Source organism: Arvicola amphibius, chromosome 5 (assembly GCF_903992535.2).
Source record: "Arvicola amphibius chromosome 5, mArvAmp1.2, whole genome shotgun sequence".
Classification (NCBI taxonomy): domain Eukaryota; kingdom Metazoa; phylum Chordata; class Mammalia; order Rodentia; family Cricetidae; genus Arvicola; species Arvicola amphibius.
Window position 1 is genome coordinate 4711121 of NC_052051.1, and position 71017 is coordinate 4782137.

A 71017-nucleotide genomic window follows, 5' to 3' on the forward strand; every position below is an offset into this window, starting at 1 on the left:
GGCTGGTGTAGGGGATGTACCTGAACAGGATATCCTCTTGGGAAGGGCTTGGCAGAAAAGGTTTAGGAACAGGTGTCTGATATTACCAGCCTCTGAAGGAATCACACTGAGATGCAATCAGTAGGGGTAGGTGGGGAGGGGTCCCCTAATTATCCATTGGTACAACCCTTGTAGAAATAACTTCCAGGTGGTTCCCTTCTTTTAAAAATTTTGTGTGTGTGTGTGTGTGTGTGTGTGTGTGTGTGTGCGCGCGCGCATGAGTTCACATGTGCGCACCTGTGGGGAAGAGGTTATGGATATGTGGGTACTTGTGTTTGCACACAGAAGACAGAGTTTGACACTCAGAGTCCTTCCTCAACCGTCTGTCTAATTTGTATCCCACTCATTTGCTGGACAGGCTGGCCAGCAAGCTCCAAGGATCTTCATGTCTGTACCCCTCAGAGCTGGGACTGAAGACACACACTGGCTTTCCCATGGGTGCCATAAATCCAGGGCCTCCTGCTTCCATGCAAACACTTTACTGGCTCAGCCATCTCTCCAGCCCCTATCTCCTCCATCTCAAAGGCCTCAGAAGCCACCTCAGCACTCTTTAGGAGCAGGAGCATAGACAACTCCCTAAAACTTTCATTGTGCCTTGGAAGGGGCCATTCTCCTGCTGTGGTGACCTGGAGAAGCCCTGGACCTTCCAAGGTCCAAGTAGCAGCAGGTGATTAGATCTAGCTCTGCCCTTGCCTCGGTTCCTCCCTGCAGTCTGGACCTAGCTTTGAGGGGATCTGTCCTCTGGGGAGACTGTTGGAGGCAGTAGTGCTCAGAGGTGCTGCTATGGCAAGGGGTGGGATCACAAGGGTGAGGGAGAGTCAACAAAACATAACCTAGCGCCATCTATGAAGAGTATCCGTGAGGGATTATTTACACCGTGGGTTGCCTTAAGTTAAATAATTTGGGAAGGCACAACCTACTGTGGGTGGCACCATTACCTAAGCAGGGAAAACTTGAGTCCTCCAGCTGAGTACAAGCATGCATGCATTCATTTCTCTCTGCTCTTTACTGTGGATGGGATGGGACTGGCTGCTTCAGGCTCTGCTGCCAAGGCTTTCCGCTGTCTGTGTAGCTGGGAATTCTAAGCTAAAGTTCTTTCTCACCTAAGTTGTTCTGCCAGGTTTTTAGCAAGAGAAAGGGAACTAGGCAGGGTGCTGACCAGACTGGTGGAACAGCCACGGAGGAGCTCACACTCAATGCTGGGGCGGTAAGGCCTGATGGGCAGGAGCAGATTTTGAAGGGCACTCCCTCTGCTTCCCAGCTGCCACGAGGTGAGCAGCCTCCGCAGCTGTCTGCTTGAACCAGCTGCCTTGTATCTGCTGCAGATCAATGCAACAAGACAAACTGTGGATGGAGCCCTCTGAAACCATGAACCCAGATGAACGTCTCTGCTTTCCTATTGGTTCCCTCGGGTATTTCGTCAGCTATGGAAAGCTGTTCAATGCCCTTTTGCTGGCACACAGAGAGAACTGATTTGGGGGAGTGACTTCTTATGGTTCTGCAACCTGCATGGGGTACCTTCATGGCTGTTGACAACACCCTTTTCATACAGCCCACTCCCTCAAGGTATAGCATGGAGATTGGCTGGCTGTCTCCTGCAAGGCAATAGTCCAGATGAGGTACTCGGGCCCATGGTTATGAGGACTATCCAGACACTGGGTGACTGGGGGCACAGGAGTGTCCAGAGAAGGTGAGCTTGGGCAAGATACCCCAGCCAAAAAATCCATGGCTTCCAGCCCCCACCACCATGCTTCTAAGCATCTTCAGGCTATTTGCACTGCTCCCTAAGAGGTCTCAGGTATGTGTCTCCATGTTCCCTTAGCACTGGAAACACACAGGCTCCTGGTACTGGCTCTGCCTAAAGCTCCCTAAGTAAACAGAGAGGAAAGTCGTCTGTGCTCTCCAAGGCCAGGAGAAGCTGCGCAGCTCCCAGCATGGAAGCTGAAGGCTCTGCTCCCTCCTTGAATATGCCAGAACTCCACTGTGGTGATGGTGGTGACAAGTACAGCCTACCTCAGGGTCAACTACTCCACTCTTCCACAGTCCAGGATGCCCTGCCTAGGGAATGATTCTACGAAGGGTAGCCTGTGTCTTTCTGCAGCATTTAACTTAAGACATTTCCCAGAAGACATGCCTCTAGGCCAGTTCAGCGTAGACACTCCCTTGCTGAGACTCCTCTCCAGGTGGTTCTAGGTTGTGTCAAGTTGACAGTTAAAGCCAACCAGCTGCTGCACATCCTCCCCATCCGCACTGGGAAGGCACATGTCTTCTGTGCAGTTCTCCAGAGCCCAGGCTGCATGACTCTAGGGGTGTTCATGTGCTCCAATAGTTGTCTTGTGACTCCACTGGGGTTCCAGCAGCACTTGGAGAAGCAGTTGTACCCTTAAGCCTGCTGACCCTGGGGAAAGCAGAGCCTTTGGCTCACCCCTGGAAGCCCCAACACTGGGCATGCCATCCATGCCCTGAGCCTGCAGCTGGTCCCCAGCTGGGTCCGTAGCCCTGTAGCCGCCTTTGTGTCCACACAAGGGAGACTCAGTTCCTGGGCTGCTCTGTGACCCTGCTTCCTGTGTCCACACGGGCACAGCTCCCTAGCTTGGGGAGGGGGAGTGATGGTGCCAGCTGCCCCTGAGAAGGAGCCAGACCACCTCGGTGACCCCTACCTCCTCTGGGGTGTCTCTAGGGGAAGCTGGCGAGAGCCGCCTACTGCAAGCAATTAAGTGAACTAATGACCCATGAAGGCTCCTGCCCTCCAGCCTGACCATGCCTCTCCCTGCGCGGAAGCCCACAGTTCTCACTCATTTGGCCACTGCCCACAATGACTAGAAATTGTCACACAGGGTTTCTCATTTAGGGCTGGCACCTAGGAGTTGGCTTTTGACTTTCCAGGTCCACCTGGGGCTATGCATACAGTATGCAGCTAATAAACATTTGCATGGCGTCAGACCCAGAAACAGGCACCTCCCTTCCAAGGCAGGAGAGACCCGGTGCCTGAGAGCGCTTAGGCTGTAGCTGGCAGTGGACTCAGGACATCCCAGTGCATGTATGTATTCTGCAAACCTACAGACAGGCCCTGGTCTCATGGCCCCTTAGAGAAGGTATAGGAAGCCCCGTCCTACTCACTGGGGCCTAGCCCTGATTGCCTCTCAGGCAGTCTGGGATGCTCTGTGGGAAAACAGAAATGAGCAGGAGAGAACTTATTCCCAGATACTATGAGGCCGGCTGCCCCTGCAGCCCCACATGGCTGGGTTCCCAGGAATCAAGTGGTTTCTAAACCAGGCCCTTTGTAGCCTAGGGCTTCTCTGGTAGGAACTGGGGGACTCAGTTTCAGAGCTGAGGAAGTCATATCCACCCCAATATGAACAGAGGTTCTCCAAAGCCATCTCGCAGTGTATGGAGACAATCAGAAAACCAAAGCAGCTGGCCAGCAGGCCTTGGCCTGAGGGCTGCTGTCCTCTGCCCCAGACTCCAGAGCTCTGGGCTGGAGTTCAAACCAGTTCAACTAGCCATCTCAAGACCAGATGAGAGAGTCTGAGGGCTGCTGGCAGAGCAAGTCTGCACCTCAGTCTCTGACAGACTCTGGGTGGGTTATCAGCCAGGGGAGCAGGGGAAACATGAGCAGAGACAATGGAGTGTTGTGGTCATATTTAATTCAACTTCAAGTGAACTGGAGGGGGCCATGAGGCTCTTCCTGCTTCACAGAACAGGGTCTCTGACAGTCAGTCACATCCATCAAGACACAGGCTGGCTGGCCACCCCCGTGAGCCCCAGCTAGAGCAAGGGCCTGGATCAGGAAGCCCACTCACCACAGAGGTGACCTGAGGTGGTTCGAAAGACCAGGTGTGGGACAAGGGACAGTGAGTTTGCAGAAGCCGACCCAGGAGGTCTGTGACAATCTTCCCCGGACCCCACCAAACCCTAAGCTGCCTTCTAAGAGCAGCCACACCCACCACAGGAGCAGCCACACCCATACCACAGGAGCAGCCACACCCACCACAGGAGCAGCCACACCCACACCACAGGTCACAGAAGGAGAAGCCACACTCATCTCAAGGTCTAGTCTTTCAATTACTTCAAATCAGTCAGTGGACGGTGAGGTAAGGAACCGCATCACCAGCTGGGAAGCGGCTCTCACACGCTCACACGAGCCTGCGTCTCTTGGAGTTACGCCCCACATCATCACCCTCCTGGGCATCCACCTCACAGCCCAATGGGGACACCAGGTTCAGCAGCGGGTCCTCAGAGGCACGGCCAAAAAGTGCCAGTAGGAGAGCCACACCAAAGCCCGTGGCTCGCTCGCCCTGTGGAAAGAGAAAGTGGAAATCCTAGGCCTCGAGGCTGAAGATGTCCTGACATGCTCAGAGGTGGTGGGCAGAGCCTAGTTAAAAGCCACAGCTCAGAGTGGAGAAGGCCCGTGCCTCCTGTTAAGCTCAGGCGAGGCTGGCCAGGAGGGAAGACTGTGGCACAGCAGTTACTCAGGGATGAAGAGACCAGAGGTCAGGGAGACCACAGCTGGCTGGAGGCTGGGCCACAGGCAATCTGACGCACAACACAGAATCTTTCTGATGATCTCAGAAGCAGCTCTGAACCAAGGGGGCTCGGGTCACCTGGCCTTGAGGAGCCCCCCCCCTCCCCCGGAGGCACTTACAGCATGCACCGGAGCTGCGATGTCCAGATGGACCCAGACCCCAGGCCAGTCAAATCCGATGTGTGCAGCAACAAAGAGGCCAGCACAGGAGCTGGGGCTGTTGTCTCGGTCCTGAGGACAGGAGGAGGACAGCTGGTGACATCCTGTTCCCAGCAGCGGGAGGAGTCTGGACGGTCTATCTAACCTACCCTTATCCCTCAGCCTTAGGCACAGAGATACCTGCTGACCAGATGGCTCAAGAGGGCTCCAGCCAAGAACAAGGTTTCTACCTCCTCCAGGACATGGGAGGACCACAAAGAACCTGAAGGGGCAACTAAGTCAGACCTGGGTGTGGAGTCTGTTCATAGAGCATGTTCACTGAGTGTGTCCTGAATGACACCTGACCTCTGCACTGTCCACACTGGTCTCCTGGTTCCTGGCTCACAGACTCCCCAGGGGCACAGCTCTGCACATCAGCGCAGGCCCACACCTACCGCCACGGAGTTCTTCATGTCAGCCACGGCAGAGGTGAACTCGCTGAAGTGCAGCTCGGGACAGTAGACCAGCGGGTGGACCAGATCCCCGCACTTCCGGCCAGCCTTCACGCAGGCTGCTTCCCACTCAGCACTGTTGGTGAGCACGGCTGCGTGGTACTTCCCTGTGGCAATGCCCTAGGCAAAGGACACAAAAGAAGCAACCATGCCAGGGAGGACAGAAGAGAAACACAAATGGCAGAAGTAGAGCCACAGGCAGCAGAAACACACCTGGGGGGGGGGGGGTAGGAGGACAGATACAAGGCCGGGAACAGCAGCAGTACGAGTGGAGCATACACTTCCTTGTCTCCAGATGACAGCTGCCAATAGGAGTTCAGGCCTATGGGGGCTGTAAGGGGTGATGTGTGACACTCACCTGTGCTCCAGTCAGTGTGGCCATGTCCACGATGATGTCAGCCCCCAGGTCTTTGCAAGCATACGATACCCCATCAGCTAGCACCAGCCTGCCCTCGGCATCTGTGTTGTTTATCTCTACAGTCCTGGGTGTGACACAGATCCCAGTTCAGGAATCAGCTGGCCAGAGTGCTGAGCAACCAACCCCCTTTGTTACTGGAGAGCCCAGTCCCTGCAGTCCCCATCTCCACGACATGTGCCCACCCCAGGAACATCGCCGGTGGGAGGCAGGGGTAGGTTTCTCCCACACCCTGGGTTAGGCTCAGACTGACCTAGCCTGGCTCTGGGAGGAAGCCCAAAGTCTAAACAACAGTTCCAGAGCTGAGAGAGGGCTGGCCTTACTTTCCTGAGTACAGAAGGTGAATGTCATCAGGTCTGGTGGCATTGGGGCCCACCGCATTCTCAGCCAAGCAGAACACAGCATGGAGGTTATCTTTGAAACCCTAAGAGGAGAAGGAGGTTGAGAGGTCCCATTACAGATGGGAAGTTCTGGAAAGGGTGAAAGGGAAGGTAGAGCCAGGTGCTCTCAGACCTGCAGACAGCAGCAGACAGACAGACTGGTGGGACCCTCCAGAGCAGGAAGCAGGGCTCAGGGCTGAAAGTACGATTGGGGAAATCTTTGCTAGAAGGGGCAGAGCCCTCTAGGGTTCAAACCATGCAGCAGACTTCACTACACAGCATATGAAGAACCTTCAATTCAAGCAATCCTCCTGCCTCAGCCTCCTGATCATCATTCTTACCCCAAACAATTGCTACCGAGGGACTGATAACTTCACGTCCACCGTTCTTTCCGCTGGTAGTAACCTCCCTCCCCATGGCAAGAAGGGTCTTCCATTCCTGCATTCCTTCCTTCAGTGTGGCTGTGCTGGGCAGCTGGGACAAACAAGCAGCCCTCCCTACATCAGGTGTCCTGTGGGCCGTATCACTGCCGCTGTGCTTATTGAGACTCTCTCTGAGGCACATTCCTTTTCAGAGGATGGAGGGAGAGGCCAGGGCCAAGTGGACAAGTGAGTTAACCAGGGGAGGGCAGGGGCTCTTGTGTGTATGAGAGTGTGTGAGGGGCTCTCAGAGCCCTTAAGCCACTGGTTGTGGCTACCTGTAGGTCCAGTACCCCTCTTGCCCATCAGTGAGTACTGCAGCACTGGCTGGTGGGAAGTCCAGAACCGACCTGCTGAGCACTTCCTTGCCAGCATGTCTTAGATGCCAAACCAACGCCAGGAGAGAAGGACTTCTCCACACATGTCCAGCCATGGCTACTTCCTTCGGCAGGCACTCTGAGCTAGGCCTTCTCACCAAACAATCCCTGCTAAGCGCCACGGTCAGGGAAGTGGAGTCCTGGAGAGAGGGGGGGTCAAGTCTGAAGGAGGAAAACCAGAACTCATGCCCTTACCTGCTTGATGGCGGCTCTGAAGGCTCCCAGGATGGCTGCGGCACCCCCACAATCTCGCTTCATCCCTGGCATAGTGGTCTAGAGGGACACAGAACCAGAAGAGAGGGAATGAGCCACACGAACATGGACACAGCTGGCAGCAGACTTGCAGGCTCCAATCTGCACAGCACACCAGGGCCTCATCTTGCACAGGCCTCTCTGAACACCATTCATGAAACGTGCCACCCAGAGAGGGTCTTCTAACAAAGCAAGAGGAAGTGAGGTTCAGAAATGGTGGTGATAGACCTTGTATTTCTGTGCAGCTTTAGAGCTACCAAGCAATAGATAATATAATAGAGAGTGACCAAGAAGCTACCCACTGGCCAGATTCACCATGGCTGGGTTTTCCCACAGAGGCCTTGACCACAGGCAAGCTTGGGAGTCTACACTCAGGACCTCTGTCTTCTTCCTCACCCAAACTCCATAAAGACTGAGTCTCACGTGGAGTGAGCCACCCAGCCAGCAACTCAAGAGGCTTGGACAGGCTTCCCAGTGGCAATCAGAACTGTGGGTCCCTCCTCATACAGAAACTGGAGGTGAAGTGTTTGCCAATAAGCCATTTTGCCTGTGTTCCCCACTTACCTCAGGTTCCTTCTGTGTCTACTAAGGAGGGACTGGGGTAACCCCAGACTCATGTCTATCCCATCCTACCTGAGTATAGGCTAGCAGCCACTGTGAGCATCTCTGGTATCTAGGTGTTGGGTCCAACTACAGTCAGACAGTGCTTGTCTTCGATCCCTCCATCTCCATTCACAGTGAGGATACAGCTTACTTTGAATCCTAGTTCACTTGTCCTCCAAGCAACAGCCCTGGATCCCTGTCCCTCCTGCCACAGACACTCACACTCCTCGCGGCCCTGCTTCCAGCTATGCCTGCAGTGACAGCTGAAGCCACCTTCACTGACCTACACGTGCCCAGCATTGGAGCTTTACAGGGGAGGCCCAGAACGATGCCAATTCTTCTCCATGTTTACTAGTTATTATCTGGCTGGAAAGAGAGTATCTTAGTCATGTCTTAAAACATTACCATCAAGTCATGAGTAGGTGGTAATGACACACTGCCATGTTCAGTTCACTGGTGGGTCTACGCTAAAGCCCCTGACACCAATGCAAATATCACCTCCTATGAACTACCTATGTTGTTAGATGTGTTTCTGCTGTATAGGTTTCCAACTCCAATTTACAAGTTCCGATTTAAAATAAATACAGGACAAACGCTCACTATTTCCTGATGATAAGACAGACCCCCAAAATTCTACCAAGGAATTCTGACAATTCATAAACCCCTGCCATAAGGTAGCAGGATACAAGATAAACTCAAAGAAAAATCAGAAGCCCTCCATTATACAGATGATAACAGGACTGCGAAAGAAAGCAGAGAAACACCACCCTTCACAGCCGCCACAAATAACATACATTGGAGGAACACTAATCACACATGGAAGGCCTGTGAAAAGAACATTAAATCTTTGAAGAAAGAAATTGAAGAAGACATCAGAAAATGGAAAGATCTCTCATGCTCTTGAATAGGTAGAATTAATATACTAAAAATGGCAATCTTACCAAAAGCAATCTACAGATTCAATGCAATGTACATCAAAATCCCAGCAGAATTCTTCACAAACCTTCAAAGAACAATACTCAGTTTCATATGGAAAAAGAAAAACCCAGCAGAGTCATAACAATCCTATACAATAAAGGAACTTCTGGAGGCATCACAATCCCTGACTTCAAACTCTACTACAGACCTACAGAAATTAAAACAACTGGCACTGGCATAGAAACAAACAGGAACAATAGAAAGGAATCGAAGACCCAGCTATCAATGCACACACCAATGAACACCTGTTTTTTTGACAAAGAAGCAGACCATTTAAAATGGGAAAAAGAAAGCACATTCAACAAATGGTGCTGGTATAACTGGCTATCAACATGCAGAAGAATGAAAATAGATCCAAATCTATCACTATGCACAAAACTCAAGTCCACATGGATCAAAGACCTCTCTACATATAACCAGCCACACTGAACTTCACAGAAGAAAGAGTGGGAAGTACACTTGAACGCATTGGCGTTCCATCTCATACCTGTAAGAATGGCCAAGATCAAATACACTGATGACAACATATGCTGGTTAGGATGTGGGGTAAAGGGAACACTCCTCCCCTGCAGGTGGGAGTGAAAACTGGTACAGCACATTGATATCAGTCTGGCGATATCTCTGAAAATTAGAAAACGATCTAACTCAAGACTCAGCAATACTACCTTTAAATATACACCCCAAAATGCTCAATCATAAAAAAAATGTGCTCAACTATGTTCATAGGAGCATTATTTCTCATAGCCAGAACCTGGAAACAACCTCAATGCCATTCAACCAAAGATAAAATAAGGAAAATGTGCTATATTTTCCAATGGACTAGTAATGAGCGGTAAAAATTAATGATTATATTGAAATTTGCAGCCAAATGCATGGATCTAGAAAACATCATATTGAGAGAGGTAACCCAGACCCAGAATGAAATATACTATGTATTCACTCCTAAGTGGCTTTTAGACATGAAGCAAAGAAAAACCAGCCTACAGTCCACGATCCCAGAGAACCTAGACAACAAAGAGGACACTAAGAGAGAAATACAAGATCTAATCTACATGGGAAGTAGAAAAAGTCAACATCTCCTGAGTAAATTGGAAGCAGGGAGAACATGGGAGAGGTAAGACGTGAAAGAGAGAGGAAAAGAGGGGAGCTGAGAAAAATTATATAGTTCAATATAAAAAATTAAGAAAATAACATATCTGAGGGTGAAGCGGAAGATCAAACTCTCACTATTTGCAGATGATATGATAGTTTACATGAAGCTACCCCAAAAATCCTACCAAGAAAGTCCAACAATTTATCAACACCATCTTTAATGTAGCAGGATACAAGATTAACTCAAAAAGATCAATGGCCTCCTTTACACAGATGATAAATGAGCTGAGAAGGAAATCAGAGAGCATCACCTTTCACAATGGCCACAAATAGCATAGAATGTCTTGAGTAATTCTAGCCAAACAAGTGGAAGGCCTCTATGACAAGAACATTAAATCTTGAAGGAGGAAATTGAAGAAGACACAAGAAAATGGAAAGATTTCCCAAGCTCTTGGGTAGGTAGAATTAACATAGTAAAAATGGCAATGTTGTCAAAAGCAATCTACAGAATCAATGCAATCTCCATCAAAATCCCAGCAGAATTCTTCACACACCTTCAAAGAACAATACTCAAGTTCATATTGAAAAACAAAAAACCCAGCACAGTCAAAACAATCCTGTAAAATAAACTTCTGGAGGCATCACAATCCCTGAATTCAAATTGTTCTACAGAGCTACAGGAATGAACACAGCCTGGTATTGGCATAGAAACAGACAGGAGGAACAATGAAACCAAATCGAAGACCAGCATATCAACACACACACCTATGAACAGCTTATTGTTGAAAAAGAAGCAGACCATTTAAAATAGAAAAAAGAAAGCACATTCAACAAATGGTGCTGGCATAACTAGATACCAACGTGCAGAAGAATGAAAACATCCATATTTATCGCCATGCACAAAACTCAAGTCCAAATCAATCAAAGGCCTCTACATATAACCAACCACACTGGACCTCACAGAAGAGAGAGTGGGAAGTACACTTGAACGCATTGGCACAGGAGACAGCTTCTGAAGAATGACTCCAGTAGCACAGACACTGAGAGAAACAATTAATAAATGTGACCTCCTGAAACTGAGAAGCTTCTGTAAAGCAAAGGACACAGTCAACAGCCTACAGAATGGGAAAAGATCTTCACCAACCACACATCGGACAGAGGGCTGATCTCCAAAATACACAAAGAACTCAAGGAACTGGTCATCAAAACTAGAAATTATCCAATAAAAAAAATGGGATACAGACCTAAATAGAGAACTTTCAACAGATGAATCTAAAATGGTTGAGAACACTTAAGGAAATGCTCAATATCCTTAGCCATCAGAGCAATGCAAATCAAAACAACTCTAAGACTTCATTTTATACCTGTAAGAATGGCCAAGATCAAATATGCTGATAACAACTTACACTGGAGAGGATGTAGGGTAAAGGGGACACTCCTCCACTGCTGGTGGGAGTGAAAACTGGTACAGCTGCATTGATTTTTCAGAAAATTAGGAAACAATCTACTTCAAGTCTCAGCAATACCACTTTTGGGTATATACCCAAAGGACGCTCAATCATACCACAAGGACATGTGCTCAGCTATGTTCATAGGAGCCTTAATTTTCATAACCAGAACCCCAAAACAACCTAAATGCCCCTTGACTGAAGAATGGATAAGGAAAGTGTGCTACATTTACCCTATGGAGTAGTAATCAGCGGTAAAAAAAATGATATGTTTAAATTTGCAGCCAAATTGATGGATCTAGAAAACATCATATTGAAAGAGGTAACCCAAACCCAGAAAGACAAATATAAGATATATTCACTCATAAGTGGCTTTTAGACATGAAGCAAAGTAAAACCAGCCTAGAGTCCACAATCCCAGAGAACCTAGACAACAAAGGGGACCCTAAGGGAGACATTCATGGATCTAATCTACATGGAAAGTAGAAAACGTCAACATCTCCTGAGTAAATTGGGAGCAGGGGGATCATGAAAAAAATGGTATTAGAAGATGATAGAGCAAGGGAGGGGAGCAGAGAAAAATGTGTAGCTCACTAAAAACAATAAATAAATAATACAGGTCCTCATCAGAAAGACCCTTATCTTGAAATGCAGAGTGGGATTTTGCAGTCCTTACTGTATTACCTCTGTCCTGGATCTTAGCTGGGTACAGTTTTGTACTTTAACTGTGCTGCTCTCATAACTATGTCCATCTTTCTGACCTATTTAGCCTGAAAGAGCAGGTTTTTGAGATGTAGAAATGCCTCCACAGGCCTGGCAGCAAACCATTTTACAATGGCCTACCCAGAGACTGTCTGTGACGGCTGTGCATGGAACATGATGTGCCCCTGCATAGGTGTCACCTCCTAAGCAGAGTGCCAAGCTTTCAGTAAAGTTCAACTGCTTAAACGAGGAATTCCAGCCCCCTCCCGCCCCGGTGTCACTTCTGCAATTATAAAGGAAAGGTTCTCAATGCTCGGGTGCCCTCTGCCCTCCTCACTTTGACACACACATGCAGGAAAGCCATGGCTGGCCAGTGTCAGAGCCCTGGTCCAGCAGAGGCTGTAGCCTGGCAGTGACTAGGGCTGGCCATTTTTCATGTACTCCTGGAAAACCACGTCATGGCGACCTCACTTGCAGAAAGCCCCTCCAGGAATGGGTACCGCTAAGTCTGGAAAGACTTCTGGAGCTGGAGAGATGTCTCAGAGGCTAAGAGCACTTGCTAAGTGGACTGAGCCCAGTTCCCAGCACTCATATGGTACCTCAGAACCATCCATAGGCTTGTGTGTGGTGCATGCACAGGCAGGCAAAACACTCATATGTATATAATACATCTTTTAAAACGGTAAAAAAAAATCCCACCTATGTGTGAGTCACTGTCCTAGTGCATGATGACACACTTTCAGATCAGTCAGAACACAGGGCAGCCATGAGAGTGACAGGCCTAGCCAGCCACTGCCGGAGGCAGCACCAAGAGACCAAGAGATCATTTCCAGATGAGGTGTCGACGCGGTAATAACAGGGCAAGCCCTCACTGGGAGACTTCAGGGACAGCACTCACCACCAGCACTAAGGCAAGCTCTCCAGCACAAGGGGGTAGTTTGAGAAACTTGTATATGCCACTTGACAGCCTCCCTGTGCTCAAGGACTTCTCTGATGAGCTAACGGTGCCATCCAGGAATGTGAGGCTTCTGGTACCAGGGAGTACACAGAAAGGCACTGGCATGCATAGCACCGTGTGCTGACAGCCTCCAAGAGATCTACCCGTCACGTACAGAACAGAAATCTGAAGCTCAAGACAGCTCATTTACTGCTTCGGGCCCCATATCAGAACAATCGCTTAAAAATACTTGTCAAGTTTGGATAGAATAGCAAAGTGTGTTCAGGGCCATGGGACATGACTCCTCCATTATAAAATGTGTGTGGCCAGACTGTCTGGATGCCTTCCCGCAGAGACAGCGTGGCAGCCGGCACTCAGTGCAGGCAGCACAGGGACCTAGATGTCCCATTAGGTCCCCATGAAGGAGAGATTGACAGAACGTAGTGTCCCACATGGAACCATTTCTCATTTGAAAGTCACATTATCTTCACCATGCTTTACTGTTCATGGGGTTTTATTTTCAAATGAACCCAATTTTAATTGCCTGCACGGGGCCTCCAGGCAATTGCCAACATCACCAACCAAACTCTCTTGGGATTGGTACTTTATGAGGGTGCGATAAGGTCAGGAGGGACGTCTGATGCCTCCTAGGACCTGCCACCCTCCTAATCCCCATCTGCCACTGAACTCTGCAGACAGAACCGAGAAGGGCGGTGCCAGAGCTCCACATGGTTTGCTCCTGGGCAACTACATGCTCCCTCTTGCTGATCTGATTTTTATGACGGGGGCTTTGGGGGCAACTGCAGGTCAGGTCTAGGATTTTGTGTCAACTCCTGGATCCTCACTGTCTTGTCCCATGCCAGGTGTTCAGTAAGGTTCAGAAAGCACCCCTGCTCCCCCTGAATTCAGGTGAAATGCTTCTAAGGGTTGGGGGACAAGTGGGCTGGTTAAGAACAGCCAGTGTGCCCACCATGGTCTTTGTGTCTGACCACGGGAGGTCAAAGCTGCTGTCTCAGTTGTGGAGGCTGGCCTGGACCCTGTGCTCTGGCAGCTTTTTCAGTTACCTGGACCAGTCTACAGCCTCTTAGAAGCCATACAACAGGGCCAAGTGAGAGGACCTCGGCCCAGTGTTCCTCCTGAGTGACAGGAGTTAGATGCACACCTGAGGGGTCTGCCTAGAGAAGCCACAGTCCGTGCTCTGACCCACCAACAAGACCATGCAAGAGTAAGCAGGAGTTCACCTCCCACCAAAGAGAAGTTACTGCAGAGGCAGCACTCAGGGTTGCTGTGCTAGGTGCAGGGCCATGTGCATGACCATGTGTAGGGCCATGTGCATGAACAGGTTCAGGGCCGGGTGGGGTTTTCCAATAGCACTAAAGAAGCTACCCTGCTTATATTGGGAACTAAACACTCTTCCCCCAAATCTTCAGTTGCTTGAAGTTTAAGCAATTTCTGTGGTTCCTGTTGCTTTAAACCATATCAACATGGTCTCCTGCACTCACCCGACTTTTCCCTTTAAGCTGCCTGTTCTTTGTGGATGGAGTCAAAAGGCTGCTGCCCCTGGCGGACAGGCTCAGCTAACCGTCACCCACTCGCGACTGCTGAGCTGACTGCAGGGCCGGGACAGCTAGGCCTCAGTTACTGCTCAGAACCCTAGTTGATGAGAAAAGTGTGACCAACCCCAAGGTCCACCATTCTTCCATTCTCTGCAAGTCTTAAGTGTTTGAGATATTTTGGCACACAGAGATCTGAGTGCATGGCCACCGCTGCAAGTTCTAGAGTAGGAACTAGGGTTTGTTTTTTCAGGAGCCTCTGGTGTCAATTCCTAGGGTGACAGAAACACCTCAGAGTTAAAGGAGGAGTGTCCTGGGGTTCTGAGCAGGACGGACAGACAGCCCTGGCTCCCCTGTGCATCCAACACAGCTATGTGCAAGCTGGATGATGTCAGAGTCACAGGATGAGACCGGATAAGCTTCTTTAATGCTGTAGTCCATTAGCAATTAACAGAGACCGAGATGGAAGCTGGTTTTGTGGGTTTTTCCCTATTAAAATACATTAATGATATTTGAAGTGTTAATATGCTGCCGCTCTCTTTATTTGGACTGGAATATTTTTCTTTTCAAAATTTTCAACTGGCAAGATAATATGTGTGGAATTCAATAAAAGAGAGTGTTTGCTATTGGGGTTATTTTTAAACCTGTATTATTAGTTCCATTCCCTGAGTAGTCCTGGAAATAATTGTGTTGGATAGAAGAGGAGGGATTTTAAATAAAACAATCGCCCACTCCTGATACCTCGTGCATTAGGTACTCAAACACACTGGTCTGAACTGCACCCCAAAACCCACATCTTACCTTCCCTTTGATGCTGAGACCACCAGTATCATAGACGATGCCCTTGCCCACCCAGGCAATGGTCTGTGTGGCTCCATCAGGGGTGTGGCTGAGAACTGCCAGAGCAGGCGGATGGAGGGCGGCTTTGCCAACCCCATAGATTCCTGTGCAGGAAAAGGGAGAGTGTGAGGTTCAGACTCACCAGTGGAGACTTCCGGGGGCCCTGCAGACTCTGGTGTTGATCCTAACTGTCCCACTCAGCTCACCCCCCAGCTAGGGGCCAGTGTGGGATGTAGATCTGTTCCAACACCTAAGACTGCCAAGTATTGTTAGGCAAGAAACTCACTGAGGGAAAAAATATCTGTACCACGTCCAGGAGGAAAAGTCAGGACGGCAGCGTGAGATGATTCTTGGGTGATGCTTCAAGGCCTCTCGCACCCACAGGGGTCCCCCTACCCTGAGCTCTGAGACTTCCTTCTCCAGCCGCTCCCATGGCCTATGTAACATACCCTCCCTCCCTCACTCTCCACTTCCCAAACAAAGAGGAGCCCACTGAGCACAGAGGATAGACCTCAAGGTCTATCAACCATGATGAGGGCGAAAATGACCATTTGACAATCTCCTACTCATCGGGCAGGACCTATGGCAACTGCTACCTCCTCAGAGAAACTTCCCAACATAAAGGGCCTCTGTCTCAGTGATCAGCTGGTTAATGTGTGTGATGGCTGGGGGGTGGGGGGAGGTTGGCATGGCTAAGACAGCCGACCTCCAAGGACACCAATGATGAGCCCTGGCATCCTGCGGTCCCCTTTCCCTTGACTGAGATGGTCCTAGGGTCTTGTCTGTAACAGCACTCAGAAGCAACAAGGCCTTCTCAGACTAGGTAGACATCTTGCTTGGTCACGATTCACAACTCTGTCCTGACACCTTGCTCTGAGGCACTGTGACTAGTAGCTCCCCCCACCCCGGCCCCAAGGCTAGCCAGCAGCCTGCAATCGCTACTTTCTGAAGTCTTCACACAGCACAGTTGTGGCCAGAAGAAACCCCAAGTCATGAGAGGTTTGTGACCAAGAGAGCTGCTTTCTGAGCCTGGAGGGACTTAGACCTTTGAAGGACCTTGTTACACAGTCATAGCCCACTGTGATGGTGACCTTTGCCTGCTCAGCCTAAAAGCACCTCAAGACAGCCCAGCTTTTCCTCCAGCTTCTAGGTACAGAGAACCAAGAAGGAGGCGGCCTCGGGAGAGGCGTGTAGGTGAGGACAGCCCTCATTGAATGGATGTCGCAGTAAAGATGTTCTATACAGAGAACACTATCCTATCTGCTGGGATGCCGGAAACAGCCACGACTTTGTATTCGAGGAACAGAAGGCCCTGCTGAGCTGGCTCTGAGCAGGGGTGTGGAAGGAAGGAAAAGACCAAAGGCGGGGGAAGGACATGGGTCGAGAGGCTCCCAGGATAAGCTTCAGAGCCTGGAAGGCTGCCCCTGCCTCCCCCAGGGATGCTCTGCTTCCCAGTTCAGTCTGGGACTGAAACTGAGTTTGATCCCCTTCAGGTCCCAAGTAGGAAGAGATTGGAGATCCTGAACCAAATACCATCCCTGCCACCTGGATACCCTCAGCCTCTCCTGGAGGGTGTGTGTGTGGGGACAACTCTACACACCTCCAAATCCTCTGGTCTTCAGCTGCTCATCCCGGATGATGGTGGGGGTGATCCCCAGCTCCTTTCCAACTTGGCTAATTTCCTGGATGTATTCATGGAAAAAAAACAATATGAGACATGTAAAGAAGGCTTGACTCAAGGCGAGGCTGGGCTTCACGCCAAAGATGAGTCTATCCATGGCTGCATGGTGGGAAAGGAACCACCTCAGAGGTCAGGGGCTGCACCTCTCATGATTAAGCCCAGGAAAAAAGGCTGGCCCTGCACATGTAGCTTCCTGCAGATGGTGGTCCCAGTCCTACAGATGGCCTCAGTGAGGCCCCATCCTACCCATGCCCTCAGCTGAGGACTCTGGCCTTTTGAGCAGGTGGACTCCAGAATTTGATGGAATAGGCCCTGGAATTTCTGGGCCACAGAAAGAACAAACTTCAGGCTTCCTTGGCCTCTCCTTGTGGTCCAGACACCCTCCCATCCCAGCTTGGCGCCTCTTCTAGCAGGAGAAGGGCCACGAACCTCAAGGAAGATGTCTGTGTTCATCTCATTGCATGGTGTGTCCACAATGCGGGCAGCTAGCCTCACGCCTTCCGTGGCATTGGTTAAACACTAGGGAAAAAGACAAAGTTCATCACTGGGACCCTGGGGCAGGGTCGGGAGGGAATGTCCTTTCCTCATTCAGTTCCCCAGGGACCAAAGACTTCAAAGACATGAGACTCGAGGAGGATGCTCTGGGCTGCTCACAGGTAGGTAGGAACGGGGCTTTGGAAATCCGCTACACATCACCCCAGGATGTTGAGGGGTGCCGTCTATGAGTCCCCTGTCTTCCTGGTCACTGCTGTGAAAGAAGCAGGACCAACCTCTGTCTCGTGGAACTCACGAGTCTCAGAAGACCCAGGAGAAGACAGGAACCTGATGCCATAGACCGCGCCAGACCTCTGGTCCTGAGCTAAGGACAATTCAGAGCCAGCCCGATAGTGAGTGAAGACGCTAGAGGTATCCAGAGAAGTGTGGTACCATGTCTCTGCAGAGCCAGCACAGCCCTAGACCCTGGCTGCCCATCTTTCTCTGCCACAGGGCCTGTCTTCCTCTTAGCTGACTTGAGCGGACCTCTCCCTTCATTTAATCGTATGTACCCTGAACCTCTGAAGCCAGGGACAGCCGGCTACGTCAGTGCCTCTGTGCTGGCCGGAAGAAACGGATATTAAGGGGCTTGCGGAGGCGCAGGGCAGCAGCTTGAAGTTCATCATCACCTCCCCCGGACTTGTATGTCAGGAGGGCAGGCGCAGGTCGATTCTGCCAGCCGGCCACCGCCCCCGCTGTCTGGTCATCACTGGAGCCACTGCCTGGCCCAGGTAATTAAACATCGAAGGCTTCGAGTAGAGACCTGGGAGCTGACAGCTCAAATATGAGCTGTGCTCGTGAGGCCCCTGCCACCTGTCAGCGGCCGGCAGCCTGTGTGGGATGTGTGTCGGGCCGAGCACCAGCCTCAAGGGAGGCAGGTATGACCCTGCAGACCCTCCACAGGCACGGAGCTCCACAAAGCAATGAGTGAGAGTGGAGGACTAGAAGCCTTAGTTCCTACACCACAGAAAAAAAGCAATATCCACTCACTTCTTCCGTACGTGCTTCTGTGAGGCCTGCTACATGCCAGGCAGTGTGACAGACTCTCAGGCGACTGGGGGGCAATACCAGCGGAGACAAGGGTGGAGCAACAAGTTAGAGTCTGCGGGACCCACAGCTCTAGGAAGGGGGGTCGAGGGGACAGGAGGAGGCAGCACAAGACCACACAGGGTCCAGACATGAAGACGGCTGGCTGGCTGAGGGATGCAGGCAGCTGCTGCGGGAGGAGGGGAAGCAGTGCAGAAGGGACGGGCTAAGTGTAGGCTTCCAGGCGGGGAGCTGGGAAAAATGGTGGGCCTCTAACTTTGAAAGAACACTCCAGGGGCAGGAAACAGACATGGTCTCAGTGGCCATTGCCAGGTAAAGTCCAGAGGCAGCAGACACCTCCCAGAGTAGAGACACTGGGGGCAGAAGGAAAGGGAATGCAGGAGGATGAAGGCAGGTTGGGGGAGCAGCTGGGAGTCAGGGGCTTGAGAATCGGTGTGCATGCCTCGAGGACAGATGGCCAAATCGTGGCCCTCGGAAACCAACCAAACTGGGTTCAGTGGGTGGGTAGAAGGAGAAGGTTAAAACGCCAACCAAACCAGGGTGGGTGGGTGGGTAGAAGGAGGTTAAAAGGAGTAAAGCAACTAGACTCTTGTCAAGAACACAGAAAGCAGATTCAAGATGGTAGAGGTGGTGCATGCCCCCTTTCTAACTCTGTCAGGGAAACAGAGGACAATGCCCTCAAGTAGGGGCTTGCTTGGGGGTCAAAGTGACAGCCTTCCTGAGACAAAAGTGTAGGGACAAGCTGGTCTCTGGCTGTTGGGTGGAAGTGAAGTCAAAACAGTGGGGTTGGGGACAGCTTTGTGTGAAGATAGCCAAGGCCAGGCTCCTCCATTGACTGACAGCTTGAGCACGGTTTCCAGCGTACACAGGAAGTACACAGCTTCAGTGAGACTACACACATAAAAATGCTCTCCAGCCAAGGGTAAAACAACCCAGAATCAAAACACAACCGTACCAGGTAATGAGCAGGCACTAAACGAACACTAACAGAAGAGAAGGGGACCTAAAAATACAACACGATAGTATCCTGCAGGAAAGGGAGGGGAAGAGCTCGCCACCGGAGCTCCCAGCGGGCAGTGTGCCCTCTAGACACCCACTTGCAAGGTGGATACTTCCACTGGGCCATTGTCTTGTCCCACCAGGAAGAACTCCACCATGACGGTCCTCTTCTCCGTGCGACGGGATGCCCCTGAGCGGTGTGTGAAGAGTGGGAAGGCCCGGGCCAGGGCACAGGCAGAGGCAAAAACCTCAGGCTGCTCACAGACCATCTGTAGTGAGAGAGAAGCAGGGTGGGGCTGAGGCCACAGAGAGATGAGACTGGGCCCCTTCAACACCAGCTCTACAGTGGACAAACCCAGAGGTCTGGGACCCACAGTCTGCCACCAGACATTGTCCGCTCTTTCCCAGGTAGACGAGCAGGACACAGACATAAGACAGGGACTCAATAAATCTAAGCTGGCCTCTCTGATTCGTCACGCAAACTGATCCGGTGTAAATCACTTTGTGGTTGGAGAGTTGAGTGGGAGGTCACGTGGGCCAGAATGCTCGCTCTGAGGTGGGCCATTGACCTTCTGAGTACCCTGAAGGGCCAGCGCAGTGGGGCCCTGGCTCAGCACTCACCAGGATGCACCGGTGGGTTCCAGGAGGGAGGCAGGTTCGCACAAGCCTGGTGATGAAGTGGGCGGCAGAAGGACTGTTGTGCCGGCTCACCCTGGAAGGCAGGGCTGCCACTGTGGCACAGTTCAGGTAGAGGGGGCAGCTGTCCGTGGGGTTGGGGTTGAGCGTGGCCAGAGCTGCCTGCCAGAGCTAGATCAGAAAGGAGACATGAGACAGGCCGGGCTTCAAAATGTGTGTTGTGTCAGGAGATGCCCTACAGGCCACGCCTGCTTGTCTACAGCACCCAGGCCGCCACCAGGCAGTTGTGTGACTTTCTGGCGCCCTTCCACCCTCGTGGGACTGCGCAAGGCCTGTCTGGGGACCCTCTGCTTCAAACACTTGGAAGCTCGGCTCCTGGGCCTTGGCCAGTTTCCATGGAAGCGGGTCTCGAGGCCAGAGGCCACGCGAAAGGCTGCCACTGGGTTTTCTGGAAGGCCAGGCCCGGCGGCACGGATGCAGGTAGCTCGGCCTGGGCAGGCCGGCGACACGGGCCAAGCCTCGCTGAGGCCAGAGCCATCGGGACAGACGGCCTGGCCTGTCGCGGGCCTGTGCCCAGGGCCCGGCGGGACGCGCGGGCAAGGCGGAGCCTGTGTCGCGGGGCCTGGGCTTGGCGGGCGCATGGCGGCCGCGGCCCGCTCACCTCCTCGGTGACCCGGGGCTGCAGCTTCCCGCGGACGTGGCTCCAGGGCACGCGGTGCAGGTGTTGCAGCTGGCCCAGCAACAGCAGGGGCCGGCTCTGGGGGTCCGCGTCCCCGGCGCTCGCCTGGAACTGCAACCCCACGCTCGCCATCTTCCCCCCAAACTCCCAGCCCGGCTGCCCGGCACCCAGCGCCCCGCTCCGGCCCGGCTCGGCGCCGCCCCGGCCCGCCTGGCCTCGGCGCCCCGCCTTCGCTGCGGCTGCCGGGCCGCGCAGCCCTGCAGGGCCCACCCGGGGCGCGAGGGGGCGCCGGCGGAGGCGGGGCGCGGGCCGCACTGCGCCTTCCGGGCCACCGTTGGGGACGAGTGGCGCACGAGTTCCTGGAACCGCTCCAGCTTCTACCCAGGCACCTTCCAGTTGGTTCCTGGACACGATGGAGTCTCCTTTGCCAGAGGCTGCCTTGGCCAATGGGCCGGACAATTAGGCATGCAGGTCCCCCCTTTTTCAGCGTGGGCAGCCTTCCTCAGTCTAACTTTTGCCAGAAAGGTCACCATGCAGCAGTGCGAGCAAGCTGCCCCTGCAGCCTGTACTTGGTCACCTGTGTTAGGGAAGAAAAGTTGACAGAGTGGGGAGGTTATAGGAAGTCATTTGAAAGGAGCCAGCTGCTACCCAACACTGCCCAAGGTCTGAACTGCTCCAGACACGGTGCTAGTACCCTTGAGTGACCTCCAGTCTTGTATGTCACTCTTAATTTGAATTTCTTCTTTATTATCAGTCTTTACAAGTAGCAAAGCAAGATGGCTCAGTGAGAAAAGGACCCAAGACCTGAATTCTAACCCTGGATCTAGAAGGAGCAAACCAACGTCTGTAAGTTATCCGTGGACTAAGAGGCAACCACTCACACCCACAACCACACCCCCCCACACACACACACGGAAAGAGAAAGACAGGCAGAGAGAGAGAGAGAGAGAGAGAGAGAGAGAGAGACTATATAAATAAAAATTAACCCAGCAAAACCAGATTCCCAGCACGGTATTCCATCCACTTGTCTTGTGTCACTACCCACAAGCCATCTATGGTGTCCACACCCTCAGGTTTGAAGGGTTCTGTGGCAGCACACAGGCCAGAGTAGGCCAGTCCTGAAGACAGGCATGGAAGGGGCATCACAGACTAGTCGCTGAATGAGCCGAGGGAATTCCTTTGAAATACTGGCTTTCCTGACACAGAAGGCAATGCTAATTGGATCTTACTTTCTTGAAAAAGATGTTTTACAGCAACTGCATGTTTTCACACATTCGTAAAGGGTACTAAGTGTTCCTCAAAGATCTATCCTGATTTTACGGTGTTTGCAAATACAGTGCGAGGCACGAGGCACTCAGGGAGGTGCCAAGACAACTTGTAATCTACCTAGAGGGTGGCAGGATCAAGCCTATCTCTGTGGGTGAAGTAGGACTCCACAGGCCAGTTTCCAGTAAGATGTTTCCTGCGGGAATGAGCCTGGGGGTCGGGGTGGGCGGTGGAGAGACGTGAGCCTGCACAGAGTGCAGAATGGGAGCGGAGATAAGAGCAGGAATTGGTGCTGGAACTGAGCAGGGCATCTACTCCCTCTACAGATCCTACAGACCATAAAGAGATCCGAGAAGCATTTCAGAGGGGTTGGGGAGATGGGTTGGTGAGGAAAGTATGTGCCATAGAGGTGTGAGGGCCAGAGTTTGAATGCCCAGCACTCGTGTGACAAGATGGGATGTGATCTCAGCACTCGGGAGGCGGAGGCCAGAGGATTTCTGGAGCTCACTGACAAGCTAGTATTAGCCAATTGGTTAACTTCGGGTTCAGTGAGACACTACCCCAAAAGAAAGGTGGGGTCTTCATGGCTCTGTGGAAAAGACTCTGTCACCAAGCCTGATGACCTGAGTTCAGTTCTCAGTTCCCTTATGGGAAGAGAGGACAAACTCTGATGTGCGATCTGGAACCTCTGTGAGCACTGTGTCACATTTGAGCACACACAGACACACACACACACACACACACAACATACACAGCTGTAAAGACAAACTCTGCCCCCAAAACAAACAAAACAAAAGCAAAGATGGAGACTCAGTAAAAGAAGACACCTAAAGTCTTCCCCCCACTCCCTCCTGGAACACGTACACACTCTCACATCTGGTACACGTACACACACTCATCTGGAACACTTACACACACTCATCTGGAACACTTACACACACTCATCTGGAACACTTACACACACACTCATCTGGAACACACACACACACACACAATCATCTGGAACACTTTCAAACCCTCCCCCTGCCCATATCTATGGATAGAGGAAATGACTTCTGTGAATCACGAAGATGAATAGGAATGCTTCTATTCAGCCAACATTTATTGAACACTCACTACATGCAGAGCAAGGGGGGTGTTGGTAGATGTTCTCGATTGCTGGTTTTATGCCACCCCCCAAATTGAAGAAATCAAAACCAATGAGAGCATCCCACTTGGAGCCTAGCGATCCCTTCAGGACGACACGTATGAGATCCAGGTAAGTCTAAGGAAACCAGTCTCCCTCTCACAGCAGACATCATGGGCAGTAACACAAACAACATGGGGGCTGCTTTGTTTAGGAGCATTTTTTATGAAGGTATTAATCTACGGCTCAGGGTACACCTCACCATCAAGGAAAAACTCAACCTCTACTTAATTTTCTTTATTTTAAAACATGAAAGTTTAAATGGCCAGACCTTACAACCATGATTTTGCAACTTACAATTTTGGTGACTTGAAACCATTTCCATACCCAATGGGGCATTCAGCAGCAGCTCAGAAACAGCAGGACAGTAGAGACTTCTGGAAGAAAGCAGAGAACAGCTCTCAGGAGGTATTAAGTCGCATTCTGGGACACAGTTCTAAAGCTCCTGTGTGTTCCCTAAGGTTGCTTAGATCCACTGATCCACAAGTTTTCTCATGCTGGTGAATCTAGCATGAGAGGCAAGCCTCGTGGTTTCTGGCATCTTCGCTCATTCACCTGTCGTGTATGCATTCATTCACATATTTATTTTGGTGCTGGAAACTGAGTCCCAAGCAAGGCCTCATCACAGTAGGCCAGCTCTCTGCCACTGAGTCCCATCCCTAGATCTCTTCATTTTTTCATTTAAGACAGGGTCCCCATGTCACTTGACTGGTCTTAAGCTCATCTCTAGCCTAGGCTGGCCTTGAACTTGCAATCCTCCTGCCTCAGCCTCCTCAGTTCAACAGCAAACATCAGTTTTAAACAGTCCAAAGAGAGCACTAGTGAGTGAAAGCTACTTAAAGGTGTGGATGGGAGGAGTCACACAGCCACAAAATCCAGACAGACACCCAGTCGCCGGGAGAGGACTGAGGCAGGAAAGACCCTGTGGGCTGGGATAGACCTTTGACTTGGGTCTTGAGGGATGAGTTGAAGTTTGCTGGCAGTGTGATACTGCTTCAGGAAGTAACTGTTTATAGGGTGCCCTGGGGCAGTAAAGGACACAGTCCACTTGGGATATCAGAACTCACGTGGCTGGACCCAGCATGTGCCTAAGACACACCCTTAGCCATAGGCTTATATTTGCCCTTGTACACCAGCTGCAAGCGTCTCAGTTAAGACTCATAGGAAATAAAATCAGGCTCATTGCTGGTTGATAATAGTCTATAATGTTAGCAGAAAGGAAGTAGGAGCCAGGTCTAGTCTAGTGATCCCCTCTATGACACTTTCCTCAAGCTACCAGCTTGGAAGTGAGCCCAGACCAGTGAAGACCAGAATGCTTACGTGACCTTCCTGAATGCTGCCTCAGGCTGTGTTCTACAACTGAGTTCCCTACGAGGAGGAAATGCCTAGGCTGCACTGCTTGCTGTAACTGGTAGTACCAGATGCTTCACCTCCGCTCACACCAGAGTCCCCTGAAGAAAGAGGAGTTCACTGCCATGGAAACCACATTTCTCTAGAACAGTGAAAAAGCGGAAACAAAACCAGAAAACTTCACTAACTATGGAAAGCTGAAAAGCTAGAACAACGAGAGCAACTTTGCACCCTTCAGCAAGCCATGCATGTTTATAATCTATACATAGTCATGTGTGTTTGTGAACATATTATCCCTATGAACCTCAGACTGTGTTGTGGGAATAAGGACACTGGCTGGACCACATCATCCCAACAATGGCCCATGTACACCCATTGGGGAGTCAACACTATCCTCTAACACCATCTCCATGAGTCGTCCTCATTGTCCTTAGACAGCCTCTGTGGCTCCTGCCTTTAAAATCCAGAATCCAAGCAAGGATCAGGCGTTCCATTTGGCTGTCATGTTCTCTAGTCTCCCTGAATCCGGAATAATCCCTGCCTCTGCCTCTCAGAACACGGACATGTCACGTAAAAGCCCCAAGTTTGCATTTGTCTGCTTCCTCACGATTGGATTTGGGTTAAAAGTGTTTGGCAAAAATCTATATTATGCTTTCCACTGTCCCTCATGAGGAGGTTCAGGATCTAAGTGCCGCTTACATTTGGTTTAAGTGGGGTCTGAGGGATCTCTTCACAATAAGAAGATAGTTCCCCTTGATAAATGAAAGAATTAAAAATCTATGCCTGCTTTAGAAACCAAATTCTGCCTTCATAACCATTTCTGTCATTTGTTTTTATAAAAAAATATTTTTTGAGACAGGGACTCACAGAGCCTACAATGTTCTTGAACTCGTGTACCTGAAGCTCATCTTTAACTTTAGATCCTCTTGCTCTGCCCCTCAAGTGCTAGGCTTGCTGGTGTGTGCCGTTAGCAGCTGGGAATAAACTCAGGGCTTCGTGCATGCTAGGCAAGCACTCTAGCAACTGGGCCGCGTTCCCAGTCCCTGCTTTCCTCACTTAATATATGCGCAGCAGCCAAGGGCTCTGGCTCGCACTATTGGTCTTCTTTTCTCAGGAGGGACAGAGGAACTAACCGTGGTCTTATTTTGACTCGCTGTTCTGAGCCGGGCACCATGACAGACGTTGGTTCCATCTGCTGCGAGGGGCAGAGGCTCTCTCCCCTACTGGAACCCTTTTCTTTTCCTAGTGGGGAAACAGCCCCCGGCACGGCTGGAGAGACACTTGGGGCTGTTGGGATGCCCTGGGAATACCAACTCAGTGTCTTTAGTGTCAGCAGATCCAACCCTAGTCCTCCACTAGGGGCAAATACTGTCCTGTGGCTTCAACCTGTAGGATATTCTTTCCAGCTACTTCTGAGCAGTGATCTCACTCCCTGGGACTGGCTACATTTAAATCCAATATAGAATGAAAATGCAGAATTTCTGTCTCCAAAAGGAGCAAGGCAGGGAATTAAACCAAGCATGAGACCCTAGGGTGCCAGCGCCCTGATCCATGCCCTTAAGAGCACTCACAGGTACCTGCCTGCCTATCTTCAGAACAGTTGCTATGATCAGTAGTAGCCCTGTAGTGCTGGCTCATATGTCCATGTAACTAACACATTCTTACAAGTGTTCGCTGTTGTTGTTTGCTCTGGAATTATAAAATGACTAGCTCACTCTGTTCCTTCCTGTCCAAATTCTAGCCAGCCACTTCTCTAGGATGCTGTGTCTCCTTTGGCTGGCACTGGGAGTGGTTGGTTAGGCAGGAGTGCACTGGATCCCACACCACTGCTTGCCATGGGGTCCTGGCTTTTGGTCTTTTTGGGGGGGCTGAGATGAACCAACATAGTACACCATGGACTTGGATCCATGCTGATCCCTCTGTAGCCTTCTTCCTGCCACCCACCCACCTTCCCATGGATGATCATTTGCTCTCCAGCCAGCACAAGCAGTACCAGACTCCACTTCTGACCACACACCTGCCATTTCTTTGTTCTTTGTATGCTTGCAGCATGCCCACCAACATGTCGGTTCATTTCTGTGTGGTTTATCTGTGATAGGCACTTAGGTTTGTGTTTGTGTCCAGGTGAAGGTTTTCTCTTCTTGCTTCTCGTTGTATTTTCTGAATACACGAACCATTTATACAGCTCAGAAATTCTAGCTGTAAAAAGGAATGCTGGAAAAGGGGTTGTTCCTGTCCCTGCTTCTATTCATCCCTCAAAAATCACCTCTGTACCCCCACAGGTAGCTGTTTCCATTAGTTTCTGGTTTATCTCGCCTGCCTCTTCTTTACAGCTCCTACCTCCACGCATCTGACACAAAGGTACCACACAATCTTTGCACCGTGCTTGAAAAGCAGGTCGTGCGATCTCATCTCCTAGACTCTCTTCACTCTCTACCATCAGCAGGACAAGAGAGAACGTGTGTATAGAGACAGACTAGTGGAACCATTCATTGACAAGCTGAACCTGGTCCTCTGACACCAGGTCTGGAGACTTCTGGAGAAGAGGAGGGGTTGAGCTAGTCCCTGATTGGCCTCCAAGCTCGAGGCAGCAATAACCCTCATGTCTCAGGAACTCGATTCCTATTTACCTCTGAACACCAGCACAATTATTTCTGTAGTTGCAAAAGTTTTTGAGGGCATATTGAAGACCTAGAGCTTTGGGACTGGGGAGGCTGCAGGAAGAAAGGGGAGATGATTAACAGCAACCACAGTCCCACAGTCCCTTAAGCAAACTCAACCTGTGAACATAGAGACTTACAGAAAAGCAAAATGGGGGTGAATGTTTCTTCTGATCAAATCTTTTCCTGAGGAAAAAACCTTCCCCGGCAGGATCCTGTAAGAAGGCGGATTCCTCCAGTGTATTGAAATGAGTCATTGCAACCTGCGTCACAGTTACTTCCCAAACACCCTTGTGTTTATTACACGTCTATCTGTGCTTTCCGACGCAGCCCTTTCAAAAAGAATCATAAATCTGTTGCTGAGGATTTGGGCAATTGAGTGGTGTGAGCAAAGGGTGGGGGAGGCAAGGAGCTAACCTGAAATTCTTTGTTGTTGTCTGGAGCTGTGAGCAATAGGAAGCAAATTCAATATTTTCTTCTCACTGCATCTGGAAGGTCCCTTATTTTAAGCTGGTTCAAAGTTATGGATGGAAAATTCTAGATTTTTATGTAAGGCTATTTTATGTGTGTGTGTATGTATGTATATGTTATACAATAGACATTCTAGAAGGACCTTTATGTAAGGCTGGTTCACAGCTATGGCATGGACATTCTGGAAGGACCTTTATGTAAGGCTGGTTCACAGATATGGCATGGACATTCTAGAAGGACCTTTATGTAAAGCTGGTTCACAGATATGGCATGGACATTCTAGAAGGACCTTTATGTAAAGCTGGTTCACAGATATGGCATGGACATTCTAGAAGGACCTTTATGTAAAGCTGGTTCACAGTTACAGAATGGGCATTCTGGAAGGGCCTTTATGTAAGACTGGTTCACAGCTATGGCGTGGACCTTCTGAAAGGACCTTTATGTAAGGCTGGTTCACAGCTATGGCGTGGACATTCTAGAAGGACCTTTATGTAAGGCTGGTTCACAGATATGGAGTGGACATTCTGGAAGGGCCCTCATTTCAGAATGGTTCATAGTTAAAAATGGAAAGTTTTGGAAGGTCTCTTATTTCAGGCTAGTTCATAGTTATGGATGGAAAGTTCTAGAACATCTCTCATTTCAGGCTGGTTTGGTTATGGCTGGAGCTTACTGAAATGCATCACCTGACAGTGCAGGGTGGAATGCTAGACCTCGGCAGTCTGGAAGCTTGAGTGGACACTCCAGCCCAAGCACAGAAGAAAGCATTCCACACAGTCTCACGGTTTCCTGACATCTTCAGGATACAGTGACCCCTCACACATCACCCACAAGAACTCTGAAAGTGCATTCTGAAGCCTTTCTCTCTGGGTGACAGGTACACTCCGCAAGGGACATTTTAGAACCAGGATTTATTTGTTGCATTGAATTAATCTGCACATGAAACTGGAAGCACCAAATCTTCAAATGAGATGCAACTTCCCATCCCCCAGGACTCCCAGGCTACAGAAGAGGGAGCAGCCAGGTGCTGTGACCCACACAGAATCTTCAGGGAGGGTTCTGAAAACTTGGGTCAGTCACCAGCTGGGGACTCAGGAGGTCTGGGTCCCTGCTCTGCTGGTTTGTCTGTATAATGGGCTGGGGGCTTGGACAGCTGGGAGCCGTGCAAACAGAAAACATAAGCCTCCATAAGGCAGACATGAGGGCTGGAGCTCTGTGTAAATCTAATTATTAGCATGAACCCAAGGAACTGTCACTGTTCAACTCATCCGACCTTTTAAATGGATAACCAACCTTGAGGCTTAATTGGATTTTAAAAAAAAAATCAATTTCTAGCCATCGCATAGTGTTGAAATGAAGTACCGCATTCTCAGGCAATTGTAAAATCAGGTCTGCCCGAGACTATTTTTTATTATTTACAACTTTAAAATGACATTATCCATCTCCGTGAGCGTTCTATGCACACATATACCTTTTGTAAACAACTGCAAGCTCACATGTACGTCCACTGGGCCCGCCACCACACAATCACTCTTCTGTTCAGCAGCAGGCTGATTCATCAGCCGCAATCTCTTCGCACCAATTACACAGAGCTGAACTGGGGATAATGGCTCACCACTGTCTGCAAGTCTCTCTTAGCTGCAGCCTGGCATCATCTCTGTAATAAGAAAAAACCCTGGAGGAAGCTTTTACCAAATCACATCTTGACCATTAAATCTTTCTTGAAGAAGGTCATTTAATTTTATGGAAAGAAATGAACAATTAAAACGGAGCGCTGGTCTAGAAATGAGGGGGCTGACAATCCCAGGTCTGAGCTACATCAGCCTTGTGACCATGGCACATCCTGGTATGGGTCTCAGTTTCCCCATCTGGGAAAGGGGAAGGCACAGAGGTCTGATGCCTTGGGTCAGAATGTGAAGTTAAAAAAACAAGCATTTGATTCCCTCAGCACTTCCTGGGAGAAGGAGATCAAATGATACAAACAGGGCCCTTGGCCTCTATCACATCTGTAAATGAGAAACAGTGATTACTAATGGTGGAATTTGGATGGTTAGCTTAAAGCAATTATAGAATTATAGTTAACAAACAGAAAATGCTAAACCCAGTGGTGTGCTTTACCGAAGCCTGATTTGAATGTGCATTATCAAATGGAGCCTTGTTTAAATAGCCCATTTTTGCCAGATTATGGGATGGAAAGTGGAGGACCACACAATTATCGCAGCATTCAGGACAGTCCAGAGAGCTCATTTGCACAATTGGACAAATGATTATTTTCTTTTGCCTCAATTGGCCAGATAATTGTGCACGAGTCTCTGCCATTTGGCTCTGTGGAAGGCCCCTTGATGTGGCAAGAAAACCCAGCATTGCCGGGTTTAGCCTGTCTGAGGGTGGTATGGAGTTGGGGACAAGATGCACACAGCTGGCGTCCCTCAGTCTAATTCTGAGCCCCGGATAGGAAGCACTTTTACACAAGCTGTCTACATGTCCGCTGGTGCCCTCATTAGCTGTTCTGACACCCGTCAGCTTGCAGGGTCTGCTTTCCTTCAGTTCAAAACAACTACGTGAAAACATCAGACACAAGGTGCAAGGTGCTGTGTGGGTGGTCGAGAGAATGCAGAGAAAAAGCAGAGGATTCAAAGGGCCAATAAACACAGAAATATACAACTGAGACCCACACATCAGGCACTGAGCAGAGCTAAGCTCCCTAATACACATCAGATGGACCAGCGCTGCCTCCTTAGAAGAAATTACACCCTACTGTACAACCACAGATGCCGCTGGCCCTTCATCTACCTAATGGCAGCTTACCATGAAAAGGTTTCTTCATGTGGTCCCCATATGGCAGAGACAGAAGGGACCCTGACCATCGAAGCAAGGAGGCTCACAGCTGGCCTGCTCTGCCATGGCGTTCACGTGCATCTTTGGGTAGATGGGTGGGCTGCTTATGACCTCACAATGGCAGACAGATAAAGAAGGCTGCTCTTATTTCACAGATGATGTTCACCCCGATTAGCAGAGTGAGTTCACACACATCCAGTCCTCTGACAGTCAAAATGAGACTCAAAGGGTCACACAGGTCAAATGCCCACCAACCCTGACCTAATGCCCAAGTTTCAGAACAGTCTGCTTAATGGCAATGTCCATTAATAATTAATTAATGGTGTGTGCACACTCAGGTGTGAGCATTCTAAGCTCAGATCACCAAAGACTCTGCTGCAAATGCAACTGTGCTCCCCTTCTAGAGCCACCCGCAGCCCCGCATGTGTCTGCCATAATCCCAGCACTTGGGAGGTAAAGACAAGGTCACAAGTTCAAGGGCAACCTGGGCTACATAGACCCTGTCTCAGAAAACACACCGTCCCCTTGCAGCTGCCAGTCTCTCCGTTTACAGGCCTTTCCACAGCAGGACGCAGAGACCGAGCATCACCACCACGGGAAGATGGCTGTCCTTTGAGAGTGAGTGACTTCTGGGCTCACTAATGGTTGATGAGAAGGAAGGGACCACACAGCAGAGTGCAGGACACCATGTGTGGCTCAGCAAGCTCTCTGGGGAGCACTCAAGGCTGACCGCCCGTCTGACAGGACTCACTGGCAGTGATAGTCACCCAACTCTGGCCCTCCGTCATGTCTGTCTCCCAGGTGTGCATGCAAATGAGCACCAACATTCTGCTCTGGCCCTGGAAGAAGACCTGGACATTCCTAGCAGACATTGTCCCTTAAGTTTGTCCTTCCATACTGGAAGAAGGCATTTGCCAATGCTAGGTCCTAGAGCCTGCACGTGCAAACCACTTTGGGCACAATCTGAGGACTGCCAAACATGCTCACATAAAGTGTGTTTTCATAAAGAAAAATAATTATGTCTTTTATGTGGTTTCCCTTTTTGTATATTGGATAGCAAATTGATTGGTCCCTCTGCAGGCCTCCATTAGATAGACAAATAGACTTTTAAACACTGAGGCAGAGGCCTCAGGCACGAAATAAATAGCCATGGCCCCAAAGATCCCAGATGTGGCCAGGCCCTTTGCTAACACAGACACATGTGAACCAAGTATGACCCCATCATTAAAATTAATATTGGGAATGCGGGATGCTCTTCAGCCTGTGAGATCGCTTTATTGTACAAAGTTTCCAGTAACAGTAAATTAGTTAGGACAAAAAAAAAGTCATTTTGGATAGAAGCGCTTCACTAATTGCTTTATTTAAGCACACAAGGAAAAAAGTCTTATCTGGCCAATTAGGTTGGAGGTTTTATTACCTTTAAGAAGCCATTAGCTGGGATGAAACACTGCGAGCACTTGTGTCACAACAAATAAATAAATAATGCTCCTCAATTAGAGAGAAAGCGGCACATCCGTTAAATCAGACACACACTGCTTCACACAGTGGCCCAGCTAGCACCCCAACCCCCTCCCCGGCCCCAAAAGAGAGAGAGCAGTTTTCGGCTAGTCTAGTCTTAGTCTTAGGGAAGATCGGGGCCCCAAAGGCTCAGCACTTGTCCCCTTCCTTCCTGCCACTCTACAGGAGTCACCAAGGACCATGGAAGAAGGTAGTGTCCAGGGCTTGGGCTTCTTCCCCAGGGCACTTCCCAGGCACAGGGAGAGATGTGATTGTCACCTCCACAGCCAGACTGAAGGCCAGGAGGAGCCTACAGCTAGTGGCTGTCAGTAGATAGAAGAGTCCTCTTCCGAAGTTAATTATCCTGAGGTCCCTACCAGCGCCCTGGCACTAACCCCTCTTGTGTCCTCACACATTTCTGATCTTCCCCCAAGAACAGGCTCAATGGAAAAGTGCAGTGGGAGGGACCCCAAAGAGCTAGCGCACACGGCTCTGGATCTAGCTACAAGCCAGGCCTGTTCATGCCCCCTAAGGATGGCCATCAGGGTGGCTGGGCCCAGATCAGAACCATACTGTCTTCAAGCACAAGGGGACAGTTCCTCTTCCCACAGGTCCTTAGGACAATTTCTAACCAGACCTGTTAGGTTACCCACAAGGGTTGGGGGAAAACTAACTCCCCCACCAAAAAAAAATAAAAAAAAAAAAAAACCTACTTAGGAAAATAAATATAAATAAATGGTGATCCTTTTCTAAAAGGTCACTTTTCCTCAAGGCTTCACAGTCCCTCAGCATGGCCTCCGCAGACTGCTTACAGCAGGTCCCCTATTCAACCAGCCCGTCCAGGAGCAGTCTGTCTGACCTCAGAAATGAGGAAAAGAAGCCTATAGGACCCCCTTTCCCGATTCTACAGTGATGGTGTAGGTGCTAACTCCCCTTCCAACCCTCCCTACTAATGTCGTCAATGGGTCTGGTAAACCTTTGGACCTCAGGGTCCCACAGCCTGAGCAGGGAGGCTGAGCTCAGCGTAGCTCTGCATGAGCTGGAGTTCTGAACCACCCCTTCAGAGAATCTATATATACACACACATTTGTCTACATACAAATGAAAATGTGACACACTCAAAAGGACCACATTCTTAAATAACTTAAGAGAAGCAGAGACAATTTTAAAAGCTATCGAAAATGACACAAAGACCACTAAAAGTATAGCAGCATCAATGAAGACGGCAAGTCAGACACACACCCTCATCTTCAGACTCCAACACTGCCCACATCACTCCAGTCCTGCCAAGCACCCAAGCACCAGAGTTAACCGGTAGATAAACAGAAGTAAACAGAACCTTAGTGATCTCATATGCATGTGGTACACCCGTGGGCACAGACACACACACACACACACACACACACAGCAAGCACACACTGAGGGCTTTCCTAGTCAAGGCTCACACTGTCTTCAGGAATATACCTGCTTTCTGGGCATTGTTAAGTGGCAATGGAAGAGTCGATAAATCAAATCATGGGTAGAATATTTTACTTTGAAATGGAGTGATGTTCGGTTAATAATTCGAGATCCACTAATCCTAAATGGGGTGACCCATTTAAAATGGCCTCTGTGTAAATTTACAGTTCATTACGTGGAGTCAGGCTTGGACAGGTGATTACGTAGCTAGAACGTAAGCAATGGACTGAGGAAGAATGGCTGGGGACACCCTGGCTCAGTCTAGTTCATGATACTGTCAAGTTTTCTTGTAATGTGAGGTCAGTTCAAATGACCAACTCTCTGATTCAGGAGGTTTTGCTTAGTAACCCCTCTTGGTTTACAGCAGAAAATGCAGTGCAAAATTCTGAATGAGGAATGCGCTATTTACAATTGATTTAAACACATGAAGCTGGTTTAACTGGCCCGTCTAAATGTGTTAATTAACATCAATGATGGTTTCTTATTTTTCACACTTTGTTACTCTGATCGTTAACAGTGATGGAAAAGCTAAATTAAGTTAATGGGGAACGGATTATAAATTCTTGAAGGACGTCTTGGTTTGTTTTCAGCTGGGAAGATGAAGAGGCAGTTTGCCTCTACTCATAAATTTTTGGTACCAAACTTCTTAAAAACCAGATGGCTAAAAAAAATTTCCGAAAAATGATTGAACATGCTGCTCAGACGAGCGCTAGCAGAGAGCACATGCACACCACACTGGTGCCTCAGCAAGGCCTGCAGACCTGCATTCCCTCACTTTCTAGTAAGTGTTTAGATCACAGCCGGCCACAGTGCCTGTCTCCTCATCAACAGCCTCAGGTCCTTAAACTCTGGGCAGAGATAGAAACCCACAGCCATGCCTGCCCTCCAGTCCACCGAGAGAGGGCATCCACAGGAAGGCCTCTGCCTGCTGCTGGGCCAGTGGGCTGCGCTCTGTAGGCAGTACAGTGAAGCGGTGCCAGCCAAGCCCTCCTACCCAAGGAACCCATGCAGTAGCACGCTCTAGAACTTGGCGCCACTAGCGAGACTTTACGCCGATGAGGACCACGATGAGGACTACGATGATGACAACCAGGATCAAGATCACAAGCATCTTCCGGTTCTTCTTTTGGTACTGCTCTGCCTACAAAAGAGGAGGGAAGGCATTATTTCCCCATAGACTTCACACCAGCCAGGGCCCTGCAGGGTGGCCCTCCCTCAGTGTGAACATTCAGATCTGCTGTGAGGACGGAAGCCAAGAAAACCAAGCTCAGCTCAGCCTGCTTATTCCTACTCTGGCTTCTCAGGAAGGTCCCCACTCCCAGGATGAAAGGGTGACCAGGAAGCATGAAATCAGTAGCCCCAAGAGGCCCTGTCTCCACTTCCTCTGAATTTGGAAAGAGAATACCTCATTGTCTGAGGAAGAAAAGGTGAATGTGCCCATTTCTGTTGGTTTAAGAGACACCGGAGGACCAATCCCATCCTTAACCAGCACGGAAGAGCTCCCAAAGCCCCATCTGCAACCTCCCCCTCTATGCAGTGCCCAAAGTCACTGCTCCCCCCCCCCGCCGGCATCCTTCTCCCCCCATCAATGTGTGGTCGTACAGAAACACCAGTGTCCTTCACGTGGCTGATGACTGACACAGATCCCCACAGAAGGAGAGCATGCTCAGAGACTGCTGAAACTGTAGCTTAGCATCCTTAGGGAATCTACCACTCACCCAGAGAAGTTCCTCCTCATCTAGAAACAGGACAGAAGACTACCTTGAGAACTGGCCAATGGGAGCAACTCCCAAGTCTCAGCTCCCTCCCTACAGTGTGGGCTGAGGAGAGGCCCATTCCTTAGAACAACCCCAAGAACCAAGGAGCCAATGCAGACCACACACTGGGAAAACAACAATACTCCAGACCAAAAGAAAAGTCATAGCTTCTGTCAGACCCAGTCTCCCATGGAGAAGATGCCCCTCCCCCTGGGTCTGCATCACAACACAAAGCCCAGGAAACTCCAGGGTTGACAGGTAACTTAGCAGCACCTCAAACCCACTATGGAGTGAGAAGCTCAGGAGCTCCCGCTTGTGAGACAAGGCTGGTGTCTCCATTACTCTAAACACCTACTAAGCAACACCTGTCCCTAGCCTGGGAGGAGCAGCACAGGGCTTCTGGTCAGACCCTGCAACCTGGAACCATGATGAGACAGGGTGCTTTCCACTTTCAGAAGAACATGACTTGGGGCAATGCTCATCACATGGCCAGAGGCACCAGTGGGTATCAGGGACAAGTGATCTGTTAGGAGAGCTGGCTGCATTCCCCTCACAGGAGGCAGGTGCCCAACCGCACACATGACCTTGGTGTTCATGAGTCCATTTCTCATAACTGACTGTAGGATTTTTAAAATGATTTTCACCCAATTCAGCAAACATGCAAAGCCCATGATAGAGCTCCCTTGACAGCCCACCCTATGTCTACATACTTCCTTGGAGGTGACACAGGAAGGGATAATTAGATTGCTTTCCTTGTTGAGAGTCTTTCACCAGTAAGTTGTCAGAGGTGAACCCCAACAACCTATAAGTTACCAGCAACAAGCAGATGGCTTCTCATCCCACACCAAGAGAGGCCAATCAACTGACTTCTCTAACAAAACTTGGGAAGATGGAGAGCAGGAAGGAAGACTCCAGGCCCACAGGAGGACCCCTGCTTGACTGGCCTCTTGATGAGGCCTGCCTGACAACCAAGCTGCAGCATGACAGCAGCTCCCATTTCTACCCCTTTGTGTGTTGGGCTGAGAATGTGTGACAGAAGAGATCCTCCTAGGAATCCCCAGGATTTGATAACAGTTCCTAAAGACCCAGCACAGGGAACTTTAGTACCTTGTGAAGCTGTTTCAAGCCATCTTCAGTCTTGACACAGGACTGTTCAACATTATAGTCAATTCTGTCAAGGACTGTACCCTGAGTAATAAGAGACAGTAGAGACGGTCAATTACGGCTAGGGAGACTAAACTTCAAGCCCTGAGACATGCATGTGTCACAGACCTCAGGACTCACTCCTGAGCACAGTCAGACCCCTGAGCAGTGCCAGGCACTCTGCAGAGAGTGCTGTGTCAGCTGCAGCAAGAACCACATGGATTTCTGGTTTTGATGTAGCTCCTATAGAAATGCCACCTTCAGATGTACTAGGGCTTAGAGACCTGTTTCATAGAAATGAGCTCTGGGAAGCAAAAGGGCCATGGGTTTCCACTCTTGCTGCTCAAATACTGGGGCCTGGCGGACGGAGACTACTAGCTAGGTTCTCCCCCATGGCTAGGCTGCTCCCATCACCATCGAAAATGACAGCTTGGATCCCAAGGACAGGCTATTAAACAGTCTCTTGGTTCTGAGAGGAAGCATGGAAAAAAGACGGCAATTCACAGGGAAACACAGCAGTTAACCAGCCAGCTCTGATAGGGCCTCAAATGCTCTACTCTGTAGTTGGTTTCAGGGGACCAGGACCCAAACAAATCCCTGCTGGCAAGATAATAAAATGCCCTAATCAGATTGTAACAATGAACAACGATTTAATTCTACTTAAAAGCTGGTGGTTCCAACAGCCATTACACAACAATCTGCACTGTCAGAGGGAATCTTGTACAATGGCAGAACTAGGCCAGGCTTGGTCAGAGTCCACCGACCCTCCAAAGGATGCATGCACATGAATATCTTTGGAGCAAAGCAGAAAAACATTAGAATTTCTATTCCTTTTTTCTTCTAGATTAAAAAAAATGGCATTTTCACAGGGAATGACAAAAGCCCACAGTCCCCCAAACACATGCAGTGTGAGGAACACATGTTTAAATGTTTTCCCAACTGGAGTGCAGGGTGAAAGGACTGCAGGGAAGGAAGGGCAAGACACACACAGGACACACCTGCTCCACAATCATGGCTCCCAAGTCCCTGAAGATCTCACTGAGGTCGGAAATGGACTGCACGATCTGACGGATCTCCCGCTCCCTCTCCTCCACCATCAGTGTGTTCTGCTCTACCAGGACCAGCTGCTCATCCGTGAAACCCTGTCCAAACGAGAGTCTCCCTGCTAGGAAAGCTGTGGCAAGCCAGCTCAGAAAACATTTATGGAAAATAAATTCTGAAAATGTTTTTATAAAGCATTTGGCAACAGGTAAGTTACTTCCTTGAGGACAAACAGCACAGTGTGTACTACAGTAGCTGAAGCAGAAGTGTAGAAAGGAGCCACATGTGTAGCCACATGGGGCCCGAGATGAGTTTGTGTGTCTCGGGTTCTGGGAAGCACACTCTAGGCCTCCCTGTGATAGCTGGGAGGAAGACACGTGTGGCTATTCTTGCTTGTGGAAGACACAAGACAGAAGCACTCCCTACCCCCAGACTGCACAGGAGCAAGGAACTTAGGAAAAGAAGGGGCAGATGCGGGTTTCATCACAGACCTGACCATACAGGGCAGCATCGTCTCCATCATCCATGAGTGGCACTGATGTGTCGAAGAAATGCTGTGATCGCTCCTCTCGGTTCTTCATGCCTACCAGACAGGAGCCCACTTTACTTGGATGCATATGACTACTGCTCCACCATTAAAGAGTAAAAGCCAGCAGCAAGGGGAGGCCCCCAAACAGGTCTGAAGAAGCCCACCTCCAGGGGGGCCTTGTGTTAAAGCACTGCAACAGCATGCAAGTGTTTGGGGTACTTGGGCAGCCACTCTCTAAATGCCCGACTCACTGGATGCCAAGACAGACAGTATACAACCATCTGAGACTCTCTAAGCAAAACAGAAATAGTTATTCTAACTGATCTTATAACACATTAACACAAAGCCAATATTCTCACCTGGAAGATCTTTAGTAAGCGCTCTGGTCAGATTCTGGGGGGGAGGGGGTCAAAATTAAAACAGATATGTAGGTTGTGGAGGGGCAGGGTCACTGGAGTAAGCGGGGTTTTACCCATTACAATGACAATACAGAAAAACCCAGCAACAGGGTGTTTACACCCTACTTTCAAGCTCCAAGGGCTATGTAGATGTCCCTGTGTAGAGGAACTGGCTCTTACACGTGTGTCCTCAGAACTCCAAAGCTCACCATCACATGGCAACAAGTGTTCTTCCCTAAATACGCTGTGGAGTTCCAAGTCTGCAGACAGCCAGGGCCAGCTGGCTGGGCACGAACTGTATATAGCACTGCACCAGGAGCCAGGCCTTTCCTCCTCAGCAAGGGTCTCCCAGGAAAGCAGCTTCCTCTGCTTGCAAAGCTGTCAGTGTACCTAACTAGCTGTTAACAATGACAGGCAAGAGCTGGATAGAGAAACAGCCCCAAAGGAGGACAGAAAACACAATGTTTCTTACTCAAGAGTCCCTCAACCAGGGCCGGCAGCACTCACGTTTCAGGTAGCCGGACTGTGCATGCCGGAAGCTGGTGGACAGCTCCTGCAGGGCCTGTGCCAGGGAGGCCACCACGTTCCGCAGTAGCCGCTCCTCCTGCTCAGAGCAAGCCCTTCTCGCCTGGCTGGGCAGGGCCTGCACAGCACGCTGGCACCTATGGAAGAGCTGAGAGAATAGCTCTGGTTTACATCAAGAAGCCTCTCCTAGCCAAGGCCTCTGCCAGGAGGCACTTTGCTCTACAGACTGATATGAAGGGTTGGGTAAGGCAGGTAGGGGTGTGTGTGTGTGTGTGTGTGTGTGTGTGTGTGTGTGTGTAGGGCTGGCTAGAGGTTTCATGAACACGCACTGTAGACTGTTTGTACGATGTCTATGGTGTGCCCCAATCTGCTCGCTCCATGCCCTGTCACTCACTGTATGCCTGACCATTCCTTGACTTCCTACAGGAGGAGCACAAGGCATGGACCGGTGTGGTTTCTATGCCAACTTTACAGATGGGAGAACAGAGTCAGAGACTGAGGGAGAAATCATCCTGGTGACTTGGCTTCAGAGCAGGCTGCAGACATTTGGATGTCTACTCTCAGAGTGAGATGGCGAATTAAACACAGAGTCACACCACCTGAAAGTTAAACAGTGTTTCCAATAAAATCCGCAGGATGTCTTCTTACAGAACTGTGCTTCAGCATAAAATTGCAAGTCCTGGTGTGAGACAGCAATTACACACTCTAACATCAAATGATCAAATGCATTACTATGCTGCATCGAGTTTTTACATTCTCAAACACAGTGGGATCTACCAAAACCAAAAAATAGTGCCCAGACCTCCAAGAAAACCACACACATGCTGGCAACTCATAGTTCCTATGAGGGCTTCCGGCAGGAATATAAAACCCTAGGACATCACCTGCTGGGTTTAGAATAGGGGTTCTGTGGCGCTGGAGGTGGCCATTCCAAGGCTGGCCTGTGCCCTCACCTGTGTGATCTCTTGGGTGGTTATCTCAATGGCATGCTCTTCCTCGCTGCTGTCATCCAGGGTGGGCCTGTTCAGATGCTTGTCATGAAGGCTGGCTAACTCCTTCATCTTCTGTTTTATGCGGCCAACATCATACTGTACCTAAACAAGCGAAGTCACAAGAATCCCGCTCATGCCTAGCAAATAGCCTGCATTCAAGATGATGAACTGCACCAGACTCTGAGTTCAGCTGAATTTGGCGGCTTACTGACACACAAATAAGTTTTTAAATTCAAGTTACAAAAGAAAAAAAAAGAAAGAAAGAAAAGAAAAAAGAAAAAAAAACTGGGGAGAAGCTCAGTGGTTAAGGGCACTTGCTGTTATGGTAGAAGACTGGGTTCAGTTCCCAGCACCGAAATGCTGGTTTACAGTTATCTGTGCAACTGCAGTGCCAGGGGCTCCAATGTCCTTCTATTATCTCCACAGGTGCACACCTGGTACAGATATACATGCAGGCAAAACACTATCACCCATAAAATAAAATAAGCCATATGGGGCGGTGTTGCATGCCTTTAATCCCAGTACTCAGGAGGGAGAAGCAAGTAAATCTCTGGGTTCAGGGCCAACATGGTCTACAGGGTAAGTTCTAGGACAGCCAGGGCTATACAGAGAAACCCTGCCTCTAAAAACCAAGGTTAGTAAATAAATAAATAAATAAATAAATAAATGGATAAATACATCTAAAACAAACTAGCAGACAATTTCCTTATTCCATGGTTTTTTATTTCTTTCTATAATTCAAGTAGCTGCTGCTAATGTTAAGCCCATACCATCTAGACAGACAGACACACACACTCTTACTCTATTGTGTGGTATATCAATGAATAAATTCAACATGTGAGCATGTCTGAGGACACAACTATAACTGGAGCCAAAATGACCTATACGGTGCACACCTGAAGCCACGTGACTACCCAGACTTAACAAACAAGCAAGCAAGCAAATAAAACACTCAGAGCTATTCTTTCACTTACTTCATCTACTCCATCCACCCATTTGGGAGGTGACCGCTTTGTCACACCAATCGCTGCTTCTGGATCTAGGCTGATGCCTGACACCAGTGCCATGCGGTCATCAGCCAGCTACAAAGAATGACGGACATTGAGAGACGGTCAGAGGTCAGTTAGGACATGGATCCCCCTACTGTCCCTGAGAGGGTGTGGAAAGGCTGGGGAAATGACGTGCCTGTGTTACAAGCTTGCCTCTGTCACACTAGGGTCTCAACTCCACTCCTATCTTTTCTTGCACCAGTTCTTAACTTCTTTGGACATTCTTGTGGACACGCCTTTGACTTGATTTGGCTACAGAAATGTAATGAAAGCATCAGAAACCCAGCTCCATAAGGAAAGAGCTCTTGGAACAAGCTCTAAAGCCAGGGCAGCAGGAGCGAGCGGGAGAGTGCTGGGTGAGACAGCAACGGGTCTGCTGCTGAAATCAGGCAGGCCTGTGACCTCAGTCACAAGAGCACAAGCCACACGCTAACATGTGTCCAAGAGCTGCTCAAAGGGTTGACTAGACTATGTGCTGACCACAGCCATCCTCCAGTCTCAGCAGCACCGTCGGCACACCAGCCGTTGCTTTGCTTTAGCTGCCAGTCCACTGGCAGTGCTTACCTTACTTTGAAATGACAGATAGGCTTTGTTTTTTAAATTTGAAATTCCAGCAAGTGGGAGGGAAATCACAGGCTGGCCTGGTTAGTTATTTATTTTGCCTGGGGCAATGAATGGATCTGAAAGGATCTAGAGGTCCTGCAAAGCACAGAATTTTTAAATACTAATTCAAAAGACCCAAATGATAACCAAAGGACAGTGGCCAAGAGGCGCTGTCCGGGACAACACTCTGCGAGCTTTCTGGGCACACTGCGGCGCACTGGGTGAGCAACACCCACCACCTTCCTTCCTCGCAACCACGTGTGTTTGTTTTTCAAGCATATTTGCTTACCTAACAATTCCTAAAAATGAAGGGAAAACTAATACACACACAGAGAGAGACCCTTAAAATCTCTCCAAGGAATAAGCCTATGATCCCCAAGTACCAGCTCACACTGACTCCAACTGTCATCTTCAGCACTGCACACACTTCCAGTAGCCTGGCCTCCACCTGCCCCAGCATCCAACAAGGGACATGACGACAGAAATGGACCCACGGCCTGGGGGTTTTGACCACTGTCCACGTCACCACAGCAGGCCCAAGTTCCATGTGTGCCTGAGCTAATGGTGTGCCCTTCAAACATGTGCTGCTGACCGCAGGCCCTGGTGGTGGTCCTCAGCCACCTTAAGCCTTCACTAATAGAAGTCTTTGTATTTATTATTTTAATCCTCACAAAAACTAGGTGAGCCGAGGACCATTATTTCAATCATAAAACACAGAAGTGAAACTCAGAAGTTAAGCAGCCTGCCTTAAGGCACCATGCTACTGTGGCAAACTAAAACCTGGCCAGCTGGTTCCAGAATCCCCACCCGGCCCCACAAGCTCACTCTTAGCAACCCATGCAGTACAACTGCAGTTGACTAAGCAAACCAGCCAGGACAAAGGGCTGCTACACTTAAGACAGCAAAGGAGGGCCAGGGCTTGGGCTCTTCTTGTGGCATCTACACAGGGACCAGAGGGGCTCCAGCACTCAAGTACCAGTCGGACCAGGCAAGTCTTGCTAACCACCGTGGAAACATTTCCACTCCACAGCCACCAAGAACATCCTTGATTGGCCTGGTGTGTGTGTGTGTGTGTGTGTGTGTGTGTGTGTGTGTGTGTAGCAGATCCTGACAGCTTCATTCCACAAGGGGTGGACCCTGAGCTCAATTCCAGAACACCACACAAAGCACAACTTCAAATTGCCACAGCACCTACTACTGAGCCATAGAGTTCATGTCCAGTCTGCATTGTTCCCGTGTGTGTCATAACACAGACAGTATCAACTTGTGAACAAAACAGGCTACGCTGTTTTCACTGTTTACAAATGCATGTTAAATTGGAAGATGCAGAGAGACGGCATCTTTAAATTCACCCGGACTCTCACTAGCATCATTTGAAATAAGGCACAGACCACATATGCACATCCAGCTGAGGCAGACCGCACTGCTTTAAGCAGCTCTTTCATCAAGTGTCCCCATCCAATGTACATCAAGACTGAAGTCAGAACACTCTCTTGTGGGTCCTAGGGAAGCTGACAACTGGGAGACCTCAGAAGGGATGGGCGCCAGTCTGCACAGCAGCTATACCAGGATTCGGGCTTGCATGTGGCCAATTATCTGTCCCTGATAGTCTGTGGCCATAGCTCATCGTGGCAGAAACCTTGTCCTACAGAGAAGAAACATTCCATGTCTCCTATCGGTACAGGTCTGTAATGCATATCAGTGTGTACTGCTGAAAAAGAACATGTGTTCTGTGAAGGAAAACAATCGAAGATAACGTCAACCATGTGAAATGGGAACAAACAGGAACATGAAAATGTATCTTACGGGCAAAATAAATAAGCTCCAATTCAGCTTCCCAGACACCCCTCCCCTTACCAACGTGCTGGGTGCTGTGCTGACACACGGTGGTCTCAAGGCTGCTGTCCTTCCCGCAGACCTCAATAGCCATGCCTCTCCACATCTATCCTGGCCAATTTCACCTCTCTCTACTCCCAAAACCCAACATGAGCAGGGCTTTTATTAAATAAACTTGTATTTCTGAAGTTAAAAAAAATAAAAATCTTTCTTTTTTTTTTGAGACAGGATTTCTCTGTAGCTTTGGAGCCCTTTCTATATATTTTTAAATAGGTTAAAAAAACAAACCTTTATAAGCTACACATTCGAGGACTAAGAATTTAAGAGTTCTGTCTTTGACTGGGGTTGTCCTCCAGGAACCACAGAGGACCTGGTCCCACCTCAGCGCCCGGCGCCTGCACCGGGCAGTGCTTGCGGCCGTCCACCGCCGGCCTCCACTGCAGACAAGTTCCTGACCTAGGCAAGAGACGCATGTGCACCCTGTCCTAGAAATCCTGCTGCTCCAAGTCACAGCCTTCCACGCTTACAACACCCTGTCACATGTGTATACTAGCACAGTGAGATCAAGGAACAGTACAGCAGAACAAGTGCAATTAGAACAAGCACAGCTCCCCCAGCAGCCGACTTCATGAGCATTCAACATTCAAGAGTCCAGAGGGACGCTACAAACCGCAGCCTGGCAACTCTTGCAATGGATCTGTGTATCTTGAAGGTCAAGCACAAGCACAGACAACATGGTCTAAGAAATCGCCAGGCTCGAAGAGGAGTAAACAAGCAAGTAGACAGAAGAATCTTGAAGTCACAACCAAATTATCTTATTCTGAGATTAAAAAATAATGCTTTCTTCTCATTATGAAATTACTGAAAACACTTTCTGAGCAGCCAGAACAGAGAACACAAACCTTGGGAATCTCATGCACTGTCTTGACAGTCTTGCTAACTCACTGACTCTCCTTCCTGGGAATCTCATGCATTGTCTTGATAGTCTTGCTAACTCACTGATATTACTCAGCATACACAAGCTAAGATACAAAGAGAAGCAGCAGCTCCTGCCTACCACCACAGCACCAAGCATGCTTGCAGACTTGACTTCTGCAACCCAAGAGCAATCCTTGCCTACCTTCAGTGGATGTTGAAACCCTTCCTGCTAAAAATCACAAGGGCTAGCTAGTAGGCCTAGGTAGTTTGGGATCCTGACATTCATACCTTATAATTTTTAATAGCTCCTATTTTCTGGAAGATTATCTATCCAAGGCAGAAAATGCAAAGACCTGGCACAGAAGACAGAGGAGGGAATGGATGGAGACTGTACTGGACAACACTGTGGATAGAGAATGGCCTCCTTCTTGGCCAAAACTCTACTGCTTATTTCCTGAGCAGAAAGGAAGCAGTGTCTCCAGGGTCCTTAGTCTAAGGAGGAGAGTGGTTAACATGTATGTTTGCAGGGATACCTGTAGAGAGGACAGGGGCTCTCAGATCCATGGCTTCATGCCAGGACACCCAAGTGGCAGATGTTTACCACTCCCAGAAGACACTACCTTAAAGCCTGCTCTCCCTCAGTAAAGTGAGCCTCTGGACACCTTCCCCAGCTCCATCTCTAGCTCCTCGCTCAGCACCTGGCACTTCACAGTAATGAACACACAATTATAATTAGCTGAATGAGTCAACAGTAAATGGGTGGAATGAATGGATGAGGTAAATAAAGTATGTTGTGCATAATTCTGGAAGCTACACTTCATGAAAAACATAATGGTGCTGGGGAAGGGAGGGAAGTGAAGCGTGCAGAGCCAAGAGTACAAGTACAAGGCCACTCAGTGCACCGCACTTCCGCCAGGGTCCTGCACACAGATGCTAAGCACAAGAAATACAAATAGGGATCAGATGTGGTGACACACAGCTGTGACCCCAGTACCTGGAAACCAGCTTAGGCTACATGCTGGTCAAAACCCCCAAAGAAACACATGAGGGTCTGCAAGCTCCTCACACACGTGGCTAATCTCTAGAAGCTGCCCTACTGGAGGGGCTAGAGCAACCTTCTCATGAAGGCTGGCCTGAGGTGTTAGAGCCTCTTACCAGCCCTCCCACAACCATACCCTTCCTCAGCTGCAACCCGCTCAGCAAGGAGGTACATCTTGCTAATGGAGTCCCATTGACCTTTTCCTAACATACAAATATGGATTATTCTTCTTAAGAAAAAAAAAGAAAGAAACAGGAGTCTATCACCATTGTACCCTGTGTCCTTGCTAGCTGACCAAAGGTCAGGAAGCTTATTCCCCTAGTCCTCACAGGTGGGATCCTCATGAAGGCATGAGGACTAATGAGTTCCACCTTTGCTTAGCTGGCTCCCAAGGAAGGATGCTTAAGTGGTGCAGTATGTTGGCATCGCCGACCATGAGTTTAGGCTCTTCCCATATAAGGCTAGAGCATAACCCAGATGCTGGCACCTGCAGGTTTATAAAAGTGATCCTGACTCCTGAGTTGCCTTTCTGTAGAAACTTACATATTCAAACAAGTCAACCTGCCTTCAGAAAAGCCCTCACAGCTCCTTCATCACTGAGACAGAAAGGGCCATTAATGTGGTCAGCAGGAGTGTCCATCCCGTCTCCTGGCCCTGTTAGTTAGCAGGGCTACTGAAACCAAATGATATGGATGCATACTCTCCTGGCTTTCCAGGAGAGATGCTAACAAGAAACGGAGAGGTCAAGCAAGTGCTGTCAGGAAGGGCAGATGTGGTCCCTGCAGCAGCAGCTGAAACACACAGCACTCCTTACTTCATCAGGAGCATGAGAGACCAGCCAGATGGCAGCAGCACTCACGGCTCCCTCCCCACCTACTTGAAGCTTCTGTCAGATGGCCTGCCCCCTTTGCTCCACCTCAACCACTGTCTCCCCTGTATCTTAGAAATCAGAAGCCCAGGTCATCACCTATAAGCAGGAAGCTTGTTTCCCAGTCAAGCAACTCTCCCCTGTGGCTGCTTCCAAACTGAGAACTTTCCCCAACAGTAGACATGGTTCCTAAGCATCCTTCTCAGTCACCACTTCACAGGGTGTGAACACAGGTGAAGTATGAAATCAATACATTCCATACAGTAATTCAAATCAACTCTACATGTATGCCATGGCTAGTGTCATGTATGTGACCAAAAACTGCAGGAAAACAGTATTTTATAAACTAAAATCACCCAACATCCAAAAACACCCAAAGCACAGTACCTCATCCAGCTCCTGTAGTTGTGGTGTTGCCGTCGGGCCGTCCGGGCAGGAAAAGCAGAAAGGCATGGGCAGACAGACACACAAGGCCGTCAGATGAGAAGACAGTACCAACCCAACCAAGTGACTACACAACCCAACACTTCAAAGGCTGCCCTGGAGTCTTCCCGCTTAGGAACAGCTACACCAACCTGTGTTTTTAGTTACTGCAGTTCTTTTGGTAAAGGAGGTAGTAATCTATAAATAGTTGTGAAAATTAAAACACATTGTAAACAAGCAAAACACACTTGCTTTGTTTTACTAAAATACAGTGGTGATCTTTTTTCAAAAAGATCAATTATCACTTGCAATATCACCTCTAAATTTCCTTAGAAAGATAAAATAAATGCTAAAATATAATGTTACCGTGTCATATAAATGCATAGTTTAACATGACAATCAGCTCAGCAAATGCAATGTAATTAAAATATAAACAACCCACAAAATTGTTTACCAATGGCTGCATTCAAATCACAGTGCAGCCAATCTACCCATGGACTGTACAAATCAAACCCCATGGCCACGGCTTTATCCCCAGTGATGGAGACACAAACGGACAGAGAAAGAAACACTCCTGCATGTGCTGTGATTGGGCACAGCTATGTGGATGGCTACAGGGCACTGTAAACTAAGGAGACAAAGCAGACAGGAAAAAGACCCAGCTTCACCAGTGTGGGGAGGAGGCAATGGGCTCTCAAGGGTTAAATTTCAGTTGAAAATTAAAGCTTCTTGTTTAGACCAATATGAAACGCTATCTTCTAAGAGACAGTTACTAATGACAGGTAATCTAAACAACAAGGTTCTTTTTCCCTACAGTATTGATCATGGAAATAATTAGTGGTGAATTTCAATAATCAACTGTGTTGATTTTTTATGCTTAGTAGTAAAATAATAACAAATTTTCTTATTTAAAATTAGTAGTACAAATAAAGCTTGATTATTGATACCAAAATACTATCACATAATGCTAGCAAAAAAACAAAAAACCAAAAACAAAAAATAATCAAAACAACAACAACAACAAAATCCACACACGAAGTAATCATGCAATCCCTCTGCACAGAAATCCGTGAGAGCATCTTGGAGCTGAGAGCCTCTGCACTCTTGCACTTTGCTGGTGCAAAGATGTATTACACACACAGGTTGCTATGGTAGAGGCTCAAGGAGAACATGCCATGGAAATACCTCATCTCATTTTGCTTTAAAAAGAAAAAAATGTATTTTTTAAAAAAGCAAAGCAGATCCATAAAAACAGCACGGATATCTTTTATCAATATCCCATATGCATGACATCTTCTGCAGTGGGGCTTGAGCCTAGACCCCTTTGAGTCCTCCCAGGCCTTCATAGAGGAAGCGGCACCATGAGCCACAGTCTAAGCCACCTTGCACCGGAGCCCGTGCCGCTGGGTTATTAGCTGGCCACACACAACCTCTTCTATTCACTCCTACAATTACTAGGCGCTAAGAGGTGAAATTACAATCATGAGATTCTAGGATTAAAGGCAACACTTAAAAACACTCAGAACTATGCTTTAAAATATCCCAGCCACAGCGTTTGCTGCAGACGAGGATGGGGACAGCTCAGGTGCACCAACCCTTCCCCACCCCACCATCCAGCCTCGCTGTTGCTATTAATCGTTCCTGGAATGTTTGCACATCAGGACTGAACTCAGAACACCACCTTTTCAAAGACCACCCTCATTCTACTTTTTAAAAAACAGACGGTTTTCAAAACTCCTGTCACAAAATTGCCAGGAAATTTAGTCATTTAGACCTGAGTTAAAACATAAGAATCCCGATCAGGAAAGACCATAATAAAGTCTATCACCACCTTCTAAAACCTTTGCATCATCTAAACCAAGGCTTGTGACCTGCCCACGGCAAGCAATCAAGCAAACATTGAAAACTTCCAAGTAGCATTTGGAATTTATAGTCTAAAGAACTTTCTACAGAGAACTGAGAAGTGGAAGCCCATCCGTGTTTGTTCAGGGGTCTGGACAAGCTGAGCCAAGTGAGCTGCAAGCACAGGTCTGTGCTATATTCGTGTTTACTTTCTTCCTGTTGCTGCAAAAATAAAAGTTTGCTTCACTTTCATCCAGAAAGCACCCTCGTTCGCAAGTCAGTCTCCCAGCTCAAATGGAACCTTCACATGCAGAAAAGCAAATATATCTAAAGAGAAATATACAATGATTTCATACTTGGAGCCTACAGACAAAGACATGATTTTCCAGCAGACTGAGGCCCTACGATGAGCAAGCTAAAACTGACCGTGGAGGGCTGCAAAAAGAAGTAAAAAACCAGGCTAGCAAGAGAAAAAAAAACATGTAATTAAACAAGTAAGTCCTTCCACACCCACTGGGGAAGCAGCCAGGGCCACTGTGGCCCACAATCCCACATTCGCGAGATGGGTGACGGGGTCAGTTCCTAACTCCTCTACCCATCATCTGAACCATGAGCACCAACTTCATCCAGGACAGCACAGGTCACACATGGAAAAGGCTCAGCCTTGCCAGACACACAGTAAGCACACATAAATCTTCACTAATATCACAGTCAAGAGTGAGTAAGGACCTCAGGTTCCTAAAACCACAGTTAATCCTTAGGTTCTCTCCCCCCACAAAGCACACATTTTATTAAAAAATAATGGGCTAGTTTCAAACTAATCTAGGAGCAATTAACGTTGGCTTCCATTTATAGATCGTGCATGCTTTTACAGCAGAGTATAGATCAGGTGGTCAACACTAGCCAAGCAATCCCACCCTGGTTCAGATTCATCTCAAGAGCCGAGAAAACAAGAGCAACACGGCACCTTAACCAATTCAGCTTCCCCCTTTCAGTCATTCCCAGATTTTATTTTTTTAATTATTTAACTTTATAAATCCTCACAGGTTCCTGAAGCCAGCTGCTCGCAATTGCCTGTACAAGGCACTGACTTCAACCCTGGGCTTGGCAGAGAAGATGTCAAAAAGTTACTTTTGTACAGTATTGGGCTACTCTGTTTTTCCTCCGTAGCCTTGAGCTGACAGCCAGCACTGTTGTAGACTATAGATTTCTCCTTTTCAATTTAAAGGTAAGGTTGTGTGCTTTGGTCAGGAGAAACAAATATTAAAACAGAACGGCAGAAACACTGCTGAATTGATGGGGCCACCGGAGATCACCTCACTCAAAATCCTCAATTTAGCAAGGAGACTAAAGATGTCCAAAAAGATTACATCCACAGCAGAGCAGGGCTCAGACTGAATTCCCAGACTTCCATCCATCACTCTGCCTTTATCATACGCTGCCGAGGGGCACTGTGACGGATGTTCCAGACCTAAGGCAGGACCCAGCTCCTGAAAAGTACCAACAAGTGCCTTTGGCTTGGACACAAAAAACAAACCCCATTCTGTTTTTAACAAAATTAACCTTACTAATATGAACATAAAAATATAAATGAGTAGAATTTCGTATAGTTGTTGTGCTGAGCTTTAAAAAGAATACAGAAAAATCAGTCCTCATTCACAGCGAAGAAACTTAAACTATGCGTCTGACCCGGGACAGCTGAGTCTAAAAAAAAAAAAAAAAAAAAAAAAAAAAAAAACCCTCCAGGGAATACGGCAATGGTGGGGTCCACATACAGGAAGAATCAGTGTCCTAAGCCACAAACGGGACAGACCCTAGAGTGGGAGACAAATTGCTGGCATTGATAAAGGAAAAGACAATTCAGAAGTAAAAGATGACAGCTGCCAGAATGCCGTATCCATCACAGAAACAAGAAAACATGAGGGTTCCACAAAAAGGGATATTGTGCTTCAAAGGCCTTTACCTCCAGTCTGGTCCTTGGGGGGTTTGTTGGGTTATTTTGCTGCTTGCAAGTCCTCCTTAAACCCCTCCTTACTCGGCACACATTTTCCCGTACCTAGCCGTCAATCTCTATGCATACACAGCCTCCTGCTGCAACCATCACCAACAAATCTGTCGTTTTCTCTTCAAACCACTATTTAAAAGTATGGGCTTACTGTTTTTAAATGTTAAGGCTTCCACCGTGGTTTATTTTGAGGTATATAAGATATGCATATCCACATACTACTTTGTAATCCATTTCTGTAGTTTTGTCCTCAATAAGGATGTGAAAGCTCAATATTAATTTTTTAAATAAGTAAATAAATAAAATCTTTCATTTTAGATATTTAATTTTAATTACATATGAGACAACAAACACTAAAATCAATGTCTACAGTTTTCCCTTCTAATTAGAAACTTAAAATTCCAGGTAATGATTTTTTAAAATCAAATTCTCAGGTTTGGCTACTTCCCTTTTAATTATATAAGTTTAAATATGCATTTACAAATTGTCTCTTTTGTCTCATTTGATTAAGACAAATACATACTTTCAAAGTTCTTATTTATAATTTCTCCAAGCTGGAAACTATATTGAGAAAAATGCAAAGCAGTAAAATGTCCTGGCATGCCTCAGCGTCACTAGATTCAACAATTAAAAATGTTTAAAATGTCTTGGCATGCATCAGCATCACTGGATTCAACAATTAAAAATGTTTTGCTCTTCTGCTTCTTCTGTTTTTGAGAACAGAATATATAAAATAAGTTCCATTTCAATATTAAATATTTTCATATATATCTAATAAAATTAGCAAATTTAATTATAATTATTTGGATAATTTAATATCATCTAATATCTTGTCCATATTCAATGCTGACTGATAAAGTTTTGATTTACCAAATAGTTTTGAAATTGCAAGTGAAAATGTGGTTTTCAAATTTTTCTGAGCCAAAAGCACTGTATGAACGATGCAGGAGTTTCTAAAATTTGTCTTAAGCATATCTTTTTCTTCAATAATGCTTTCTTGATTTCCAGAAGTTATAAAAAATTACAATTTCTACTGTTAATATCTTGACATTCTTGATTATTTTATGTGCAGCAATAATCTGTGAAAAAAATTTATAAACAAACTGAAAATATAACATTTCATTCTAAACACAGATATTTATAGCATGCATTTGCTTTCTTAATGAACACAATTAAAATAAAGAGCTGTGAATATGTGGTTTTGTCTTTTAAATTCTAACTTAGGCAAACTATTTTTGTTGGACTGCAAAAATCTGTTTTGTTTTGTTTCGGTTTTTTTTTTTTTTTTTTTTTTTTTTTTTGAGCAGTCCGAACTGATCGCGCAGGTATTTCCACGGGCTTGACTCCTGGTAGCCATCTCAGGAAAATGCCAGAAGCACCAGCTAATAAAAGCATTCAGTATTTTCAATAGCATGACATATGAAAATATTTTTAACATTCTTAACTTCAACATGAATTTTAGTTGCATTCATAAATCATTTTCAAAATGCTGTCCGAATTTGCTAAATGGATCTGTATAATTCTTGACATCATCTGCTTTTCCAAACCATATACTACAGCTAAGCATTTTAAATTATTTTACTCCCCAAATATTTAGATAGGCAAACAGATACATATTCAAATAGTCTCGCTTAGAAAAACATTTAAAAAGCAGCTGGACTCAGCAACGTAGTTTAAAAAGCTGCCTGTCGGAGGCATCGTGTTTTTAAACTCTTTGAATTCATGGTTAATTTTTTTTATCATGCTACCCAAAGGTTCAGGATGCTTTGAACATACAGAATTAAATTTAAAAAATCAAACAATATCTTCTTCAACATAGGATGCTTTGAACGTACAGAATTAAATTTAAAAAAACCAAACAATATCTTCTTCATCAATTAAAATTGAGACCCTATAAGCATTAGTATGGGTTTAGCTCTGGGTTGTTTTTTTCCTCCCCCTTCCCCATGAGGTAGCATAAAATTAAGTCATGAAGAACAGACGACTCTTATTTACCATAACTGAGAAGACCCACCAGTGGTATTCATCCCGGCTCCACTCACTATTTCTCAGTTTAATTTGTGAAGATTCTTTTTCAAAAGCTGTGTTAGAATGAACATGCTAAGATTTTTTCCTACTTATTTCTATATAATATTATTTCTTTCAGCTTATAAATGTAAAAACCCTTCAAATATAAATGCAAACAAAAGCCCCCATACACTCGGAGCTAGCTGTCTATGCCTTGTGACCAAAGTTTACATCTGAAACCTTAATCCTTAAAACTGCTCACACAGCTTCAAATCCCTTTTCTGTGAATAATATGGCCAAACATAATTTCTACGGTGACTTAAAAAAAGGGACAACTGTCTTGGCAACACACTGACAATCATGACACAGAGCTTAATTTTTCATTAGCACTTCGATAAATGATAAAAGAAAAGATAAAAAGGCGATGCAGCATCTAAAAGGTAGGAAAGGTACGAAGGTGCAGGGTTTCCCAAACTGTATTTCAAATACAGTCTCCTAAGGTCTTGGGGAGACTGTTCATGCCCCTATGTTCTAAGGCTGCTTCCATTCAAACCTTCCCTTTTCAATTAAAGGTATTACAAAGCCAACAGTATCCGTCAGGTTGAACCATTCAGACCTGCCCCTATCTGAGAGGGCAGTAGACCGAGGCTCGGGAGGTCAAACCTTCCATCAAAAACAAACCAAACACAGCAATCTTTCTGGAACATTGCTTTGAAAAAGAACAACAACAACAACAAAAACCCCACTACTGCTAGACCAAGTGAAGTTCCGGTCAATAAAATCAAAAGCTAGGTACCTTTTTGGGGGGTTAATTTTCACATCCACATCATGTTTTTTTTTTGTTTTTTTTTTTTTTTGTTTTTTTAAAAAAAAAGTTCGAATGGAGGGGAAAGCTTAATTTCCTGTGTGGGAAATGGAAAACGAAGCGCATAGCACCCTGCAGTCTCACCAACATGAGCCCCAGGAAAAACAGCAAAGCAATTACTCTTGGGTGCACGGGCTACACCGAGGAATGGGGCCATTTGAAGAAAAATGGTGGGAAAAGAAAATGAGCACACACACAAACACACGCACACCCCTTCCCACCCCCCCCACACACCCCACACAAAACTCCTTCCTGGGTGGGGGTGGGGGAGAGTTCTCTCTGCAAGGATTTGAGTCAGCTAACCAACCACCTGACCCAAAGAACCAAAGTGAAGCCATTGCAAGAGGGCGGGGAAGGGGAGCACTCCAAACAAAACAAAACAAAAAGAAGGTTGGAGAAAGGCCTAGATTCCAAGTCCTCGTGGCTAAAACAGATGTAAATTGAAGCTGCCTGTCGTGCTGGGACAACGAGGTAGCTGTGGGAGGCAGACTAGGAGGACCACGGAAGAGAGAAGGGTAAGGCAGAGAGGGCTTGATACTGTAGTGCCCATTGGGGGTTGTAGGTGCCCCATGACCCCTGGCCAAGGAACCCCTTCCACTTAATTATCCTAATCACCGTCGTCTTGTTCTTTTTCTTTCTTTTTTCTTTTTTTCTTTTTAGACAGAGAGACAGACAGAGACAGACAGACAGGCAGAGCCGCAGTGCACACACTGTGTGTCTGGAGAGGCCGCCAGGAGACTCACCGCAGCAATGCTACGTGAATGCAGAGGGCTGGAGGTGGTGTGACTACTCACTTGCTCGGCTAACAGCTGCCGGTTTTGGATGGAATTATTCCGCAACAACAAGAAAGCGTCGGTTAAACGCCTGGTGGCCATATCTCACCCTTTGTGAACCCCCTTTCAGGGTCCCCCACCCCCTTAGAATCTTGATTTTTTTTTTTTCACTTTCTTTCTTAGTCTGGTCTAGCTGGTCCACCCTTGCACAGAATCCTCTCTTTTCAAGGCCTTAGGCTAAAAAAAAAAAAAAAACAACAACAAAAACAAAAAAACAAAAAAAAAAAAACGGCGCAATTTTGCGCTCCGCCAAAGCGCAAAGACCCCTCCCCAAATAATCACCTAGGCTTTCCAATTGTCTGGCTCCCCCTACCAAAGGCTTGGCTCAGATCTCTAAGCACTAGAATCCCCCCAATCCTAGCGTCGAAATCTAACGTCCTGCAGACCCCTCCCCAATCCAGGCGTGGATCTACAAGCGTCTAACCCTCCAATCAGGAGAAGGAATGGGAAAGACCCCTACCCACTCATTTCCTAGGACCGCCCCCAAAAGGTTTTGGCCTCCTAACCCTAACTTAGCGTTGGGGTGTTTGGCATGTGGCTCTAACACGGAGATTTGGGTAACTCTCCTCACAAAAGGCCTGCTCCAAACACAAAAAGGGCCTGAGCCCAGAACAAGGGAGTGTCTGCAGCTCCCTCCTCTTCGACTGAGCCTTCTAGGGCTCAGAGTGACCTGACCCCTTTCTTTCTCGGGTGGCCTGGTCCTCCACTGCCAGCAGGCTGCAGGCCTCCACTAGGACCTCACGGTCTGCACCCCCCGGCCTCTCACTCCTTCGCCGGCACCCTCCATCCCGGGATAAGGCTGCAGCCCTGCCCCCAACGCCGTTTCCGTGCAGTGGTCCCGGCTCTGACGGTCCCCCAGCCTCTTCCTGTCCGTCTCTCGCGGGTGCCCCCCTGCGCTATTCATGGGCTTTGTTTGCAACGTTCCGGAGAGGGAACTCCCTTGTTGCCCTGCCCCAGGGGTGGGAGCGCTCCGCCCTCTCTGGGGTAGTTCCCGGGGTGCCCTGTTTCCCTTTCCTTAAGTGTGTTCAGGCTTTGGGCTGGGCGTCCTGGCCCAAAAAAACTAGCTTCAAAAACTTGGCTCTGGAACCGAAAACCACCGCTGGGGTCCAGGCAGTTGTGAACTTATACTAGAACTGCCAAAGTGAGAGAACGTGGCTCTCGTGGAGCCTAGTCCTGAGCGGGGGCGGAGGAAAAAAGTGGGAGACGACTGCCTCTGCAGGCCGGGCACGCTCCACTGCAGGCGGCTGGCGCTGCTGAGATGGTTTTGCCCTTTTTTTTTTTTTTAAGCTGAAAAAAATAAAAAATAAAAATCTGAAAAACAACCAGGCGATAAAAAGGAACTGGGGGAAAAAAAAAAAAAAAAAAAAAGCTCGAGCTCCAGGCTTTGCAGGCTTTGCTGCGGGCAGTCAGGGGGTCGTTGGATCCCCACTACAGTGTTGTGCTTGTCAGGTGGGAAAGTTCTCTGCTAACTTGGAGACCCCCTCAGTCCCACTCCCCTCAAAAGAACTTGGTGTTGTGGCTATGCCTGCCTTCCACCGAGCTGGGCCTTTGGGTGGCTTCCCAGTCTCCAGAACCATGCATCCGATTCACTGCTACTGTGGCTTGGCTTGGGGGCACTCGCCGAGCCCCCTCATCCCCCCATTCAGGGCTGCAATTGCCAGCTTCCCTAGAGCACAGCGGCCCTCAAGGCCGAGGCCACGGCAAGCCCAAGTGACAGACCCATCTCTGCAGCGCGGATGCTTGGAATGCATCGCCCACAGTCTTGACCACAGCTTTGGGGTTTACTCTGGGGACACTTTGGCCACACTCAGGGTCGCCTACGTCTCTCCGAGGCCGACCAAGCAGGCGCTCCAGCGAGGCCAAGCGTCGGAGCCCTGCAGGGTCAGACGCGGGTGCCCGGGTGCCTTTCCTCTTAAAGGGGGCGTGTTTGTACTTTCGTGTGCAACTAAGCATTCCCGTGAAAAGTATCTTTGAGGTACATAGCACAATGAAAGCATGGAAGAAGAATCGGGGCGCCGGCGAGCAGCGGTACGCGCTGCTGGCAAGAATAGTGAGGACTGGCTCCAGCTGCAGAGCTTGGTGTGGACCCCGGCGCCCACTCCCGTAGCAACGGACCGACGATCAGCTGCGGGCTGTTCTGGGGATGACAAGCAACTCAGACCCCGCTGGAGACCGTAGAGCCCTGCACTCGGCGGCCCCAAAGCCAAGGCCCCGGGTTCATTTCGTGGAGTGAAAAGCGAGGAAACCTATGTAGACCCCGGGAGATAGCTGTGCAATGAGGGAAGCAAGAGTTAGTTCCCTTGCCAACCGGCAGCCGACCCTTCCAGTGAGAGCTGCCCCAGTCACTTGGCAGAGCCCATTTCTTCTTCTCTTCCTCCTCCTCCTTTCAGTGCACAGGGCTTTAGTAAACAACCACCAAGCTGGGCTCAGGCAGGAACACAGCCGTGGTCCTTTTCTCTCCTCCATTCTCTAGAGCACACATCCCTCTCTTGCAAAGCAGGGGCTTGTTTACTTCCGGCTAGAACCTGATCTGCCTCCTACACTGGATGGCTGTGTTTTAGTCATCTTTGTATCCACTGCGGTCTTATCTGGCTTGTAACAAGTTCTAAATAAAATGGTTTTTAAATATGTGCACTAGTATTGGAGACCTGAAATTAAGTTCCCAAAATAGTCTGACCTCCATCCCGTGTCTCTAAAGCCTTTAGAGTCCTCTTTTAGTATATTTTTGCAATCCATGTCTTGTCCACCTCTCAGGGGTTATTGTGAAGATCAAAAACAAGCACTTTGTAAACTGTAAGATCCCAGGCAAATAATATATAAAATGGTAATTTATTCACTTTCTGCATTCGGGAAGCTTAAAGAAATTCCTGATGTTGTGTTACGACCCTTCCTGGTGAATCTTAAATATTTATTGTTGGACATTTAGGAGACCAACGAAGCTTACATCTCTTTGAGAAAAACGAACAGTGTTCGCACCTATGAATAATAGAACAAGGAGTCTTTTAGTCTCCAAACAGGCACCGCAAGCAACTCCAGAGCCCAGGAGCAGGGAGATGGAAGAATTCAGAATCTGAGCAGAGGGGCCAGAAGGCAGCCTGGAGCAGCTAAGCCCCAGCCTAGTGGAGGAGCAGTGTTCTGAGCCAGTACTGCTGCTAAGAGCTGGGAATAAGGCCGGTCTGCCTGCCTGATTGTGCTCATATCCATGTAGGCCCTGACCCACATTACAGGGGAGCAGGACTGAGGGGGGAGGGAAGGGGGAATTAAATCATTGTATTCCAATATTCTTTGCTGCTTTATTTTTTTGTCAAGTAGCTTCAGATTTTTTTAAAGCATTCCCTCATGACCAAGTATGTGTTAGCCTGAAACTGAAACCTATGTGGATGGTTTTATATTGTAAAAGCTTTCACTATGACTCACTCTTGGCCTAGGGTAGGACTCCAAGCTTGCAGAGCCTCAGTGTCCTGTTTCTTGGGTTCAGACCCACTCTCTAATGTTTTGCCAGTGGGTCCACAAAGTCCCTTTGGGGAACAAGTGTTCCATTGTCTCCTTGTCATCCCAATCAGTGCTGAAGGGTGGCATAAACATGGACTTGCATTGTGAAGGCAGGCCAGCAGCAAGAGAAGGCTCTCAAGTGCCGGCTATTAGCCCCACAAGATGGGTTCGCAGCACTGGGAGACACACAGCCTTTAGGGAAGGAATTTAAAGGAGGTGTGACTGGGAAGCCCTTTCATCCTCAACTCAGTGAGCCCGATGGGAAGCTGCTCCTGCCACAGTCAGGCAGGCCGTCTGAAAGCACTGGTTGGGTTCTAAGCTCCCAAAGAGGAAGGCATAGTTGTGGGAACTGATCATCATCCAAGCACATGTTGGAGATTCTTGTTTAATGGTTTGAGAATCCAGATGTGGCTATAATGTTCCCTCATAGGAAGGGAGTTGAGCTCGTCCCGACCGACACCTTCTGAAAAGGCAGGTGGCCGTTCTCTCACCCAGATGAGCAGCAAACATCCCTTTGTCCGAGCAACAGTTCACGTGCACAGATCTGATTGGATGGGCAGACACTGGAAACAGCAGCTCTGTATTCTGTCCACGTAAATTGCTGCTCACAACCTCAAGGGTTTTTGACCCCAGGAAGCTTCCCAGCTCTGCCTTCAGCTCTGATGCTCATTCCAAAGCATAGAACAGCAAGAGACATTAGTTTTATTTCATGCAGACTTCATTAGCTTTCTGTCCGAGACAATTCAGCTGTAGAACTGTTTCTCTAATCCTAATGGTGGCAGAGGCCAGCGGTTAGTCAGAGGGGGCAAGCAGACCCAAACTCTTGCCCTCGAGGGATTTACCTCCCCACTTCAGGTGCCCGAAGTCTAGCTTTCATCATGAATACTTTTCCAACAGCCCCGTTACAACCACACGTCTCTTTTCCTTCACCCGTCCCTCTGCAGTGCAGCTGCTGTGACCTTTCCAGAGCGCAAATCTGATCATGTCACTGCCTGATGGAGGCCCCAAGACAGCTCCCTCTGGCCACTGCAGCTGTCTTCAGCTGCCTGCATAAAGCAGGTGTTTCTCTCGGCTGGGCTATCGCTAATACTAAGCAATGACAGTCCCCTCTCGGTTGGCAGAAAAAAATTCAGCTAATGGATGGACTGGTCTCCATCTTAAGTATTTTCTCTCCTCATTTTCTCTTCAAGCGTCTGTCTCTGCTCTCACATGGCTGTATTAGGAATCTAGTGTGGGAGTTCATCTGAATTATCCCGGCAGGACCCACTTCTTCACTGCTTTTCCTCCTCCTCTTCCTCTTCCTCTTCCTCCTCCTCCTCCTCCTCCTCCTCCTCCTCCTTCTCCTCCTCCTCCTCCTCTTCCTCTTCTTCTTCCTCCTCCTCCTCTTCTCCTTCTTCTTCTTCTCATGGTCCCATTGTTCCTGGTGTTGGGCTTGACCGTCAGCCCTGGGATGGAGGGCCAGCATCCAAAGCCCTTTGGAACTGGCTCCACAGTGTAAGCTGCTTACACTCCAAGGCTTTGGTAAAGAGCTTTCCCTGCAAGGGTTGGCTCTTCCCATTCTGCTTAGGAAATGCCTCCTTCCAGAGTTAGCGCCCCCTACAGTCTGGTGCAATAAATGTTTGTGGAATGAATGGAAAGGTAGGTGAATGGGTAGATGGATGGATTTCTACCTGGAAAGATGACCCTAAAAGCAGAAGTACAAGAAAACTCTATAAAGACAGGATGTCAAGTGGGTAATATGAACAGAGAGAGTGGAAGTCCTCAGTCTGTAGCCAGTGTGGTTCAGAACCCACATTTGGTCAATCTCAGGGCTCATACAATAGCTAACATCCTGGCTTTTGGTCTCCATGGCCAAGCAAGGAGCCTCTTTGGAACAGCACCCAGCAGCAAAGCATATCTTCATTTCTGTTGCTGAGATGATGTTAACACATGTGGCCTCAAATAAATCAGCTACCATCATAACCATCGCCCTTGGCAGGCGCGTGAAGTGACCGTGCCAAGTCAGGCTTCATCAGCATGACTCATCCCTTGCAAGAGAAAGGAAATCATTGCATTTTCACACGGACAGGTATTGAGATGCAGCCAGCTTGTCAATTTCTAGTTTTTGGGTTTTTTGTTTTTATAACCACTGACCTGCTCTGGTAATTTGTGTGGTGTGCAAGTGCAGGGCTAGATGCTCGCCTTCTCCCCAACGCTCCTTTGTCACCAGAAGCTTCTCATTAGCTAGGTAGCCATGCGTGGGGTCAGCACTCTTCAGGTTGCAAATGAAAGAACTCAAATCAAACTGGCTTAAGTTTAAAGCAACCTCCGTTGACTCAAGTAAACAAAATCCCTAGGCACAGCGGGATCTGGAGGGCGAACGGTGTGTGCTCATTCTGTCTTCCTCTGTGTTGGTTTTCATTCGCAGACCAGCCTCCCTGAGAGGTGACAAATTGGTATCTAGAAAGCTCTGTACGAGTGTCCTACAATATCACAACCTCAGCAGGAAGCAGGACACTTGTGTTCCCAATGGTTTTAACAAAAGCCTTACAGTTGACTCTCATTGACAAGTCTTGGCTCACATCTTTAGCCCTAAACCCTAAACTGGTAGGAAATAATGATCTCACCCCCAGGTCAGTCTTATGGCCACTTCCTGTAACTTAGGAAGGTAAAGGGGCCGGGGCTAGACCCCACTAACTAATGTAGTCGTTTCTTGAAATGGGTGCCCTGTGCTCAGGTACACCAGATTTCTGTGTCTACTCAGTGTTCTATCCACCGTGTGACCTACACAGTTGCCATGTATTCTTCCCAGAACTCACTGCTGATTCGTCTTGGTTGTCGGAGTCTTTCTCTGGATCAACCCCATATTTTATCCCATTACCGTTCATCTGCTATTGTTTCAGGAGTCACCGGCCCCTGGACCATCTCTATACACCCCACCACCCCCCTTTACTTTCCCTCTGTTGTCAGCTTCCGGAGCATTCTGCAGGTGTAGCATGAGTGTGGCTTCTCTCTTGAATGTATACTCGGTTCTCTGTTCCTGATCTGAAGCAGCAGGTGGCCCCATAATGCCCTTACCAGCCTTGCTTCTCTTTGGTCCTGACAACGGTTGGCTGGCATGCCATCCATGACCAGAGTTCAAAATACCAAGTCTAAATGACCAAATGCTAGTCTGCCCTCCAGGGCCTCCTCACAGCCTCTGTGCTGATTTTGTCCTCTTTAGCCTGGGAGATTTCAGCAATGGTTAATCGAGCTGGACTCCATGACTCTAGCCCTGGTCCCACTTGGGTGTTTCCCAAGCCATCTCCTTTCTAGAAAGATCACTCCGCCCACGTGTGTCTGCTGATGGGGTTCGTCTTCCTCCTGCCTGTAGAAGTGGATTCAGGCTGTCTTACTAAGCCGGAGTGTCTCTGTGCCCCCTACCACCCCCACCTCCACTCTCTCCATGCTCTGCTTGCTGTTTCTGTCTGTGTTAGAGCTGCTATCTTCTCTTGTGAATGTCTCCCTCCACACTATCCTCTTCTGCAAAATTTCCATCAGCCTTTCAAGGATGTCGGCAAGGAAGCTCTTCCCTCATCCATCCCCACCCCTGCTGAGACTTCAGCCACTTCTCTGAGCACAAACTGCAGTCAGCCATGGCCCACCTTGTATTGGTGTTTTTGTGTTGTCTACCCCCACCAGATGGGGAAGGAGTGGAAGATAGGCCCTGCTTGGCTTGCCCCTGAGCCATGTTTCCTCTGAGGGCTTTCTACCTGTCAGCAAGCAGCATCTCTAAGCCACGGGGAACTGTGTGTTAATGAGAAGATATATGAACCTGGGCGGTGATTTTGTGTCTTCGACTGGTACATCTCCTCCTTCAGAGTGGATGACTCATCCGTAGCCCGCAGTCTGAATCAATGTTCACCTCTCGGTTGGGCTGTCTGAAATAAACACATATCACCGGCTCCATCTTTCTCTCTGCTCTCCTCATGTTCAGTTCTAAACCAAGCTCAGTGTTCCCTTTGGCCATATCAGCTATGGCATCGCTGTAGTACCAGGCTGGGGTGAAGAATCCACTGCCTTTTGATGGAAATAAAGCCAAAGGAGCAGGACTCATATCAAATTATGTCTGAATAAATATCTAGACTCCAGGTTCTGAATAAAGTTCATCACATCCACGCTGGTACCTTGTGTCTCCTCCTCCTGGGGTGGGTGGGTGATTTCAGGATCTGGGAGTGGAAGGTGCATACTGGGGGTGTCTTCTAAAGGGAAGGCTGTCAGCCATGACCTTGGTGTCTAGGGTATAAGGGACTGATCGTGTGGGGTGTTTGGAAGGGCCATCATGGCACTCTCCGTGTGACTTGGACTCGCTGCTGCGACAACAGCGCTGTCATTTTCTGCGCTTCCTGCGATCGCAACATCCAGCCATCAGTATTGGAATCTCACCCAATCAACGAAGGCACCAATTGCTCTATTGAACTATGGAGCAGCTTCCATAAGCACTGTATTGCGGGAGATTCTATAGTGTCGCAGAAGCAGTTACACTCTCTAAGAACACACAGTCTAGCCCGGGGACACAAAGCCAACAGACGGGAAACAATTAGCGGGCAATGGAGCTTGGCAAAATATGCCGAAGTGACTACACATGCGGCGGCAGTGGAGAGAGGATGAGATGCATTTCAGCGAAAGCTTCCTTGACAGAGCAGGTGGGGGGAACCCGAGTGCGAGTAACAGGGAGAGGGATGCTGGCCCCCACAGCGGCGAAGCTCCGGGCAATGGCCGAGTAGCGCTAAGTCTGCAAACTGACATTAGATGCGAAAAATGAGTGCGGCAACCCACGGAGGCCCCGAGAGTCAGTCCGTGAAATCAACTGTTCACCGAACTCGCGAAGCCATTGAGATCCTACTGCATGTTGACGAATGTAAACGGTGCCAGGACGCAGGAAGGACAGACAACGTCAGTCTCTTATGGTGGAGGTAACTCATTAAGGTTCAAGATGTTCGAAGGAAAGGTGAATCATCCCATCCCATAGGGAAGTTCCTTAGGACACAGAAAATAGACAACTAAACAGTTTCAGGAAGTCCCTGAAACTGGCTAGATGTCAGATTCCTCCTTCCCTGAGCTTATATAACACCAGGGGCTGCAGAGAGCCACTCTCAGACAAGCTGAGATGCCTGGGTGAGACTTAGGTCAGGCTGCATGCAAGAAGTTGAGGCCAGCTGAGCTGCCTGCGCGTGCAGACTGTGCAGTAAGTTCCAGGGTCCCAGCTTTCATGGGCTGTCACCTGTGCTGGGGTGGCCTTTGGCGATGCAGCTATAAATCATTCTTCATGCATACTTCTGTAAGTAACCCAATAACATCCATTAGTTCTCCAAGAAGGACTTTAGCAGTCTTTTTATTTGGTCTGTTGTGGGCTCCCTATCTGGGGTGAATAGACATTTGCTAATATAACAGTGCCTCACAACAGGTATGCAGTGTGTACCTGGAAGCCAAAGGAGAGAGGCAGCCTGTGTGAGTCACCCATTGCTGGGGCAAAATAGCTAGAAAAAATCAACACAGAGGGAAGAAATGTCTATTTCACTCACAGTTTCGGGGATGTTAGTACATGGTCACTTGGCACTGTTGTCTCAAGGCCTGTGTCAAAGTGTGACACCATGACGGGGAGTGTGGTGGAGAGAACGCTGACAGAGCAAGAGGAAGGACTGAACCTCAATACCCCACATAAGAACATATCTTCAGTGACCCAACTTTGACCAGGCCCCACTCTTGGAGAATCCACCATCTTAACACAGACCAAGATTTTGGTTTATGGGCCTGCGAAGGGCAAAGGGCCAAACCATATCAAAGCTTAATGTTTAATGGTTTAGGTGGGCTTCCTGGAGGAGGGGATGTTTCTATTGAATCCTGTGGAGCACCAGAAGGGAGCAGTGCACAGAAAGTACAGAGACACAAGCCAGGATGTGTGAGAAGGACCTGTTGCAGAAACTGAGACTTCCTGAGTGTCCAGTAAAAAGCAACAAGATGAGTTACCCAAGTCACCATGGATCCCCATGCTGCCATTAGAATAAAGTGGCTGTGTCTTTCTATTTGGAAAGATCTCTGAGATACGGTACTAAGCAAGGGAAACAGGTAGGATGGCTCAGGAATGCAGGCCCTGTGGCACAAGCCCAAGGACTCGTGCTCGATTCCCAGCACTCATCCTGGCTGTTGACCTCTGGCCTCCACTTGTGCCCCTCCTAAGAAAATATATGTAAAAAAAATTTTTTAAAGAAAAAGAAAATTGTAAAAAACCTACTATATAGAATTTCATATGAGAAAATAAGAAATACATATATATTTTCACTGTGGGGGTGTCCAAGTAGGATAATAGTCCTCCCAGAGAAGGGTGAAGAGAAATAGGTGCAGACACCAGCTCGACTCAGCCTTGAAGTGAACTGACTCCAAGCCCGTGTATGTGAAGCTGGAATCTGTAAAGGTGCGTGAGCCTCGGGCTCTGGGTAGAGGACACAGTCCCACAGGCCTGCAGGTGTTGGAAGTTGGGGCTGGAGGTGGCAGCAGAAACTAGACCACCCAGCAGCCGAGGTACCTGTCTCTGGGAGCCACAGAGGAGCCCAGAGCTGCTCCTCACTCCATCAGTCGAGGCTGCTGCAGACCTGTGATGTAGACTGGGGAATGGGTTCCCTTGGCTGGCGCACCTGCAGTTCTCGGACCTCTCTTCCTGGTATGTTTATAGTTCAACGGGCCACCGGGAGCACTCCTGTAAGATGTGGAAGGAAGGGGAGGTGGTGATCATTTTTGTAACCGAGAAGTATGCATTGTGCTTCCCAACAATGCCTACACCCTCACCTGTAAACTGACTCCCAGCCAAGTGCTACTCCTTAGCTCCTCAGCCCTACAGTGAGAGACAATGATAACTCTTGTCCTGGATCCCAGGCTGCTCCCGCTCTCCATGCTTCTCCTTCTTCCTCCCAGAGACTTGTCCTATGGACCTCAGACATTCACAGAAGTCCAGAGACACATCCTTAAACAGATTCCCTGCTGACTTCCAGGACTGGCCAGCCCGTCTCTATAAACACTAGCACATTCATTACACACAACTCTTATTTCTGCTTCCCTGGCAGACACGCCCATTGTGACCCCGGAAGTGCTTCCAACTTATAGGTGATGAACAAGACCAGAGCAGTCCTGTCTTGCAATATTTTTTTTCCTGAGGGAAGAAACCAGAAAGCAAACAGTGAGAACTTTGAGAGGGACAGCTGCCAATAGAAAGCCAGTGACCTCATGGACCTCATGGACCTCATAGACCTCATGGACCTCATGGGCCTCATGGTCCTCATGGACCTCATGGTCCTCATGGACCTCATGGACCTCATGGTCCTCATGGACCTCATGGACCTCTGTAGCTCAGGAGACCTTTCTGCTTACATGGTCCTGAGGGAAGCGAGGTGGGACTGTGCAGAGGTCACTTTGAGGGCGAGACTGTGTCGTGGCATAAGCAGGATGTCTTCGAGGAACAGGAAGGAGCCAAGTAGGCTGGAGCAGACAGAAGGAGGGAAAGCGGCAAGGGAACTTGGGAACCTGAAGCTGGCTCCAGTTTTGTTGGGCTTGGAAGACGCAGAAGGGAGTTTGGATCTTATTCTGAGAGCATGCCTGAGGGAAGGCATCTTTCAAAATGGGCCAGAAAAGCCACACGGATTTTCCATTGCAGAGCGAGGGTAAAATAGCCTCTGTGCCTCTGTCTTTCTCTTATCTGTATGTGATAGAGGTGGTGGGAGCTGAATGTGCTGATGTCTGTCTGGGCTTGCACTAAAGACCTTCCTGCCCACTTCTGTTAGGAGGCCTGGCTCCTTGTTCGCCTCTTCAGAACCCCATCTTTCCATGGGGCACAGACTTCCTCCCACAAAGCAGCTCTTTTCAGACAAAAGCTTCCTCTGACAAAAGCGCCGTGTGGATCTGGGTCATTTGTGCAGCTTTCCATGCCATTTTTCTAGTAGTTTCTAAACTGGATAACCGAGAAGTGAAGACCTCTGGAAGGTGGGTGGTACCATCCCGTAAGCTGGCCCCAAGACTGGGTGTCACAGCAGCATGCAAGCAGTTGATTTGATGCAGGGCCCTGCCCTCCTCTGCTTGGGATCAAAGGGGAAAATAAGGGAGCAGCAGTGTTAAATAGTTTGTTGGGAACAGCAGTACAACCGTTTCAGGGCGTGGAGCCCCTTAGCAGGCAGCCATATTCCCAGGTCACCAGTCTGCCGACGCTAGTTCCTGGTCAAGTCTCCTGGCTGGGGTGCTTCTCTTTTGTTGATTTGACTCTCAGCTTAGTAGAATCTAGAATTGTCTAAAAGACAAACCACCAGATAGATCTTAGAGGTCGTTTCTAAACTGGGGTAACTGAGGAGGAAAAACCCATCCTGAGAGTAGGTGGCACCATCCCCTAGGCTGCAGTCCTAGACTGGGAAGGGAGGAGAAATTGAGATGCATGCCAATGTTCACCCTTCCCTGCGTCTCAGATACGAATGCCATGTGAGCAGCTGCCTTGCGGTCCTGCCATGATGGACTGTCAGCTTGAGGCCTGACTCCAAATGAGACCTTCCCTCTTTTAAGTTGCCTCCCCTGCATGTTGTCCCAGCACTGAGAAATGTAGCTAATACACAGAATGAATACATTTAGAGGACAAACACCTAATGGCTGTATGGTCTGAGGAAAAGAAGATACTTGCCCAGGGTCACACAGTGGCTTGGGAACAGTGTGAACTGGAAGTCAAGTTTTTGGAAGCTGAGAGTAGCCCTGAGCACATCTCAGAGAATTGTTTTCTTATTATCTTCCCTTGTCCTTGTGAAGGCCTTCAGTGTCTTGCTGCTTAGCTACCTGGACAACTGATCTCTTCTTTTTTTCTCTCTCTCTTAATATTATTACTTTTTCTTTTGTCAAGCTCTTTCAATGTAGCCCAGGCTAGCTTCAAAGTCATAATCTTCCTGCTTTTGTCCCTCCTAAGGGCCACATCCAGCTAACTAATTGGTGTTGCTTTTTCACTTAAGGGTAAAATCACTTAGACTTAGATGTAGTTCAAAAGGGGGTGAAGAAACGGCACACTCCATGGGAGAACTTGAGCCTACTGGGAACACAACATCTCTCTAAAAGTGGAGCCGGGCGGTGGTGGCGCACGCCTTTAATCCCAGCACTCTGGAGGCAGAGGCAGGCGGATCTCTGTGAGTTCAAGACCAGCCTGGTCTACAAGAGCTAGTTCCAGGACAGGCTCCAAAGCCACAGAGAAACCCTGTCTCGAAAAACCAAAATAAATAAATAGATAGATAGATAGATAGATAGATAGATAGATAGATAAATAAATTTAAAAAAATAAAAAAAAATAAAAGTGGATCAGCAGGTAACCTTTGGCCACATGTGGATACTGACTGTACTCTCTTCTCTCTGGTTCTGTCCAGACTGGAAGCTCTTCCCCTAGGACACCTTCCTAGGCCAACGGCAGATGGAAGAATTCCTTGGCAAGTTGCATTGGTAACTTCTGTCCTTACTAGATTCATGGGCCATCCCTACAAAGGTACCAAAATGAAATCAAATCACCTCCCCGCATCACACACAGGCCACAGCCAGGTCACTGAGTCTTCCTTGGCCTTGCTTAGTGTATGGGCTAACAAACCACCTAGCACTGCCCACCCCGCCCCCACCCTGACACATCACACTGGCTGAAAACAGGGGACAACAGCACTTTCCCAGGGAAGAGCAGGACATTGTTAGCAGCAGACCCCAGCTGCTAAGAAGAACAGGGAGCCCTACAATGAGTTGCTAGCACAGATTTTCTTATCTCCCCTCTGGCACCATGGAGAGCTGGGAGATTGTGTGTGCGTAATTCATTTTTGTTCTGTCCTTACTCGGAGCAAGGGTTGGGTAAATATTTGTTGTGTGAATGAAGGAATAAATGAATAGTCAACGGACGGCTGAACCTCCTAAGAGATAAAAGCTGTCCTCGCTGTGGGGATAAAGCTACCACCAACTGAGTGTCACCGGAGGCCAGTGTGGGCACCACATCTGACATGATTGGCTTACCTGATAGCTCCAGGGACCCAGATTGTTAGGAGAACAGCGGGGGTGGGAGCGCGGAGCAGACAGTTGTCACATCACAGAGTGACCGCATGAGCTGGCATATGGAGGACAGACAGGTGGGCTCAGGACACAGTGTGCCATGATGTTAGGGCTTCTCCTGCCTGATGAGGCAATGCAGGTTGATGGGCCTTAGTTCTGGGGACTTCTGAGGGATCAGGAAAGTCTGGGGCAGGAAGAATCATGAACACGATCAAATCCTTTGCCACTTGGAAGCCAAGCCCGCACCCACCCACTCTTTACAGGAATGTAAAGAGACTCTTCTTCTGAGAGATGTTGGACTACTGATGGCCAGCATTACCTGAGGGAGAGATGGAAGGTGACCATCAATTCCCTGGAGGTTGCCAGGCTGATATTCCCCATCTGGCTCCCTTGGGCCCTGCCAGCAGAATGTTAGACAAATGTTCACGGTTGCAGAACCAGGGATACTTTAGTTTTGAAGAAGGAAGCCCCAGCAGGCCTTTACAGGATCAGGGTAGTGGAGGGGCCAAGGATGCAGCTTGGAGCTGTTCACGGGGTCTCCTTTGCCACAGTTCTTTGGTATTTTCAGATGACTGGCAAGTGGGTAATGATACAAGTTGATATGAAAAAAACATCCCGGGATCATGGTTCATAGAGGAGCTCACGAATTTCCAGGCAGCTGTTCAACTGTGCCTCCCCATCTTGGGTGTTGTCTCTATAACTGCTCTGTACCCCTCATGAATCAGCTCGGGGAACCCTCTTTCCCATTTTGCAGGTGAAGAAATAGCTTCAGAGATTTCTTGTGGATGTCCTGAGGTCACTCATTCTCCTTTCAAAGATGTCATTTGGGAGAACTACTCATGTTACCCACAACAGTCTTACATAATAGCCCATAAAGATAGGGACCAGAGGGCAATTGTGTGGTTAGTTCTGTCCCTCCACCATGTTGGAACCAGGCATCAAACTCAGGTTGCTGGGATGGGCAGCAAAAGCCTTCATCCACTGTGCCACCTCACGGGCCTCGGCCTGTGGTTTTGAAATGCTCTCAGCGCTGAGGTGGGCAGAAGCAGGAATGTGAGCCTTCCAAGCTACCCGTGTTAGAGAAAGATCTGGGGCAGACTTTCTTTTCAGGGCTCGACTGGCAGCTCCCACCTGCTGGGTGGCCTCCTTCTCGCATCCCCGTGATCAGTTGCCCACATTGCCGCTCCAAAAGGAAAGACTGCACAGCCTCTCTCCAGAAGTTTCTACAGAACATCTAGACCTATGTGAGCCACACATGAAGGGCCAGCAATGAAGACTCTCTGTCCCCCATCTCTCCTTTCCACTTCCTCTCTTCCTTGCTCCTCTCTACCCATTTTGATATGTATTTTGTCTGTGATTGATGAATTGCCGAATGACTCCGCTCTCTCCTCTACTGGAATGATGGCAGGAATACCGTATAATCTCTCTCCACTCGTGTTTGTTTTTAAGGTACCCCAGGCTACACGTGGAGGAATAAAAGAGGAGGTAAAGGTGAGGAAGGAGGGATGCAAGGCAGATAATGACTCTGAGAAAGCCCTTCTCTGGTCAGTCTGTGCCCCAGGTGTGGCCATTTGTAGAGCCCAAGGGAATTCAGTGAGGGATGCTTGGGGAGTAGGCAGGCCAGGAGAGCATCTCTCTAGTCCAGTTGGCCCATGTCAGGTGCTGGTGGATCTTGAGATCACAAAGTATCCCATCCCTTGACTATTGGAGCCCCATAGCATGACCCCCACACTGTACAGCCCCAAAGGCTCCAGGTGTTGCAGATGTACCCTGGAGGTAAAAACAGTCAGCTGACAACTGAGTGTCTTATTGCTGGCAGCTTCCTGAACCTGATAAATCCTTGTTCTCTCAAGGTTGGAAGTACCTCTGCACCGCCCCGTGGGGAGCACGTCCCTGGAACTCCTGACCCAATGAAACTCACTAAAGGTAGTGGCACTGTTCCTCACCCAGAAAGGTGGTGACAGCAGAGAAGACTCCATAAACACATGGCGTCTCCCCCTTCCCCCACCCCAGGATGCTGTGCAGGGGAGAGAGTTGGGGACCTCCAAAGAGATAGGACTTCTGGCATTTCCACAGCATTAGGTTCCACCGGGTCCAAGTTTGGAGAAAGTGTCCTGAGAGACCACCCTGTGACTGTTTCACTTGGAGAAGGAGAAAGAATGTGCAGTAAGCGGAGGAACGCTCGCCAACAAGCAGGCGAGCAAATCAATCCCACATGTGTGCACTGGCAGGCAGGACCTGCAGGGAACTTTCCCTTCTGAGAAGAAAGTTGAAACTCTGCATATTCCGAGCCATGAAGGAGGGCCTTTGTACCACTAGCTCTGGGCGCACTTCCAGGGGACTGGGACTTAGCTCCGCCCGTTCCGCTGTGTAATGGCTAGTTTCAGTTTGTCAGCTTGACACAATCTAGAGTCACTTGGGAGGAGAGTCACAGTGATGGACTGACTAGATTAGCATGGCCAATGGGCTTGTGTATGGGGGGGGGTCGTCTGGATTATGCATGTTTAGATGAGAAGACCCTCCCGCTGTGGGTGGTGCAATTCCCTGAGTTTCAGTCCTGGACGGTCTACAGAGGTAAACAGTGAACTGAGAGCTGGCATACACTCCCTTCACTTCTCTCTGCTCTTGTGCGTGGATGGCATGTGACTGTTTTAAGTCCTACCTTGATTTCCCCATAACGATGGGCTGGGCCTGGAGCCATGAGCTAAAAACCAACCCTTTCTTAAGCTGCTCTTTAACAGTGGCAGAAACGACAAACCCAGCCACATGGATTTTTTTTTTAAGCTCTTGGAACTTGGGGGGAGGGAAGAGTGGGAGAGTCTGGAACTCTGGGCTAAAGTCTGCTGCATGTCGTGAGCGGACCTTCATAGGGTGTCCATGTGGGAGCTTAGAAGAACACTGAGAAAACCAGAACAATGGAAGGCCAGCTCATCAAGTGTCAAAGGGAACAAGGACTTTACGGGGGAAGAAGGCGAGGAGGCATTCATGTGACATTTCGGACAAGAATCTAGCTGCATTTTTGATGTGTCATGAGAGCTTCAACAAGGTTAAGTTTGAAGATGATCGACTGATTTGTTTACCAGGGGAAATTTCAAGGTAGGAGGGTGTTTGGGGTGGTGTTGAAGAGGCAGCCGTGATTGGTGGAAAGCTCAGCACTATTGTGAAGGAGCTCCCACACTTTGCTGAGACAATAGGAAGATATTTTCTCAGGGTCATCCCATAGAAGGTGATGCGGCTGTGGTTCAAGGGGACAGGGATAAATCTCAAGCTGTCAGTAGACTTTGTCA

General features: G+C 48.6%; 2 protein-coding genes across 7 annotated transcripts; both read right to left on the reverse strand.

The window, feature by feature from the left end:
- Positions 1-3669: 3669 nt before the first annotated feature.
- On the reverse strand, positions 3670-21012 carry Npepl1 (aminopeptidase like 1). Its single transcript, XM_038331556.2, has 12 exons — positions 20769-21012; positions 20093-20278; positions 19570-19740; positions 17321-17410; positions 16811-16892; positions 15172-15314; positions 7001-7078; positions 5953-6053; positions 5573-5696; positions 5158-5334; positions 4685-4795; positions 3670-4337 (listed from the first exon to the last, which is right to left on the reverse strand). Exons 1-12 carry the CDS (start codon positions 20916-20918, stop codon positions 4176-4178), a joined length of 1575 nt encoding a protein of 524 aa, XP_038187484.1. The 5' UTR covers positions 20919-21012; the 3' UTR covers positions 3670-4175.
- Positions 21013-33195: 12183 nt separating this feature from the next.
- On the reverse strand, positions 33196-54372 carry Stx16 (syntaxin 16). Of its 6 annotated transcripts, none has more exons than XM_038329761.1 (9): positions 54093-54372; positions 46595-46606; positions 40869-40976; positions 39856-39996; positions 38885-39050; positions 37942-38033; positions 37408-37551; positions 36374-36454; positions 33196-34650 (listed from the first exon to the last, which is right to left on the reverse strand). In XM_038329761.1, exons 1-9 carry the CDS (start codon positions 54222-54224, stop codon positions 34546-34548), a joined length of 981 nt encoding a protein of 326 aa, XP_038185689.1. In that variant the 5' UTR covers positions 54225-54372; the 3' UTR covers positions 33196-34545. The 6 variants fall into 6 exon arrangements, with proteins under 6 accessions (XP_038185689.1, XP_038185692.1, XP_038185690.1 ...); XM_038329764.1 differs by having other exon boundaries at positions 54144-54371; XM_038329762.1 differs by lacking the exon at positions 46595-46606.
- Positions 54373-71017: the final 16645 nt, after the last annotated feature.

Coding starts and splice junctions, on each gene's coding strand:
- Npepl1 (XM_038331556.2), bottom strand. CDS start 20,918: ATGGCGAGCGTGGGGTTGCAGTTCCAGGCGAGCGCCGGGGACGCGGAC. Junction 7,079..15,171: donor GTCTCAGCATCAAAGGGAAG/GTAAGATGTGGG, acceptor GTGTCCCTCTAG/ACCACTATGCCAGGGATGAA. Junction 5,335..5,572: donor CCACACTGACTGGAGCACAG/GTGAGTGTCACA, acceptor TCCTTTGCCTAG/GGCATTGCCACAGGGAAGTA.
- Stx16 (XM_038329761.1), bottom strand. CDS start 54,224: ATGGCCACCAGGCGTTTAACCGACGCTTTCTTGTTGTTGCGGAATAAT. Junction 38,034..38,884: donor ACAGTCCGGCTACCTGAAAC/GTGAGTGCTGCC, acceptor CCTGTCTGGTAG/GCATGAAGAACCGAGAGGAG. Junction 34,651..36,373: donor GCTTGAAACAGCTTCACAAG/GTACTAAAGTTC, acceptor CCTCTTTTGTAG/GCAGAGCAGTACCAAAAGAA.